We start from the raw sequence: 72089 nt of genomic DNA on the forward strand, positions 1-72089 counted from the left end.
AGTGTTCTAGAGCTGCATCAGAAAGTTAATTGATAATAATTTGTTTTCAGATTTTGTGACATTTAAGTTAGGTTTCGGATTTTTTACATTAGTAATTAGTTTGGAAAGTTCTTAATCATGTTTCTTCCTGTGATACTGTGAAATGTATATTTGGTCTTCTGGCTTCCTGATTCATAGCTCCCCAAATCCTTGGGATTTCTGGAGTGATGAGTGGCTCTTGTATGCTAATGAGATGACTGGAGCCCCTCGATAGTCTCAGGTGGACTTCCCAGGAGGGAAGGTTGAAACTTTCAGCATATCTCCTACTCCCCCAGACCCCAACCACCTCTCTCACTTCCAGGGAGGATAGAAGGGCTGAATGTTGAGTTGATCACCGACAGCCAATGATATAATCAATCATGACCTACCTAATGAAGTTTCCATAAAAATCCAAAAGGACTGAGCTCTGGGTCTTCCAGATAGCAGAACATGTAGAAGCTCCTGCAGGGTGGTGTATCCAGAAAGAGCATGGAAGCCCTGTGCCCCTTTTCCCATTCCTTGCCTTATGTATCTCTTCCATCTGGCTGTTCATCTGTATCCTTTGTACTTCATCCTTATAATAAATGTGTAAATGTAAGAATTTCCCTGAGTTCTGTGAGCCACTTTAGCAAATTAAATAAACCCAAGGAGGGGGTTGGTGGAACCCCAGTTTATAGCTGGTTGGTCAAAAGCACAGGTCACCACCTGTGCTACAATTGGCATCTGAGCTGAGGAATAGACTTGTGGGAATGAGCCTTCAACCTGTGGGATGTGACACAGTCTCCAGCTAGACAGTGTCAGAGCTGAGCTGAATTAGAAGACACCCAGCTGGTGCCCACTGGAAAGTCATCTGCAGAATTGTTTGGTATGTGGAGAAAAACTCCACACATCTGGGGTCATAGAAGCGTGAGTGTTGTGAGAGTGCAGCAGGAGAAACTGAGTTTGTTTTTTCCTATGTCCTTACACTTCTGAAGTTTCTTTCGCACAGTCTCTCCTCTTTTGCTGACGTTAGACCTTTATTACTCTATCCTCTGTCTCTGACCAGCTCTTCTGTACTTTTCCATTATTTGTCCTTACCATGTTTTATTCTATTTTCTCCTATCCTGCTTTCCAATTATCCTCAATGACTCATCTGTCAAAGACACAAATGAGTTCTTAATGTTGATTACTGAATTTTTTGGTTTTCCAATTTGCCTTTGGTTTTTGTAGCATACGCTACAACCTCTCATGTCTGCTGAAATTCTAACGTCTTTTATCTCCTTGAACATAGTAAAAATAATTATATGAAAGTTTGTATATCTTTTAAACATTCTATTTTCTTCTTCTATTTCTATAAATTTGTACTTCCACTCTCTGGAGTCTTTGTGGCTCTGTTGCCACTGTTAGCTGTTTCAGCTGGTATTCGTACATATTGTTGCATCTCCTAAGAAGTAAGCTTACTTTTTCATTGTATGCCAGATTCTGTAACTCAAAATTTATCAAAGAAATAATTTGAAGCTCAGGTGCTAACAAGATTGTAAAGAATTACAAAGCCAATTTCCAGAAGGGAGAATTGAGCTCAGCACTGGAGGTCCCTTTTTCCCTAGAGGAATTTGCATGTTCCCGACGGAGGAGCTGAGAGGTGGGGTGAAGCCACTGACTGCCTCATGGGGCTAGGGGACATGCTTGGAGTTGCAGAAGGCTCTCTGTGTGCATATGCATGTGTGTGTGTGTGTGTATGTGCACCTAGGACACAGCCCTTCAGTGCTGCAAGTCAAAGCAAGTGGAGGATTGGGATAAACTTAGTTTGGATTACATGTACACAGCTCATCATCACTTCCAGGTACAGTAAAATCATTGCTGCCATCCTGGTGTGGACATAGCTTCTGGGAATGCCCAGGAAGCCCATTCTGCTGATGCACCCAGCGTGTGACCTGAAGTGCAGGGTCACAGGTCATCTCCCAGGGTCACAGGTCATCCCCCAGGGTCACAGGTCATCTCCCAGGGTCACAGGTCATCTCCTAGCCCAAACATGCTCCACAGCACGGGAAGTACATGGAGGGGAAAGGAATGAAAGTCTGAAAAAGATACAGTCAGAAGCCAGTTTGTCAAAAGATTTTCCACATCTTACAGCTTACATATGAAAGAAGGTTGACAGAAGTTATCCACAACTTGACAATAACACTAAAACTTACATGACTTACCAATAATGAGTTGTAAAACTGAAAGAAAAATTTTCATATTATCAATAAGAACCAAATTGTGATCGATTGTACTAAAGACTGAATTTTCTCACTATTATCTCTATAGAAATGACATTACAAAACTGTGGTCAGAGGAAAAGGCAATCAAACATTATGCAGATGAAAATATAAGAAAACAGGAATTCCAGAGATTGGTTGGACAATTAAGCAATAAACATATTATTTTCTTGGATTCTATGTTGTTTGTGGTATTTCACAGGTTTTGAAAGTGTGTAATTCATGGTAATTTCCTTTATCTTTCTAAATGATAACAATCGTACACTTAATTTTGTATTTCTTCTTTCTGAAAGAGGACACCCACATTGTGTAAGCTCAGGCCCCTCTCAGCCTAACTCTGTACCAATGTATGCGTTTCGAAGGTTTTGTTCCATAGTTACTTGAGAAGGGATCCTCTGGCTCTCATCATGCCACTTAAACTCCCTGGATTTCATTTTAGTCATCTGTAAAAGGAAGGAGTTAGCCTAAAACTTCTGAGATCTGTTGCAGCTCTACAAGCAGGGCCTCTGCAACGCCGTGAATCGATCGTAGCGGTAAGATTTAGCGAGGCTTTCCTCACTGTGTGACCTTGTAAAATTATGTGTCCTGGTTTGACAGATGAGAAAAAAACTGACCCAGAACAAGAAAAAGCACATACACAACTGCAGAACTCCAAAAGAGAGCAACTGAGACAGAAATCAGAGGGACGAACAAAACAGCAGGTGGCCAGTTTGGCCACATCCCAGGGCAAGGTGCTGGAGCATCTAGGCAAGACTATCAGGGCAGGTGGCCAAGGCCGGCTTTGCAGCTCAACTCAACACCATCTCAAGGATATAAAATGGTTAACGGCAAGGAAATAGAAGACAGAATTTCTTTGGACAAAGTTTTTAGTGCGCTATGGCGATTTCTGTCCCCATATCCAGAGGTTTGGCGTTCATATTTCTGCGTAGAAGTAGGTCTTCTAATAATTAAAATCAAAGTGTTGTGGTAACTAGAAGTGACTAGAGAATATTTTCTTTCTTTCTTTTCTTTGTTTGAGATGGAGTCTCACTCTGCCGCCCAGGCTGGAGTGCAGTAGTGTGATCTCAGCTCACTGCAACCTCCACCTCTGAGTTCAAGCAATTCTCCTGTCTCAGCCTCCCGAGCAGCTGGGACTACAAGGCACGCCACCACACCCAGCTAATTTTTGTATTTTTAGTAGAGACGGGGTTTCAACATTTTGGCCAGGCTGGTCTCGAACTTCTGACCTCAGGTGATCTGCCTGCCTTGGCCTCCCAAAGTGCTGGGATTCCAGGAGTGAGCCACTGCACCCGTCCGAAGTCACACTTAACTTGATGTTTTAAAGATACTCGAGGCGGAGCAAGATGGCTGAATAGGAACAGCTCCAGTCTCCAACTCCCAGCGTGAGCGACACAGAAGACCGGTGATTTCTGCATTTTCAACTGAGGTACTGGGGTCATCTAACTAGGGAGTGCTGGACAATCGGTGCTGGTCAGCTGCTGCAGCCCGACCAGCGAGAGCTGAAGCAGGGTGAGGCATCGCTTCACCTGGGAAGTGCAAGGGGGAAGGGAATCCCTTTTCCTAGCCAGGGGAACTGAGACACACAACACCTGGAAAATCAGGTAACTCCCACCCCAATACCATGCTTTAAGCAAACGGGCACACCAGAAGAATATATCCCTCACCTGGCCAGGAGGGTCCCACGCCCACGGAACCTCCCTCATTGTTAACACAGCAGTCTGCGGCGATCTAACCGCAAGGCAGCAGCGAGGCTGGGGGAGGGGCGCCCGCCATTGCTGAGGCTTAAGTAGGTAAACAAAGCCGCTGGGAAGCTCGAACTGGGTGGAGCTCACAGCAGCTCAAGGAAACCTGCCTGTCTCGATAGACTCCACCTCTGGGGGCAGGGCTCAGCTAAAAAAACAACAGGGGAAGCAGCAAAGGCCTGAGCAGACGCAAACGACTCTGTCTGACAGCATTGAAGAGAGCAGTGGATCTCCCAACACGGAGGTTGAGATCTGAGAAGGGACAGACTGCCTGCTCAAGTGGGTCACTGACCCCTGAGTAGCCTAACTGGGAGACATCCCCCACTAGGGGCAGTCTGACACCCCACACCTCACAGGGTGGAGTACACCCCTGAGAGGAAGCTTCCAAAGTAAGAATCAGACAGGTACACTCGCTGTTCAGCAATATTCTATCTTCTGCAACCTCTGCTGCTGATACCCAGGCAAACAGGGTCTGGAGTGGACCTCAAGCAATCTCCAACAGACCTATAGCTGAGGGTCCTGACTGTCAGAAGGAAAACTATCACACAGGAAGGACACCTATACCAAAACCCCATCAGTACGTCACCATCATCAAAGACCAGAGACAGATAAAACCACAAAGATGGGGAAAAAGCAGGGCAGAAAAGCTGGAAATTCAAAAAATAAAAGCGCATCTCCCCCTGCAAAGGAGCGCAGCCCATCGCCAGCAACGGATTGAAGCTGGTCAGAGAATGACTTTGACGAGATGAGAGAAGAAGGCTTCAGTCCATCAAACTTCTCAGAGCTAAAGGAGGAATTACGTACCCAGCGCAAAGAAACTAAAAATCTTGAAAAAAGAGTGGAAGAATTGACAGCTAGACTAATTAATGCAGAGAAGGTCATAAACGAAATGACAGAGATGAAAACCATGACACGAGAAATACGTGACAAATGCACAAGCTTCAGTAACCGACTCGATCAACTGGAAGAAAGAGTATCAGCGATTGAGGATCAAATGAATGAAATGAAGCGAGAAGAGAAACCAAAAGAAAAAAGAAGAAAAAGAAATGAACAAAGCCTGCAAGAAGTATGGGATTATGTAAAAAGACCAAATCTACGTCTGATTGGGGTGCCTGAAAGTGAGGGGGAAAATGGATCCAAGTTGGAAAACACTCTTCAGGATATCATCCAGGAGAACTTCCCCAACCTAGTAGGGCAGGCCAACATTCAAATTCAGGAAATACAGAGAACACCACAAAGATACTCCTCGAGAAGAGCAACTCCAAGACACATAATTGCCAGATTCACCAAAGTTGAAATGAAGGAAAAAATCTTAAGGGCAGCCAGAGAGAAAGGTCGGGTTACCCACAAAGGGAAGCCCATCAGACTAACAGCAGATCTCTCGACAGAAACTCTACAAGCCAGAAGAGAGTGGGGGCCAATATTCAACGTTCTTAAAGAAAAGAATTTTCAACCCAGAATTTCATATCCAGCCAAACTAAGTTTCATAAGTGAAAGAGAAATAAAATCCTTTACAGATAAGCAAATGCTTAGAGATTTTGTCACCACCAGGCCTGCCTTACAAGAGACCCTGAAGGAAGCCCTAAACATGGAAAGGAACAACCAGTACCAGCCATTGCAAAAACATGCCAAAATGTAAAGACCATCGAGGCTAGGAAGAAACTGCATCAACTAACGAGCAAAATAACCAGTTAATATCATAATGGCAGGATCAAGTTCACACATAACAATATTAACCTTAAATGTAAATGGACTAAATGCTCCAATTAAAAGACACAGACTGGCAAACTGGATAAAGAGTCAAGACCCATCAGTCTGCTGTATTCAGGACACCCATCTCACATGCAGAGACATACATAGGCTCAAAATAAAGGGATAGAGGAAGATCTACCAAGCAAATGGAGAACAAAAAAAGCAGGCGTTGCAATCCTAGTCTCTGATAAAACAGACTTTAAACCATCAAAGATCAAAAGAGACAAAGAAGGTCATTACATAATGGTAAAGGGATCAATTCAACAGGAAGAGCTAACTCTCCTAAATATATATGCACCCAATACAGGAGCACCCAGATTCATAAAGCACCCAGATTGTAAGTCCTTAGAGACTTACAAAGAGACTTAGACTCCCATACAATAATAATGGGAGACTTCAACACTCCACTGTCAACATTAGACAGATCAACGAGACAGAAAGTTAACAAGGATATCCAGGAATTGAACTCATCTCTGCACCAAGTGGACCTAATAGACATCTATAGAACTCTCCACCCCAAATCAACAGAATATACATTCTTCTCAGCACCACATTGCACTTATTCCAAAATTGACCACATAATTGGAAGTAAAGCACTCCTCAGCAAATGTACAAGAACAGAAATTATAACAAACTGTCTCTCAGACCACAGTGCAATCAAACTAGAACTCAGGACTAAGAAACTCAATCAAAACCGCTCAACTACATGGAAACTGAACAACCTGCTCCTGAATGACTACTGGTTACATAATGAAATGAAGGCAGAAATAAAGATGTTCTTTGAAACCAATGAGAACAAAGATACAACATACCAGAATCTCTGGGACACATTTAAAGCAGTGTGTAGAGGGAAATTTATAGCACTAAATGCCCACAAGAGAAAGCAGGAAAGATCTAAAATTGACACTCTAACATCACAATTAAAAGAACTAGAGAGGCAAGAGCAAACACATTCAAAAGCTAGCAGAAGGCAAGGAATAACTAAGATAAGAGCAGAACTGAAGGAGATAGAGACACAAAAAACCCTCCAAAAAATCAATGAATCCAGGAGTTGGTTTTTTGAAAAGATCAACAAAATTGACAGACCGCTAGCAAGACTAATAAAGAAGAAAAGAGAGAGGAATCAAATAGATGCAATAAAAAATGATAAAGGGGATATCACCACCAACCCCACAGAAATACAAACTACCATCAGAGAATACTATAAACACCTCTACGCAAATCAACTAGAAAATCTAGAAGAAATGGATAATTTCCTGGACACTTACACTCTCCCAAGACTAAACCAGGAAGAAGTTGAATCCCTGAATAGACCAATAGCAGGCTCTGAAATTGAGGCAACAATTAATAGCCTACCCACCAAAAAAAGTCCAGGACCAGATGGATTCACAGCTGAATTCTACCAGAGGTACAAGGAGGAGCTGGTACCATCCCTTCTGAAACTATTCCAATCAATAGAAAAAGAGGGAATCCTCCCTAACTCATTTTATGAGGCCAACATCATCCTGGTACCAAAGCCTGGCAGAGACACAACAAAAAAAGAGAATTTTAGACCAATATCCCTGATGAACATCGATGCAAAAATCCTCAATAAAATACTGGAAAACCGGATTCAGCAGCACATCAAAAAGCTTATCCACCATGATGAAGTGGGCTTCATCCCTGGGATGCAAGGCTGGTTCAACATTCGCAAATCAATAAACACAATCCAGCATATAAACAGAACCAAAGTCAAGAACCACATGATTATCTCAATAGATGCAGAAAAGGCTTTTGACAAAATTCAACAGCCCTTCATGCTAAAAACGCTCAATAAATTCGGTATTGATGGAACGTACCTCAAAATAATAAGAGCTATTTATGACAAACCCACAGCCAATATCATACTGAATGGGCAAAAACTGGAAAAATTCCCTTTGAAAACTGGTACAAGACAGGGATGCCCTCTCTCACCACTCCTATTCAACATAGTGTTGGAAGTTCTGGCTAGGGCAATCAGGCAAGAGAAAGAAATCAAGGGTATTCAGTTAGGAAAAGAAGAAGTCAAATTGTCCCTGTTTGCAGATGACATGATTGTATATTTAGAAAACCCCATCGTCTCAGCCCAAAATCTCCTTAAGCTGATAAGCAACTTCAGCAAAGTCTCAGGATACAAAATTAATGTGCAAAAATCACAAGCATTCTTATACACCAGTAACAGACAAGCAGAGAGCCAAATCAGGAATGAACTTCCATTCACAATTGCTTCAAAGAGAATAAAATACCTAGGAATCCAACTTACAAGGGATGTAAAGGACCTCTTCAAGTAGAACTACAATCCACTGCTCAGTGAAATCAAAGAGGACACAAACAAATGGAAGAACATACCATGGTCATGGATAGGAAGAATCAATATCGTGAAAATGGCCATACTGCCCAAGGTTATTTATAGATTCAATGCCATCCCCATCAAGCTACCAATGAGTTTCTTCACAGAATTGGAAAAAACTGCTTTAAAGTTCATATGGAACCAAAAAAGAGCCCGCATTGCCAAGACAATCATAAGTCAAAAGGACAAAGCCGGAGGAGTCACGCTACCTGACTTCAAACTATACTACAAGGCTACAGTAACCAAAACAGCATGGTACTGGTACCAAAACAGAGCTATAGACCAATGGAACAGAACAGAGTCCTCAGAAATAATACCACACATCTACAGCCATCTGATCTTTGACAAACCTGAGAGAAACAAGAAATGGGGAAAGGATTCCCTATTTAATAAAGGGTGCTGGGAAAATTGGCTAGCCATAAGTAGAAAGCTGAAACTGGATCCTTTCCTTACTCCTTATACGAAGATTAATTCAAGATGGATTAGAGACTTAAATGTTAGACCTAATACCATAAAAACCCTAGAAGAAAATCTAGGTAGTACCATTCAGGACATAGGCATGGGCAAGGACTTCATGTCTAAAACACCAAAAGCAACGGCAGCAACAGCCAAAATTGACAAATGGGATCTAATTAAACTAAAGAGCTTCTGCACAGCAAAAGAAACTACCATCAGAGTGAACAGGCAACCTACAGAATGGGAGAAAATTTTTGCAATCTACTCATCTGACAAAGGGCTAATATCCAGAATCTACAAAGAACTCAAACAGATATACAAGAAAAAAACAAACAACCCCATCAAAAAGTGGGCAAAGGATATGAACAGACATTTCTCAAAAGAAGACATTCATACAGCCAACAGGCACATGAAAAAATGCTCATCATCACTGGCCATCAGAGAAATGCAAATCAAAACCACAATGAGATACCATCTCACACCAGTTAGAATGGCAATCATTAAAAAATCAGGAAACAACAGTTGTTGGAGAGAATGTGGAGAAATAGGAACACTTTTACACTGTTGGTGGGATTGTAAACTAGTTCAACCATTATGGAAAACAGTATGGCAATTCCTCAAGGATCTAGAACTAGATGTACCATATGACCCAGCCATCCCACTACTGGGTATATACCCAAAGGATTATAAATTATTCTACTACAAAGACACATGCACACATATGTTTATTGCGGCACTATTCACAATAGCAAAGACTTGGAATCAACCCAAATGTCCATCTGTGACAGACTGGATTAAGAAAATGTGGCACATATACACCATGGAATACTATGCAGCCATAAAAAAGGATGAGTTTGCGTCCTTTGTAGGGACATGGATGCAGCTGGAAACCATCATTCTTAGCAAACTCACAAGAAGAGAAAACCAAACACCGCATGTTCTCACTCATAGGTGCGAACTGAACAATGAGATCACTTGGACTCGGGAAGGGGAACATCATACACTGGGGCCTATCATGGGGAGGGGGGAGGGGGGAGGGATTGCATTGGGGAGTTATACATGATATAAATGATGAATTGATGGGTGCTGACGAGTTGATGGGTGCAGCACACCAACATGGCACAAATATACATATGTAACAAACCTGCACGTTATGCACATGTACCCTAGAACTTAAAGTATAATAAAAAATAAATAAATAAATAAATAAATAAATAAATAAATAAAAATAAAAATAAAAAATAAAAAAAAATAAAGATACTCGAGACAGAAATACTATGTAAATTATGCAGCATTTTTCAAATTTTAATTTGGATTACATTGCTTTTATGAGTCATCATATCAACAAATCTCATACTTAATAGATTTTATAGATCAGTACAATTTACAAATATTTTGAGAGGTAGGTATTAGGTTGCTGTCTTTATTTGCCAAGTAAAAACATTTTTTAAAATCCCATCATTTAAAATCACTAACATTTTATAAGAGGGAGAAAATGTTTGCACTAAATATGTAGGAAAATATATAACAATACACTAGCAGAATAAAAAAATAGGATTAGAAATGTAATAAAGTTAACTTTATAAATGTTTGCCTCATAATTCTTTTTCCCCATAGGCATGTAAAAACTTTGTTATAGACCTGGGTGTGGGAGCTGTGGATTAAAAGCTTATTGAGGCATTGCTTCGGTTATGGGATTTCAGCAACCAAAAAACCATGACGGTCCTATCAGCATTTCAAAGCTATTTAAATTGATATGAACCACAAACTGAGCTATAAATGCAACCTCTTTTATTTTCTGATACAATAAACCAAAACATCAAATTCCAACATCACTCTCTTAAGTATTCTCAGAATTGTCCATGAACCCCAAAGATTTACCAGGTGCGAAGGTGAAGGTGGGGCTTGAGTCCTCAGTGCAAAAGAAAACCCCTCAATGCACCACTGCAATTACTTCTGCTGCCCCATGGTGGCGCTGTTGAAGCTTAGTCCTGCACAGCCCTGGCAATAAAGGAACTAACTGCCTAGGTCACCAAGGATCTTCAGGGGTCTTCAAGCCACTTCCAAAGTATTGCTTGCCACTAAAAGCATTCTATATTAGAGCTTCAAAGTTGCAGCTCTTAAAGATATGCTCTTTCATCTCACATAGAGGGGAAAATTCCAGAACACCAACTAGCCCAGGAGCAGTTCTAACAGCCACCACCTCAGTCTATAGAACTGGCACTCCCCTTTCCTCCACATCAACCACTTTGGCAGGAATGGGGCAGATTTTCCTTTGCACCCTTTGAACAGAGAAATGCTCACCACGTCCCCTCCCTGGATACTCAGATCTCCATGCAGGGGAACCCCTGAGTGGCCCTGTTGAACAGAGAGTCCTCTCAGTGATAGCTAGGTGAGTGTGCACTCAGGCCTTTGCTGCAGAAAGGCTGCCATCTCTCTGTGATATCCTCAGCAGCCCACTTCTCCCTCTCCCCAGTCCCACTCCAGCTAGACATTGCTCCAGAGAGAATGCCCCGCTTAACTGCCCACATGCTAATCTCAAAATCTGCTTTCTGGGGACGCCAAACAGCAATGCTGGGCTGTAATTCAGAAGTTCTGGTTCTGACTATTGGATTCCTTAGGATCACAACAGACAGCATGAATAACTCACATGCTTACAAAGGCCAGCAGCTACTGCGAAGGAACATGGGAATACGCCCTAGAGGTCACTGGCCTCAGCAGCAGCGAGTTGATCTAGCGTCCTGTCTGCACTTTACAAATCGGTGGGAGGAAGTACAGCACTGCTGCAGATGGCAATGTCACCCATCGGGTTGTTGTGGACAGATCTGGTTACATTGTGTGACTCATTCACTAGGATGTGTCCACATGTTGCACCGCTTGAGCACATTGGGGCAAGCAGCTGTTCACTCTGAAGATGTGTGGTTTCACATCTCTGAAAAGCCAGCTGCCCAAGCCACAAAGGCTAACCTGGGAAAAGATCACTGGGGACATTTTCTCAAAAGGTGGCTGCACAGCAGGTGGCACTAGGGATGTCTAGGCTTCTTTCTCACCATGGTGCCATGGTGAGAAAGACCTGGCCACCCTGATGACAAGCAGTAGAGCACCGGACCTGGCCACCCTGATGACAAGCAGTAGAGCACTGGAGTTCAGGGTAGTGGCTCTCAAAGTGGTCTGTGGACCAGCATGAGCATCACCTGGGAAATTTTTTAGAAATGAAATTCCCAGGCCCTGCTGCAGACTTACTGAATCAGAGACCGGGTGTGGGGCCAGGAAGCTGCATGCTAACAAGCCCCACAAGGGGTTCTGATGCATGCTAACATTTTAAAATAGTGTTTGGTGACTTGTTCTGTAAAAGGTCAGAGAGTAAGTATCTCAGGCTTGGTGGACTATGTGGACCCTGTAAGCAGCCATGGATAGCCTACAAACAGATGAGAGTGACTATGTCCCAATCAAACTGTATTTGTAGATGCTGAAACTTGCATTTCGTGTAATTTCATGATATCATGAAATATCGTCTTATTTTAATTTTTTCAACCATTTCAAAATGTAAAAAACAACTTTTAGTTGCCAGGCCATACAACAGGCAGTCATCCAGGTTGACCCCAGCCTGTAGGTGCCACCCCGGGTATTGAGTTCAGACTGGATTGGAATCCTGGAGCTCCCCTAACCAGGTGGGCAACCTTGGGCAAGTCACACAATCTGTGTACCTAAATGTCCTCCAATATGAAATGGGGTAGTACTAGCACCTGTCTCACATGGATGCCGTTAACATTAAATGGCTACAGCACATATCACAACTGTAAGTAGGAGCTTCTTATTTTCCTGTCTGTGAGTAACTTACCTCCTTCTTATGGTCAGCTGTCCTTTTCATGAGAGATACAGCTCTCCAGCACAGAGACCACCTAGAGCGAACCTGAGGCTCCCAGTGGTCTTATCTTGGGCTCCCTGACTGCCCTCCAAGATGGGTTCATAAGGATTGCATGCTGTTCTTGCCCCAGGAGATGAGAACCCCCAGGGCTCTGGCAGGACAGCATCCTAGTTAGAGGAACCAAATGAGCTCTTTCTCAGCCGTTGGTCTGCTGTGCTGCTCGGAGTCATCCGCGATGTTCTAGGCAATGCACCATGGCTCCAATTTAACAGTGGATGAGGTCAGTCCATCCTTTATTTATAGCTTGGCCTGGGAAGTGCCAAAAGCAATGTTTTAAATAATAGTAGGTGTCTGTGTGTGAGAGAGAGACAGAACATGACAAGGGAAAAGTGACAAGAGCGGCAAATTGGCGATTCCCGTACTGGGGAGCCAGCATACTAGCCCTAAATGACCCCGCTGAAAGGTCTGAGGAGGCAGCATGCCTGGAGGAGGAAGTGGAGACCCTGCAGGGAGCCTCGGCTGGCTGCCTGGACAGTGCCTATATGGAACCAGGCCAAGGCCCTGGACATCTGTGATACTCACTTGTGATGTGTTCGGGGCTGGGGATGCACCTTTTCTGCTGTGCCATCCTTCCAGAGACTGGGAAGCACGCTCTGTGCTCCAAAATGTTCCTTGTCTTCTCCCATCGAAATGTAAGCCACGCTCTCCAGGTGACAATAAAATCCCTATTTGGTGCAAGTAGTCCTTTGCTCACTCCTGACAAATAGGGAAGTGCATGGTTTATGAACTAGATAACACTTTTTGGCTGTCCATGATGAAAGACACGGAAATATGCTACAACGGAAACTGAAGTATTTGTCTCTAGAAATTAAGAGTTTTCGATGTAAGAGGCAGAGGGGATTAAAGAGGTTTTTCTTGTTCAACACTTTCCTATTTTCCTAAACAAAAAGAGTCTGATGCAAACTAGAAAATTCAATTGCACACAGTTTATCTAGATATTCTGTCATTTATGTATAACAGGAACTCCAAGAGGTAATCAAGACTCTTCCTATTCACAGACGACTCAACTGAGGCTCAATAAGGTGAAACAAATTTCTCAAGACCCTGTGGGCAGGAGTGGAGGAGTGAAGCTAAGAGTCCGTTTGGCAAATGAATATGAGCCAATGAGAAACAGCTCCAAAACCTTCCCACGAGGGAGCAGATGAGAAAAGGTCACTATAGAGGGAAGGAAAGCCGCAAAACACGGCCAAAAAGTGCCCACATATGGTTTATTTTAATTGTCACTTCTCTGTGGCTTCCTTAAAAAATAATTTTGGCCAGGTGCGGTGGCTCACGCCTGTAATCCCAGCACTTTGGGAGGCCAAGGTGGGCGGATCACAAGGTCAAGAGATCGAGACCATCCTGGCTAACATGGTGAAACCCCATCTCTACTAAAAATACAAAAAATTAGCCAGGCGTGGTGGCGGCACCTGTAGTCCCAGCTACTCGGGAGGCTGAGGCAGGAGAATGGCGGGAACCCGGGAGGCGGAGCTTGCAGTGAGCCGAGATCACACCACTGCACTCCAGCCTGGGTGACACAGCAAGACTCCGTCTCAAAAAAAAAAAAAAAAAAAAGTGTTAGCTCCATTGTTCCCAGTTTGGTTTCTTCATTGGCCTTTACTAGAGATTTGCATATTGGAACACATGTTCATCTAAAAATCCTCCAGGGTAAAATCCTCCAGTTGTCCTTTGGATGAGTTTGAAACATTCTAAGCAAGATGGTATTCCATGAACACCCATTGCTGTGGCCCTCTCATGACTCTTGTGTCCAGATGATACTGGGGAGAGCTCAGCCTGTCCTTGGCCCAAGCAGGAAGGAGTCAGTGACAACAAGGACAGGGCTGGAGCCGAAGAGGAAGAGAAGACAAAAAATAATGTGTCAGAGTGTAGAGCATTTGTCTCTGAAGACGGGGCCAGAACAGTCCCTCCTTGGCATTCACATGACATGGTTAGAGATTTCAACCCAAATAGTTATCTCTATGGAGGACAATGTCACCAAGGATCTTAACAAGTGGTAACTGAAAGCCAAGGAAAGCTTGTCTTACTATGGGGTAATCAATTTGTTCTGGAAAGGTTGTCTTACTATAGGGAAATTAATTTTTTTTTTTTTTTTTTTTTTTTTTTTTTTTTTTTTTTTTTTGAGATGGAGTCCTGCTGTGTCACCCAGGCAGGAGTGCAGTGGCGTGATCTTGGCTCACTGCAAGCTCCACCTCCCGGGTTCACGCCATTCTCCTGCCTCGGCCTCCTGAGTAGCTGGGACTACAGGTGCCGCCACCACCCCCAGCTAATTTTTTGTATTTTTTAATAGAGACGGGGTTTCATCGTGTTAGCCAGAAGAGTCTCAATCTCCTGACCTTGTGATCCACCTGCCTCAGCCTCCCAAAGTGCTGGCATTACAGGTGTGAGCCACTGCACCCAGCCTGGAGCTAACATTTCTTGAAGGCCAGTGCCAGACACAGGCCATGAGTCACAGAAATATGGTAGCCAACCTTGGATGAAGCCAATTTCTCATCCCTACTTCCCTCAGCAGAAGCCAATAGTGAGATAACCCCGTCTGACACGTGACTAGAACTCATTCTCTGAATTCTGAATCTTCTTTCATTGCTCCATGTTCTTTCTTAAACTCTGCAACCTGATAGTATTATCCCTAATTCAGGAGAAATTCTACCTTAAAGCTGTGCCTCCCCTGGCGCATTCTCCTTCCCTTGGCATCAGGAGGTATTCAACCATTTTGATGAGCCTGGAGATCTAAACTTATGAGAAAGGTTTGCCTGGGCTAATGCCTCTGCCCTGTTGGGTAGTGCGTGGGATGCCATGCCACTTGGGCACATAGAAAACACACCACCCCCCATGCGGGTGCTTTCGGGGCTTGGAGAGTGTGCAAAGTGCATACTCTTGCCACAGGTGGCCAGCGTGGTGGGCGGGAGCCCTGGGTCTCCTCCCCAGATATCCACTGCTGAGTCAACCCTGCCAATCCTCGTCATCTGTTTTGCTTCAATGTCTGCCCAAAATGCTGTGAGCAAAATCATTCCCTCAGCATTTTCCTCACAGCTCAGAGAGGGAGAAAGAGAAAGATGAAGGATGTTCACCCTCTGGCCCTGCCCAGAGGCCTCTGTGGGCGTCCCGCAGGCAGAAGAGGATGACAGATGTCACCCCTTCCCTTGTGTGCAGGGGAGGCCGCCTCTGCCTGATTCTGTCCAGTTAACAAAACAGGAGGAGCTGCCAAGACAAATAGCTGAGGTATGAGAGTTACAGCTAGCGCTCACCACGGTGTGAAATGGACCCGTGAAACGAGACATAAAGGATGCTGCTTGGAATAGCTTGAATGTCGAACATTCTTTCCCAGTGGAGGGACAGAAGGAGGCCGGCAGCAGCAGTGTGGGAGATGGAGGCACAGTGTTGTCCCAGGGGCCGAGGCACGGGGCAACCCCAGGCAACCCTGGGAGATGGGAGACAGTGCCCACTCTTCGCCCATTCCATGCCAAGTCTCCGTGCTACGCTCATCACAAAATAACGTGGCTATTAATAGGTCATATCAAAAGAGCCCTTGTAGTTTATAATCATTTTCATCTGGCTTAGGGAACAGCAACCATAAAATGTCTGTCTGGTGGCTGCTGGGCCGGCGGGGCAGGTTTATATTAGCTAGTACTCAGAACGTGGTGGCAATGACAGACGAGGCAGAGGATGGTTTATGGGCTCTAATGCCTGTGCTGACATGGAGGATCGGAGCGAGATTTATTTTATGCCCGGGCCATCACTGAACACTGAAAACCAGTCATTACAAGCCAGATGACAACTGGAATGCAGTAATCACTTGAAGGAATATTTATTTGGTTTTTAAGTTTTTGGATGAATCTGGTGTTCGGAAAGTCAGGGACCGCTAGGAAGTCAGACTATGCCATTATTACATCCAAACCATTATACATTTGCTAGCCAATTATGTAATCCTATATGGAAAATATAACCAGAAAGTAGGATAAGCCCCAAGACCTGAAGGCTCATTATTCCAGGCTCACCATCGTTTGTGGTTACTACACACCCTAAATATTATTAATGGACCAAAAGAACCCAATACTTGTAAAGTCTGGTCAGTATCATTAAATCCACAGCTCCCTGTGACAGTGAATTTGATGGAGTGGCAATATGTATTAGGTCACTTTTCTTCTGACTCATTTCACTGGATTTCATGCGATAAAGTAGCAAAAAGAGGCCATTTTTGTTAAGCCCATTGTCAGCCTAAAGGTTCAATTAAGTTTCTATAAACACATCTTCTTTTGACATCCCTGATGTTAGCATTCCTGCTCTCAAGCAAGTCATGCCTTAGAATTAACTACATTTACTTGTGAATTGTTAATGGTTCTTGCTTCTTCCAGATGAGCAAAGGAGGTTGGGCAGAAATGTTGGATATGCTACTATTAATTTTCTTTTCTTTTCTTTTTTTGTTTTAAGACGGAGTCTTGCTCTGTTGCCCCAGGCTCAAGTGCAGTGGTATGATCTTAGCTTACTGCAACCTCTGCCTCCTGGGTTCAAGCAATTCTCCTGCCTCAGCCTCCCAAGTAGCTGGGACTACAGGTGTGTGCCACCATGCCTAGCTAAGTTTTTGTATTTTTAGAACAGACGGGGTTTCACCATGTTAGCCAGGAGGGTCTTGATCTCCTGACCTTGTGATCCGCCCGCCTCAGCCTCCCAAAGTGCTGGGATTACAGGTATGAGGCACCGCGCCCAGCCATAAGCCACTGTTTCTATAAGATATGGCCTAACGCTTCCTGTGTCATCTTCAATTCATCCCATCCCACTTAACTATCTTGTTTTTCTTTCCTTTCCAGAACTCTACGCAAGCATTTTTTTGGGATAATTTTTCTCACTAGGAAGATCCATCATTTTCCAAGTGCACCAGGAACAAGAAGCCTGGGCTGATTCACAGAGGGTGGCTCAGGCAGCCCCTCCCATGGCACTCTGCCTAACTGGTCAGTCAAGCGTACCCCAGGCTCCAGACAACGTCACAGCCTAATGGCTGCTGGGTGTGTCCACAGTGTGAAATGCATTGAGCTGTTTGCTCCTGTGGGCACATTTCTGAGTCTATGTCACCAAAATAATTCATGTTTTAAATGTACATGAACTATGATCATAGACGTGCTCTCCCTGTCTCTTCTCCATCAAGTCTCAGGTAAGCACAAAGCAAATAAAGGAAAAGCCCTCTAATGTGCACTGAGATTCTGGAGCTTTGGACTGGGTGTGTTACTACTGGAGAGACGGCGGCACACAGGTTTAGGGAGAAGGCAGATACCAGAATCCATCTTCTGCCCTTTAACTTATTGTTGCCAGTTCCTGTCTTGACTTCAGGTGTCATCTCTTCACCCATCCCCTGGCTTCTGTTCAACAACTTCTACTTTTTAGGGTGTTTTTGCTGTTTTAGAGACAGCGTCTCACTCTACCACCCAGGTTGGAGTGCAGTGGTGCGATTATGGCTCACTGCAGCCTCAAACTCCTGGGCTCAAGCAATCATCCCACCTCACCCTCCTGAATAGCTGGGACTATAGGCGTATGCCACCATGCTTGGCTAATTTTTTTATTTTTTGTAAACATGAGGGTCTCCCTATGTTGCCCAGGCTTGTCTTGAACTGCTGGGTTCAAGTGATCCTCCTGCCTCTGCCTCCCAGAGTGCTGTGATTACAGGCATGAGCCACTGCTCCTGATCCTACTTTGCATGTTTTAGATTTTGTCACATTTGTGTTTAGTAAACTTAAATAAAAAAGGTATCAGGAAAAAGAAAAGCAAATCTTGCTGCATTTTTCTTCCAGGGTAGCCCTGTGCAAGGAATTCATTCAGTTTCTTATCTAAGCACCCTTTTTCAAACATGTCAGAAATCAAGACATTTCTAAGACAGCATTGAAAGCTAATAAATTAGGCAAACACAAACCTATTTTTCAAAGGCTTTGAAAGGCTTTAAAAGCTGGGACACAGAGGTCCTGGCCAAGGGCTGCAGCTCTCCGTGGCCTCACGTGCAGCACTCTCAGTGTCTGCGCCAGGAGTTCTTCTGTTCTGGTTCCTGAGGTTCATGCTGCATGTCCTCCATCCTGGCATGGGCCTCCCCAGTGGGCTTCCATCCTCTAACTTCCAGTTGGCCTTGGTGATAGAGAGCGAGGTCAGGGTATTTGTTCCCCAGCTTCCCTCCTGAGGAGTTGCTTCTGACGGGCTTTAGTCCCCTGAGTTAAGGTGACAGTTCTTCTCCAGCCGGCCTTTGCCACAGCACTCTCACCTTTCAGCTTCCTGTAACCACTGGCTACCCTCATCCAGCGTTACCATCCCCTGTCATGTCCCTAAACCCTGTTGTCAACTTTGTCCATCCCCTCAAATTATTGCAACTTGTTTCACCATTTATTTCTTGTGGAGACTCTGACTCAATATGGGGTTTAATAGGGAGGTCCGACCAAGCACAGGCTGGAGCCACACACCATGTATTAGAATGTTCCAAGGTTCAGGGATGTTTGTAGCTGCAGAAAGGAAAGGATCTGGGCTGTAATGCATGCTCCAATGCGGACCGTTAGGATTCTACATATCTGAGGGGCTTTTCCGGAAAGTTCTTATCAAAGTCTTTGGTAGTCTATCTCAGTTCTTTGGTGGTCTGCACTCTACGCTGAACAACGCTGGCCTATGTGAATACTGCTAGACACGCACAACCCACAGTTGAACACCTGGATGGATCTTCCAAAAGGAAGCACACTTATGCCAGTAGCACTGGGATCAAGAAACAGGCATGACCAGCGTCCTCCAGGCTCCCTCCTGGCCCCAGCCACTCCACCTCCAGTGGTAGCTTTCACCCAAACTTTTAATGCCATAGTCCCATTTGTGCTGGTTTTGAATGTTATGTAAATGGAGCCGCGTTAGTCCTTTTGCTTTAGATTATGTTTGGGCGTTTATCTAGGCTGTTGCCTGTGTTCATTCTCATTGCTGCACAGTTTTCCACTGTTCGAACACATCACAGGATTTACTCATTCTACTCTAGAAGAATGCTTAGGTTGTGTCCACATCAGGGGCTATGAAAATGGTGCCTCCATGAACATACACATGTCTTTTGCTGAACGTAGTGTATGCGTTTCTGTGTGCATGTATGTTGGATCACTGAATCTTAGGTAATGTGTATGTTTAGCTTTAGGAGATCATTGCTAAACAGTTTTCTGGAGTGATTGTATTAATTTTCATTCTGGGTAGACTTATCTTTTTGATCATTTCCTAAGTGTATGCATATTGCACCTCTCCTATTGGGATTCTGACTCTTTTGCTCTGGTTTAAGGCCCTGATGAAGATGTTTTCAGGACCCCAGGCAGCCTGGTGAAAATTCTTTGGCAGAATTTGCATCAGTACACCAATAACCAGGTTCTTGGTGCCGTGATTTGTACCAGCTCCTCCCTGCCTGCCCTTCTGACCCGTGTTCCCTCCTGGCCAGCACTGTTCAGGACAGACAGAAAAGAGGAGACTGGGGTTTGGGAAGAGAAAAGGAGACAAAGTACACAAAAAAGCTGTGGTGTCCATTTTCAGTGCGAATTTGAGAGCAATCCAAGGGGCAGGGTTAACCCAGTCCTGAAAACTGTCCTGCTCTTCGGGTGTGCGGCCTTGTGTGTGGGGAGTGGGGGACCCAGGAGGAGTTTCTCCACATCAAGCAGACTCAGGAAAAAAATGCCTCTTACTTTGCATTATCTGCCACAAAGGAAAATAATGACACAGGCATCTCATTGGAATGGATGGAGAGGGAAATCCTGAAATGTCTCCAAATAAGGAATGAGAAGCGGGAAATAATTGTGGAGTCCCCACTACTACCAATGTAAGATGCATTAAATACCACCGATGAATTCCCTAACTCGTGTCTAGCCTCTGTTGTTTCATTTTATAGTATAGATAATTTAATAAAAGCTACTAACATTTATTCACAATTATAACCCCTAAGGCTGCCGTAACAAATCACCTGAAACTGTGTGGCTTAAAATAATGGTAATGTATCCTCTCACTGTTCTAGAGGCCAGAAGTCTTAATCCAGGTATCCAGGTGTTGGCAGGTCTGTTTCTTCCAGAGGCACTGAGGGAGCCTCTGTACTGGGCCTCTCTCTCGGCTCCTGGTGCTGCAGCAATGCTTGGCATTCCTTGGCTTGCAGAGCATCCCCCATGGCTGCCTGTGTTCCATGGTGTTCTCCGTGTGTGTGTGTGTGTCCAAGCTTTCTTCTCTTGTAAGGACACTAGTCATGTTGGATTTACAGGCCGCCCTACTACAGTGTGGCCTCATCTTAACTTGATTAAGTCTACAAAGATCCTGTTTCCAAATAACGCCACATTCACAGTTTCCAAGTAGACATAAATTTGAGGTTGGACAGCAGGGGTGGGGCAGTGAGGAGAGGTATCACTTTTCAACCGTTTATAACCCCTGCATGATTTTTCTCCATGATCTTAAGATGAAGGATAAATTCTCCTCCCACATAGATGTCCAGGAACATAATTTTTGCTGTTGTAAAGGGAACCCAGATGTATGTAATGAACCTTGGGATGGAGCGAGAATGTGAGTTAGGAGAAAAGATGTTCTTGACCCTTCTCTGATATGCGTAGCTCTTGTCATAACTTAGGAGGGAAGATAACTAGTGGGGAACGCTTAGAGGACAGCTTCTACTATCGTTGGCCACGGTCTTCATACAATGAACTAACTAGCTCATAAACCCTGAGGCAGCAGTGTCCACAAAATGGGGAATGTGAGCTGCTTATAACCAGAGAGAAAAGGGTGTCCCAGGTTTTAGGGCTAATGAACACTTGCCAATGGCCTATTTCCAGGCAGCCCGGAGCACCTGACTGCCAGGAGAATAGAGCACCTGTGGAGATGCATGCACAGACACACAACCATGGAAGCTGTGGAAATCTTTCCACTTTGCTCTGCGCTGCAAATTTTATGTCTGTCATGCATTCTGCCTGTGAGTTTCTCTTATCTGCCAGGGTGCCTACAGCAGGACCTCACACCAGCCAATTGCAGGATGGCCTGGAGATGGGAAGGGAGGAAAGGCCATCCTATTCCATGAGCAGCATTCCCAACTGTGCCGCACAAGCCAGGCCATAGCAACAACTGGAAACCTTCTCCTGGAGACCTGGGGAAGGGTCCGGCTAAAACAAAGCCTAACTACCACCATCACCGACCTCTGACCTCTGTGCCACCGTGACCTCACGCACCAGAGTCTCCGACCTCTGATCCCTGTGCCACCGTGACCTCACGCACCAGAATCTCCGACCTCGGACCCCTGTGCCACCGTGACCTCACGCACCAGAGTCTCCGACCTCTGATCCCTGTGCCACCGTGACCTCACGCACCAGAGTCTCCGACCTCTGATCCCTGTGCCACCGTGACCTCACGCACCAGAATCTCCGACCTCGGACCCCTGTGCCACCGTGACCTCACGCACCAGAATCTCCGACCTCTGATCCCTGTGCCACCGTGACCTCACGCACCAGAGTCTCCGACCTCTGACCTCTGTGCCACCGTGACCTCACGCACCAGAATCTCCGACCTCTGATCCCTGTGCCACCGTGACCTCACGCACCAGAGTCTCCGACCTCTGACCTCTGTGCCACCGTGACCTCACGCACCAGGGTCTCCGACCTCTGACCTCTGTGCCACCGTGACCTCACGCACCAGAGTCTCCGACCTCGGACCCCTGTGCCACCGTGACCTCACGCACCAGAATCTCCGACCTCTGATCCCTGTGCCACCGTGACCTCACGCACCAGAGTCTCCGACCTCTGACCTCTGTGCCACCGTGACCTCACGCACCAGAGTCTCCGACCTCTGACCTCTGTGCCACCGTGACCTCACGCACCAGAGTCTCCGACCTCTGACCTCTGTGCCACCGTGACCTCACGCACCAGAATCTCCGACCTCGGACCCCTGTGCCACCGTGACCTCACGCACCAGAATCTCCGACCTCTGATCCCTGTGCCACCGTGACCTCACGCACCAGAGTCTCCGACCTCTGACCTCTGTGCCACCGTGACCTCACGCACCAGAGTCTCCGACCTCTGACCTCTGTGCCACCGTGACCTCACGCACCAGAGTCTCCGACCTCGGACCCCTGTGCCACCGTGACCTCACGCACCAGAATCTCCGACCTCTGATCCCTGTGCCACCGTGACCTCACGCACCAGAATCTCCGACCTCGGACCTCTGTGCCACCGTGACCTCACGCACCAGAGTCTCCGACCTCTGATCCCTGTGCCACCGTGACCTCACGCACCAGAGTCTCCGACCTCGGACCCCTGTGCCACCGTGACCTCACGCACCAGAATCTCCGACCTCTGATCCCTGTGCCACCGTGACCTCACGCACCAGAATCTCCGACCTCGGACCTCTGTGCCACCGTGACCTCACGCACCAGAGTCTCCGACCTCTGATCCCTGTGCCACCGTGACCTCACCAGAGTCTCCGACCTCTGATCCCTGTGCCACCGTGACCTCACGCACCAGAATCTCCGACCTCTGATCCCTGTGCCACCGTGACCTCACGCACCAGAATCACCGACCTCTGACCTCTGTGCCACCGTGACCTCACGCACCAGAGTCTCCGACCTCGGACCCCTGTGCCACCGTGACCTCACGCACCAGAATCTCCGACCTCTGATCCTCTGTGCCACCGTGACCTCACGCACCAGAATCTCCGACCTCTGATCCCTGTGCCACCGTGACCTCACGCACCAGAATCTCCGACCTCTGATCCCTGTGCCACCGTGACCTCACGCACCAGAATCTCCGACCTCTGATCCCTGTGCCACCGTGACCTCACGCACCAGAATCTCCGACCTCTGATCCCTGTGCCACCGTGACCTCACGCACCAGAATCTCCGACCTCTGATCCCTGTGCCACCGTGACCTCACGCACCAGAATCTCCGACCTCGGACCCCTGTGCCACCGTGACCTCACGCACCAGAGTCTCCGACCTCGGACCCCTGTGCCACCGTGACCTCACGCACCAGAGTCTCCGACCTCTGATCCCTGTGCCACCGTGACCTCACGCACCAGAGTCTCCGACCTCTGACCTCTGTGCCACCGTGACCTCACGCACCAGAGTCTCCGACCTCTGATCCCTGTGCCACCGTGACCTCACGCACCAGAGTCTCCGACCTCGGACCCCTGTGCCACCGTGACCTCACGCACCAGAATCTCCGACCTCTGATCCCTGTGCCACCGTGACCTCACGCACCAGAATCTCCGACCTCGGACCTCTGTGCCACCGTGACCTCACGCACCAGAGTCTCCGACCTCTGATCCCTGTGCCACCGTGACCTCACGCACCAGAGTCTCCGACCTCTGATCCCTGTGCCACCGTGACCTCACGCACCAGAATCTCCGACCTCTGATCCCTGTGCCACCGTGACCTCACGCACCAGAATCACCGACCTCTGACCTCTGTGCCACCGTGACCTCACGCACCAGAGTCTCCGACCTCGGACCCCTGTGCCACCGTGACCTCACGCACCAGAATCTCCGACCTCTGACCTCTGTGCCACCGTGACCTCACGCACCAGAATCTCCGACCTCTGATCCCTGTGCCACCGTGACCTCACGCACCAGAATCTCCGACCTCTGATCCCTGTGCCACCGTGACCTCACGCACCAGAATCTCCGACCTCTGATCCCTGTGCCACCGTGACCTCACGCACCAGAATCTCCGACCTCTGATCCCTGTGCCACCGTGACCTCACGCACCAGAATCTCCGACCTCGGACCCCTGTGCCACCGTGACCTCACGCACCAGAGTCTCCGACCTCGGACCCCTGTGCCACCGTGACCTCACGCACCAGAGTCTCCGACCTCTGATCCCTGTGCCACCGTGACCTCACGCACCAGAGTCTCCGACCTCTGACCTCTGTGCCACGTGACCTCACGCACCAGAGTCTCCGACCTCTGATCCCTGTGCCACCGTGACTCTCACGCACCAGAATCTCCGACCTCTGACCCTGTGCAACGCACCTCTCGACCTCAGCCACCGTGACCCACGCACCAGAATCTCCGACCCTCGGACCCCGTGTGCCATCTCCGTGACCCTCATGCACCAGAATCTCGAGCATTCCGACCACCCGTACCTCAGACCTCTCGTGCCACCGTGACCTCACGCCCAGAGTCTCAGACCTTGACCTCCTGTGCCACCGTGACCTAAGCACCAGAATCTCCGACCGGACCCTTGTGCCACCGTGACCTCATGCACCCAGAATCTCAGACCTCTGAATCCCTGTGCCACAGTGACCTCACGCACCCAGAGTTCTCGACCTCTGACCTCGTGCCACCGTGACCCTCAAGCACCAGAGTCTCCGACCTCTTGACCTCTGTGCCACCGTGACCTCACGCACCAGAATCTCCGACCTCTGATCCCTGTGCCACCGTGACCTCACGCACCAGAATCTCCGACCTCGGACCCCTGTGCCACCGTGACCTCACGCACCAGAATCACCGACCTCTGACCTCTGTGCCACCGTGACCTCACGCACCAGAGTCTCCGACCTCGGACCCCTGTGCCACCGTGACCTCACACACCAGAGTCTCCGACCTCTGACCTCTGTGCCACCGTGACCTCACGCACCAGAGTCTCCGACCTCTGACCTCTGTGCCACCGTGACCTCACGCACCAGAGTCTCCGACCTCTGACCTCTGTGCCACCGTGACCTCACGCACCAGAGTCTCCGACCTCTGACCTCTGTGCCACCGTGACCTCACGCACCAGAGTCTCCGACCTCTGACCTCTGTGCCACCGTGATCTCACGCACCAGAGTCTCCGACCTCTGACCTCTGTGCCCCCGTGACCTCACGCACCAGAATCTGCAGGAGCAGGAGACGTTGGTGCAGCTTTCGGTTAACAGCGATGCAAATGGGACTTCAGATTCGGATGACTGTTGAATCCAATAAAGAGAAAACTGGGGAGTCTCCATTTATCACATACATTTTTATACAGGAAAAAGTCAACTCAGATGACTTAGTCCAAAGGAAACCTATTATAGTGTGTGCTTGGAAATGCCCAAATTCACTCTATAATTTTTAAATTCACTCTATATTTTATTATTTGGTTCATGACTAAAGGAGCTTCAGAGTTTTGAAGGCAATTAACTTCACAGCATATCAGCTACAGCTAGTGATAAAAATCAATTCTCAGCTCAATTCAGGGCAGGGTGTATTTTCAGAAAATAGCTCTTTTAAAAGTATAACTGAAAAGCGTGGTCAGGTTAGGCCTATTTAGTGTTGAATTAGGACGTGGTTGCCTCCTTAGAAACCCTAAAAAGGGGGACCTCTGAGGCACAGGTTGCATCTGTAAGAATTGCACATGTTTCAGAACCGAGTTATTTTCTGTTTCAAAAATTACTTTTGCCAAGGGAAGGTGCTGCCTTTAGCCACGCTGAGACTGACACGCCCTGCTGACTCTTTTGTTCTGACTTTCCAGCACACGCATCTCTTCGCCCGGATTTGCTCAGCTGATAACGAGCACGTGCTGAGTGCGGGCTAAAGTTCAGGAAAGGATCACAGAAACATCAGAGAAGTAAACACGAGAAAGAAATGAGGGCATTCAACTTGTGCTGAAAATATCACCCATCTGTCATATTAATTTTGAGTGCAGTTGTCGCTCACCCACAGGGTAGCTTCTCACATCAGAACCTAAGAGGGAAACAGGACGTCACCTTGAGCCGTCCTCGGAATGCCCCACGTGGACATGCCCTTCATCATTTCCTTCACTGGTAGAAGTGTTGGCTGCTTCTTTGGCTGAACCAAATGAAGTTGTTGCTTGGGTTTAGAGGCCATGTCTCTTTAAGCCCTGGGCTCACACTCAGCACACGGGGTGTTTATGCCACGAGTGCATGGATGTTTATGCCACTTGTGGCTGATGAGGGGCACGGCACCTGCAGAGCCCCCAGGCTTGCTTCACTCCAGGACACACGGGGAAGCATGAGAGTGTGTAACCGACCACAGCATTTAATATATTTGTTTTCTTTTTGCTGAATGCATAAGGTTGAATTCATAAAAGTGAAATGTGATTTTGATACAACTCCACTCAATTTCAAACAGACAGGCCCATCTCAAGGGTGATGCATAAAACATGTATGCTGATTTTCCGTATTTTTGTAGTTAGTATGTAATTAATAGCTAAGTAGTTAAAGCAGTGATGTGTGCTGGGCCTGTGCATTTCATGGAAAATGAATGAACAGACTCATTTATGGTAATTGGTTTAATAAGCTTTGGAGTGGCAGGAACATATCTAAAATTAAGACTAATGAACTTAAATCATTTGTTTTTTGATGGCTGAACCTATAGGCTACAAATGATAAACTTTGAAAGATCTGTTTTATATCTTTATATAAGTTTTATAAAAGATTATATTACGGCAAGTTGGAGACGAGCAAGAACCAAGTAAGTGCTATCAGGCTGAAATGAGGGAACTAATGGAGCATTGTAGACAGGGAGGGGAATGGATTTCTTGCTGTTCCTGGATACTGAGCTATAAAGTAAACTCTAACACAATTTCTAATGGACTGTTTTCATCACCAAACAAATAATAAATTGTGATCCATGGAGCAAGTCCAGCAAAAGTTTCTAGCAAATAGCGATTAAAAGAATAGAAGGCTTATTGATTACTATGGGGTTATTTATTTTAAAATATTGCCATCTTAAAGCAACATATTACTAAATTATGGATGATTTTAAACAAATTCCTCATTTAAAAAGATGGAAAGCTCTGGGAAGCCTCATGATATTTATGGAATTCTCTGTCCCCCAAAGGCACGGGGGAACTAAACTCTCAAGTAGACATTTTCTTAACCAGTCTTAGCAATTCTTGTTTTCTCTTCCCCAACAAACTCTCCCCTACCCCTTTCTCTGGTGGAGGAGAACAATACAAATGTCCTCAGAATCGACAGGCTGTGCCTTAGAAGTCAGTCAGAATAGCTTGTGAGATCCAGCTGACTTATATTGGGTAGAAAAACCCAAAACTGAAATGAAACAAAATTCTTCCTTGAATCTACAATATTGGAGCTTTATTCTGGAAAGAGATAAAATGACCAAAACTTTCCTGATGTGCCTCCTTCACCTGGGCTTCCCATCCTGAGGAGGTAGCTGGAGTGAGCTGGGCCTGGCAGCTCTCAGGACAGCCACCCCAGGAAGAGTGTGACCTCCTGCATCTTCGCCCGGCTCAGCCAAGGGAGGAGCCAGCCCACATCTGAGGCCGTATCATTTATCCAAAAAAGAAGAAATGCAATGCATTTCCCCAAGAATGGGCTGTTTGGGAGCAAATCCAATTTGTCATAGAAACAGCCTGCATGGATCAGTGCAGGATGGTTAGCTTGTCAGAAATGCAACCAGCTACTCGTGATCCATCCTGAAGTCAATTATAACCCCTAGAATCTAGCAGACTAGATCACCACAGCTCCATTTTGCACAGACACACATATACATATACACACACGTCCACATGCATGCACACACGTACATGTACACACATGCACACACACATGCACGTGCACACACACATGCATGGATGCACAGATTCCCAAGCACATTCCCTGCTCTGCTTCCTGCCCAGGTACAGGTGTGGCTCTGTCTACACAGTCCCCAGTGCTCCCACGTCCCACAGCACAAATGCATGCCCAGGCACTGGGTGTGTGGAGACTCCTGGTGCAGGGAAAGTGTGAACACGTGCTCACACCTGAAGCACTAATTTCCAGCTGTGGGCAAAGGTGAGTACAGCAAGGCCACCACCAGCCTCCCCGCAGCCCCCACTGGGATCACCCCCATTCTGCTCAGGGACTTTGCTGGGATGCCCACCAGCTCTGCAGGGCAGGCTGTGCGTGCAAGGCCCACGCGAACAGATGCCCACAAAACCTGGGTCCACCAAGACCACAAGTCTTGCTTTCCCTCTGAACCAGCCAGAAGTTGAAGTCGAGTCACCAGAGGGGAGCGAGCGTCCGAGCATCCGCGTCCACTGTGACAACAGTGCCACATCCGCTGCAGGCCGAGGTTCTGGGAACAGAAAAGAAAGCTTGGAAAACAGAAACCCCCGCGACATTCCTGAAACCCAAACACCAGGGTGACTCCCCGGAGGGACACTTGTGTATCCGTTTGTTTGCATCTCTTGGTTTCCTACTTTTACCCCAAACCAGAAAAAGGGACAGGCGATACTAAAAGCAATGGTACATTTTTGTCATATTTCTCATCCATTCAGAACTAGGAAACAGCAGAAATCTTGTGGGAAAGTCACTTCTCAGGAGATTTCTAACCCGATTTCTTAACTACAGTGGTCTGGAGTTTTTGCCTAAATTTTAGATAAGGTCTTAATTCCTGGTTGCTTGGCTGCTCACATTTCAAATTCTTCTCAGGTTCACATCAATCATTCCAAGAGACAAGCGAAACATTTCACATAACACAATGTGCTGGTTTTTAGCATATCTTTGGTCTGAATGTGTAAGACTTCTGTGTCTTTGAGGAAAAGCATATCTCCCAAAAAAAGGCCCCTCTCGCTTCCTCTCTCTCCCTCTCTCACTCCCCCTCTCTCCTTTCTCTCCCTCTTCCTCTCTCTCTCCCCCCTCTCTCTCCCCGCTCTCTCTCCCTCTCCATCTCTCACTCCCTCTGTCTCTCCCTCTCTCACTCCCTCTCTATCTCCCTCTCTTGCGCTCTCTCTCTCTCTCTTTCTCTCTCTCCCTCTTTCTCTGGCTCCCTCTCTCTCTCTCTGGCTCCCTCTCCCTCTCTCGCTCCCTCTCTCTCCTTCTCTCTGGCTCCCTCTCTCCCTCTCTTGCTCCCTCTCCCTCTCTTCCTCTCTCGCTCCCTCTCTCTCTCTCTCTCTGGTTCTCTCTCTTGCTCCCTCTCTCTCTCCCTCTCTTGCTGCTGCCCCACCCCCCCCATTCCCTCTCTCTCTCCCCCCTCTCTCTGGTTCCCTCTCTCTCTCCCTCTCTCACTCCCTCTGTCTCTCCCTCTCTTTCTCTGTGTCTCATTGTCCTTTTGTCTCTGTCTTCCCTGTCTTTCTCATTCCGTTCCTCTGTGTCTCTGCTTCTCCCTTATACTCTTGCCTTCCCTCCTTCCCTTCCCTGTCTCTCCTTCTCCTCTCTCTGTCTCTCTCTCTCCCCTTTCTCTGTCTACCCTCCCTCCTCCCCAAATCTGAAGCTCGCTCTCACCACCCCTGCAGCCCAGACTCCAGCACTGAACTGCGAAACCAAGTGTGCTGTAAACACAATGTATGAGGAAACCACAGAAATGAAGACAATTAGGGTAAATAAGATCCAGTGATCAAATATAGCTAATTTGTATCCATAATATTTGGGAGTTACACAGTCTGCTTCAGTTTGAAAGATATCTTCCAGACCACACTGTTTTTTCTCCGTGGGGACTGCCTTTTGCTTTTAATTATTGAACCTGAAGAATTCTTGCCATAATTTGGGGTTAGCTTGTAATTCTTGAAGAAGAAAAAAAAAAATCCTAGTCCACAAATCCTCCTGTATTCCATCACTTCCAATAATAGGCTTCTGTGGCCAAATTGACCATCAATCAGTTGTGTTTTTCAGAAGGAGTGGGTGAAGCAGGGAGAGGAATTGGAGAAACTCACAGCAAGCATGGCCTCAAATAGCGGTGGGGTGGATGGAAACTCCTTGGCAAAGAGCCTTGGCTAAACAAAATGTATAAGAAAAGTCTCAGAAATAGAATATGTTACAAAGAAAAAGTGAACTCTAAACAACAAGACTTCACCTTCCTGCTTGAAGAGGTGTTGAGCGCTTTTAGGAATTGCTAACACTGTCCACAATTTAAGAAGTGCATTCTGCGGCGCCGTCTTGTTGATACTAATGGGTCCTTGTGACAGAAGGTGGAGCATGCCCTTGGTCCCACCCAGGGGTGCTGGGATGCTTGCAGGACCCTTACAACAAGTGGGCTTTCATTCTCCAAGCAGGGCTTGCAGCGACAAGGACAGCAGCCTGAGCCTCCTCACTTGACACAAGATCGTTTTGCACACTCAGGCACACCATCTATGAGCCAGTGGCATGCCGTATGAACCATGCCTTTATTTTCTACACTCTGCTGCTTCCACATCCGGGGCCTAGGCTGACCCTGGAGAGACTGCTCCTCCCCACTCTGCCCCGCCCCACCCCCAGGTAGCTAATTCCTTGAGATGATAAACAACTCACCTGCAAGCTCCCACCTTTCATATATACCCCAACCACCTCCCTCATGGGGTTCTCATGCTCTGGGCCACCATCCACCTTCCCTAATACACCCAGGTCCATGTACCAGACAACTAGGGACAGTCCTATGAGCCAGAGCCTGCTGAAATTATTCGACATGGCCAATCCTCAGCCTGCTCACCCTTCCTTACCTGTTCCTTCCTGCTGAAACCCCAGTAAAGGCTCTGGCCCCAGTTCCTCCCAACCGTGCCCCCATGACACGGCGCGCCCCTCCTCTTCGGAACTGTGTGTAATAAGCTGCCTCTTCAGTGGTAGTCTTCTCCTGATCTGTTGGCCTTACATACCCGAATAAGAATAAAACTCACATTTTAAAACACAGGTCTTTCTAGCCAGAGACATCAAAGACCAGGAATTCATTTCTTAGGAAAAATAGGCTTATTTTCTTGCAAACCAGTCATGTTTTAAAAAGTAACAGGGAACAATAGCTTTCCAAATTTTCAAAAATAAAACACTGTTTATCAAGTTGGCAATTTTATATACACGCCCACACAGAGAGCTGCAAGAGCATGTCGTTGGAACACAGACTCTCTCATCAATGCTGTGGGAATGTGAACAGGAACAACTTTTCTGGACATGTATTTGATATGAGTATTTGAAGCTTTAAAAATCTGCATACCCTTTCACCTGGAAATTCTCCTTTGAGGAATATATCCTAGGGAGAAAAACAAAAAGACGCAGTAAAATGGTTTTCCTGAAAGCATCATTTGTAATTTAAAAGAGTGGGGAGAAGCATCAGCCACTGAATATCCAGGCACAGAGGACTCGGTGAGTAAGTGATGGTACCTGCGGAACAGGAGGCTCCATCCTGCCACTACCATGACGACTGCTGAATGTAGAAAGATGTTCACAGCATAATTCTAACTTAAAAAAAGATTTTACAGGCCGGGCGCGATGGCTTATGCCTGTAATCCCAGCACTTTGGGAGGCCGAGGCGGGCGGATCACCTGAGGTCAGGAGTTCAAGACCAGCCTGCCCAATATGGAGAAACCCCATCTCTACTAAAAACACAAAATCAGCCGGGCGTGGTGGCAAGTGCCCGTAATCTCAGCTACTCAGGAGGCTGAGACAGGAGAATCGCTTGAACATGGGAGGGGGAGGTTGCGGTGAGCTGAGATCGTGCCATTGCACTCCAGCCCTGGCAACAAGAACAAAACTCCATCTTAAAGAAAAAAAAGACACGATTATCACTCTATGTTCTCACAAGTAGAAAAACAGATATTTACCAATATCTGCTCTGAATATCTTAAAATCACAAATGTCCACCTCCAGTATCAGTGTGCGTGGAGAGCAGTGTCAGCACCCAGGACCACTGAAAGATTATGGGGCACCCTGGACAAATGTATAAAAGGGCTGGACAGGTACATGCTGGGGTGTAAATAACAGTGATTCTTGGATGATGAAATCATGAGTGTTATGTAGTCATAATTGTGGGAAATTCAAAAAAAGAAATCAGGCCGAGCACAGTGGCTCATGCCTGTAATCTCAGCACTTTGGGAGGCCAAGGCAGGCAGATCACTTGAGGTCAGGAGTTCCAGACCAGCCTGGCCAACATGGTGAAACATTGTCCCTACTAAAAATACAAAAATTAGCTGGGTGTGGTGGCGGGTGCCTGTAATCCCAGCTACTCAGGAGGCTGAGGTGCGAGAATGGCTTGAACCCAGGTGGCGGTGAGCTGAGATCACACCACTGTACTCCAGCCTGGGTGACAGAGTGAGACTCCGTCTCAAAACAGCAACAAAAAGAAATCATGAGATGTCATGAGTGTTTTTAAATTCTCTTTTGTTTGCTTATGTTTAAACCTAATGTTCCTATAATGAACATATTTCCTTTGTATTAAGAAACACTTTTAAAACATTTCTCAAAAAGCCATTCCTAAGAAACGGAAGGAAAAGTCAACTCAAAAGCGGTATTGACCCCCTCCCCCGAGAGAATTCCATTTTTGGGGCTGTCAGGGTTCCTTCAGGTCAGTAGGATATAATTCAGACCACCGGGGCTGACAGTCTGCTTTGCTGAGCGACTATGTTTTCTAGACCACAGAACAGGGCACAGAGTTTGGTAACTGTGCTTGCTCTTTGGAAGTAAGATCGCCCCAGGGCAGGGCAGTCCTGTAGTTGCCGAACTAGTCTAACCTTTGAAAACCACAGAGACCCCCAGGTGGAGGCTTAAAGGAAAATTAAGCTGAAGCAAAAACAAACAAGCAAACATGGTTTCTAACCACTGGAAAGATGGCCCTTCATTAAACTGTCACCCGATTCCCTTCAGCTCAGCAACATTACGGGGGATCTTGTCTGTGCCAGGCAGAGGCTGGGTGCTGAGGACAGAGAGGTGGACGGGCATGGACTCTGCCTGCGCTCCGCAGGGCCATTGAGCATCTCTCACCTGGTGGGAAGAATGCAGGCCCTTGGAAGGAGGAATGCGGGGAGGACTAGACAACACAGACATGGAGTTCAATTTTACTGACTGATTGTGAAAGATAACCACCCTCAGCCTCATTGGCACCCATATCTGCAAAATGGGCATAATAATAAATATGTCATGGCGATGTTGTAAGAATTGCATGTATGAAGTGGCGAGGTCCGTGCCTGTCTCCCCATTTCCATGAACTGTTCCACACCCCACTGAACAAATGGTCAGCTCCTGCCAGGGCAGTCCAACCCAGCATTTCCACCATTTAACTTAGAATTACTATTCTAATCAGCCATGGTTCCAAGAGTGCCTAGTGGATATTGGGCATTAGTATCTGGAAAGAATTCTTGACAGTCTTCATTTGATCATCTGAATTTCCTAACAGCTACTCCTGGAATGCTTTCATAACGTAGAATGGCTTGAGCTAGCTGAAAAAATGCTTGTGACATGTTTGCCATACATCTTAACTAATCAGATGGATCTTCACAGCTTTAAAAAAAAAAAAAAAAAAAAAAAAAAAGCAGAGATTTGGCCGAGCATTGTGGCTTACACCTATAATCCCAGCACTTTGGGAGGCTGAGGTGGGTGGATCACGAGGTCAGGAGATTGAGACTGTCCTGGCTAATATGGTGAAACCCTGTCTCTACTAAAAATACAAAAAATTAGCCTGCGTGGTGTCGGGTGCCTGTAGTCCTAGCTACTCGGGAGGCTGAGGCAGGAGAATCACTTGAACCCAGAAGGTGGAAGTTGTAGTGAGCCGAGACCGCGCCACTGCACTCCAGCCTGGCGACAGAGCAAGACTCTGTCAAAAAAAAAAAAAAAAAAAAAAAGCGGAGATTTGGATAATTAGCAGAATAACTCTGTGTCAATCAACTCTGTATCCATCCTTTTCCTGCCCTAATATCAGAGCAAGCTTGTTATTTTCTATCACATTTTTCTTGGGCATGTCTAAGGAATTTTTAATTGTCACTCTACAGTAGACACTGGCCATTCATGTGGTTACTGCCCAGGAGTGGGAAACAACAGACACTGACTGACTTGTCACAGGGTTCAAGATCCCTTTCCGGCTTTGAGAGTCAGCATGTGCGGCTTCCTGCCTGTGTCTGCCAAGGCTTAGCTCAGATGCAAGGCCCACTGTGTTAGTCCAGGTCCTCAGAGAAGCAGGTACCAAGACCTATGAAATATGCAAGCACTGTAAGGGGAAACACCTCTAAGAATGGGAGAGCCAGGTAAGCCTGGGAGAGCCGCCAGGCTATGATGCAATCAGACCGAGTGAAGGAGACGGGGGGCGAGGGTTGGGGAATGTCTCCGGACCACTCCGTAGTCTAAGAACGTTTCTGAGGGGCCATCAGATCGCTCTCAAGCCAACTAGTGTCTGTCAGAGGAATTCCCCATTTCCCAGAACGGATACTGCCTCAGTATCCTGGCTGTCTGTAGGAAGCACAGCCTCCGAGGACAGGTGGAAGCCAGTGATGGGTTTCAGAGCCCGCAGCTGGGCCCCTGGGCTCCTTCCGCTTCTGTAGTTGGAGGCCTGTGCTCAGTCTGCTCTACAGGAAGCTCTTCGCTCTCCACTTTGCAACCGTGCCCCTCTGTCCCTAGTGATACCGTGGGAAGTGCATGGTGCCTTACCATGGCACTCGGTGCCTTGGTACATATCTTTGTTTTCTTCTTAATTAAATTCAGCAAATGCCAAGGAGGCCCTAGGCCCTGCACTGGCCCACAGTGCCTGGAGGCAGCAGCTGTCCTGGGCACGTCTGGGCCTGCACAGTGAGACTTTCCAGGCCAATGAGGAGGGACACAGCCTGAGGGGAGGAGAGGGTGGAAGAGGCAGATGGAGAAGGGAAAAGCCACAGTCACTGGGATGCAGGACAGGATGAAACCAGAGAGGGCTCATGGATGCCAAAGCAAAGAAAGAGGGTGCTGAGGAAAAGGGGCAACTGGCAGTGGATGCAGAGAAGAAGAGGACTTCGCGTCACAGGCAGGCAGCCTCCTGAATTTCCAGGCCACCTGTGAGGCTCAGAGACTTTGAGTGCCTTTGCTCACATGCACATGGGGGCTGGACCAGGACCCTTCAGGGTCTCATTTTGTGGGTTTGCCATCCGAGTCCCCTTCCTGAGCCTTCATTTCTTCATCACTGTGACCTTCACAGTAACAATGTGATCGCCCGGGCTCTCCCCGTGTCTCCCTTCCTCAGCTTTCTCACCAGGTCAGAGGAGCTACCATGGCCCCATCTGGCTAAACCGTCCCTGACCCGCTAGGGGAGATTAGAGGTCGTCACGCAGGATGGGTCTCTTCGTGCCCAGCGAGGCCCTCCGTGAACCTCCACCCCTCACCTGCGGAGGTGCCGGAGGACGTCTGGAAGGCGCACAGTATGAGCTGAGCAGGATTTCTCAGGAGACTTCACTTGTGCCCGGGTCAACAAGAGAAGAACACGCGCAGGACCCCCTGAGCTTCCCGACACCCCACAGGGCCATGTGCCAGCCCGGGGCACAGCAGGACCTTAGGCGTGGGCTTTGTTCTAGGAGGGGACGTGGGCCTCCCTCTTCACAGGGACCCCACAGCAAAGCAGCCCTGTCCATGGGAGCATCCACAGCCGGCTCGGTGCCAGGCAGTCTGGGTTTGCTCTGTCGGCTCTTTACAGGACGAGACACCTGTTGAACATCAGCCACCCTGAGCGTGGAGAATTATTTATTTATTTATTTATTTATTTATTTATTTATTTATTTATTTTTGGAGATGGAGTCTCGCTCTGTTGCCCAGGCTGGAGTGCAATGGCGTGATCTCTTCTCACTGCAACCTCTGCCTCCCGAGTTCAAGTGATTCTCCTGCCTCATCCTCCCGAGCAGCTGAGACTACAGGCATGTGACACCACGCCCGGCTGATTTTTGTATTTTTAGTAGAGACGTGGTTTCACTACGTTGGCCAGACTGGTCTCGAAGTCCTGACCTCGTGATCCGTGAGCCTCGGCCTCCCAAAGTGCTAGGATTACAGGCGTGAGTCTCCGTGCCCAGCTGACCCTGGAGAATTTATGCACTTGTAGGTATCTGTGGTCCCTCCTGCAATGGAAGGAATCCCCAGTCCTGAGGGAACAAGGTTTGGGGCAGCTTCTTCTACTGAAAAAAAAACAGGGAATCCCCTGGTACCAGAGAGTTTATCTACCAGGCAATGCAGAGTCAGAGCCCCCAGAGGCACTTTTGGACAAGTCTGTTCACTGCACCACAGGTCTGTAGCCGAAGTCACTATTTTGTACAAGCTTTGGGTAGCATTAAAAATCAGTGCAGGGCAAATGGAATGGCCAACGTTCAAACAACAGAAAGAGAGCTTCAGTGAGTGAGACTAGGAGGCAAGGCTTCGTAAGAGAGAGAATCTCATCAGGGCCTGCAGGGGTAGGTCAGGCTTGGACATGTCACATGGTGGCAAGAGCGTTCACACTAAGATGTCAACCTAAACCAAGGTCACAGAGAACAAAGAGGAGCTGGGAACATTCCTCATATCAGAACATGGGTGGCTGCCAACACTTGAAACACCCCATCGTTGGACAGGAGTTCACCAAAACCGAAGAACTGTGTTCTGTTAAGATTTCAGAACAGAATTCAGAAATATCATTTCCACCAGGTAGATTCTAATACTGGTGATTTCTGCCCATGAGCACTTGTTAGTGTTTGCTCTGCTGTCTTCAAACAGTTGGTCTTCTGTTCCATTAGAATCCAGCTACATTTTTTAAAATTATTATTCTAGGCCTCAAATTTTGCTACTTCATTGGCATAGAAACCCTCACAATGAAATTTTATTGTTCCCAAATATACTGTTCTTGCCGGCTCAATTCAGAAGTTGCAATTTTAAATGTTTTTATTATTATTATTATTATTATTATTATTATTATTTTGACATTTGGGGGCAAGCTACCTAGTTTAGAGATACCACAGGATAAAGAACTTCTGGAACAAAACGTCAGTTTCTAAGTCCTCAAAAGGAATGTCTAACAAAAGTACTTTTTGCACAAGGCGAGGAGCTGGCGCTGAGCTGCAGACCTGGCACCCAGCTTCCTCTCCCTGCTGTGCGGCTCGATGGCTGCCTTTGTCATTGGATCTGTGACGCAAGTAATTCTAAATGACCCCAAAGTGTTTTTCTCTCCTTTAGATTGTTTGTCTTGAGGTAGACTGGGTGTTAAAGATAAGCCAGGCTTGGAAGCATGGTTAGAACCAAGTGTGACTAATCGCTGCCAGTCGTGCAAGGAATACTTCTTCTCCCATATGCCGGGGCACATCCCTCCCCTCATTCTCTGCTCGGTCAAGTCCTGCTCTCCAGTCCCCACCCCCCGCCAAGGAAAGGCCTCCAGTGGACAGGAAACTGGGCTGGGGCCATAACAGCTCCCCAGCGCATGGTGTGGTGTGTACAACCGGGGCTGATCCATATGCGTGTCCTCTCTGCCAGCTGCTGGCTCCCCTGGTTGACTCAGCTCCTTCTTTGCGGTGTGTGCTCCTCTATGTGGGGGGGAAACACAAGGTTCTCCTCTAAGCTCTGCCGGGAACACACACTGGATTTATTGTATGTCAATGGCTTCCAGGCATCCAGTTTCTTATCCGTAAGAAAAGAAGGCTGGCACCTATGAGGCGTGCCCTCCCTCCCCAAGTCCATGTGCATGGCAGACATCATCTGTTGATCATGTCCCTGGGCTCCGACGTGAACTTAGACTCCTTTTCAACCCTGGGCTCCAGGCAGCCACCACCAACCCACTGCTATTGGCTTTTTTAATGAAAGTGGTTTGCCATTCTGGGGCTAAGCTTCCTTTCAGATCTAACAGTCTATGACTGTATGAAATGAATGCAACAGCAATATGGCATTAAGAACAATGGGCTAGACCAGCCAATCCTGCTATTTATATATTCCTTTTTTTTTTTTTTTTTTTTTGTAGTAACTTCAAGTGAAGGCTGATTTTTTTTTTTTTTAAGACAGAACATACTTTTATTTGAAGTAAAATGTCTCCAAATTCATTTATGAACCTTGATGCCCTTTTGTAGGACAACAGAATTTCTTTGGTCTTATATTTTGAACTGGATTCCAAATGAGAGCCAACTTTTTAAAAAAACATTTTGTAGCTCAGGTGACTGATATCTGGTTATGTTCTCCAAGTCCATGTCCTTCTTCCCTTTTGTAAATTTTACAAAATTTAAGCAATCAGATTAGGATGAACAACTGATGATGAATCTTTCTTTGGTGAAATGAATTCAGTAGATCTAGTAGCCCAGGCATGTGTAAGACAGGGGAACAGAGTCCTGGGTGTCGGGAACTATCAAGCCCCACATGGGAGCTTTAGGCTGAGAGTCTTGGAGCCTTAGAAAGATAACAGTCTTATTGTGCTTTGGCCACGTCGTGGTCTTTGTCAGTTGGCATATGTCTCTATAGGACTGTTAAGTTCCTCGAGGAGAGAGACCCTGCTTGAGATCAACCAAAGAACTGTGGATAAATTGGTTTTCGAGTGAATCTTCTGTGTTCAGGCCTTCAAGAAGCATACTTGAAAACATATTGGGGGTCTTAGAAGGCAGCCTATAGTCTGTCTGGAAAAACATACTCATCACTGTCAGGCAGCGGAAAGATCCCAAGAATCCTTTCTTTCTTGGAACACTATTCCTGGAAAAGTGAGCCTGAATATTGCTTCCAGGCCTGACTGCAGTTTCTATTAGGCTGATCCAATTTGCAGCCTCTCCAGCAGGCACTCAATGTCCCAGGGCAAGGAGGGGGCGCTTCTTTGAAGAATCAGTATCAGATGCTGAGGCCATCCCAATCATTGGCCTTTGGGCAAAATGCATAAACTTGAAATGGCAAAACTCCCAACAAAGTTCATTAGAACATCTGGGCACCTTATCAGGGATTTATCAAGCTTTCCAGTGTTGATCCTAGCCTTGTTTTAATGAAAATCGCCTGTTGATGAACAATTTATGCCAAGAATTTTTCCTTGTCTTCTCCTCTTTCTCCTTCTGCTTCTCCTTCTTCTCTCTGCACGTCCCTGGCTTTTATCACTGCAAAAGTTAATTCTGAAATAGTGAACAAGCCTCATATGTCCAGGCCTGCTATATACACTGCTATTATCAAACATTTGTGCTTAGGTTAACCACTCTATGTCAACATAAAATAAGTGTAGTGGACATCCATCATCACAGCTTGAACTGGGGAATTGCATGAGGTTGAATTACCCTCTACTTTTGCAACTGGGTCATTGGCCAAGATAACACAACCTTTCAGTCTTCATTTGTGTAAGTTAAGAAAGATCGTCATATGTTTTACTGATTTTAAAACTGGTAATTTTATACTAGTCACATATTTCAACTAATTGTTATTCCTCTATAATTGTGCCTTAAGATGACTTAACCCTAGAAGTTGCAATTATAAAATTAAAATAAATAACTATATTCTGACAGAGTGCTACCCATCATGTAAATCAACAAGCTTTGTTCATAGCCTTGGGGAAAAATAATGCTCTTTGAATAATCAAAATGCTATTACCATAACATTACCATACACTTTTATTTCTCTGCTCTCCCATGACTCAGTTGGTATGTTTGGTTGTTTTTTTTTTCTTTTTGATTCCTTGATTTACATGAATAAATTAACTTACAATGGCAGCTAATGAGACAAAGAAAGGGGATACTGTTGCAGGCTAAGTGAGGGGCAACCTTGGGAATGGAAATTCTCAGAAAACTCTCCAGGCCTTAAGACAGAAACTCTAGAGCCCCAGTGGTCCGGAAGACATAAAAGATGCCCAGGCCTGGAAAGAGGAGTCAAAACCCAAGGACCTGAAAAGCTGGTGGGTGGTAAATACATTTTACAGGAGGCCATTGGTCTGGACCAAGCTAGGCCCCAGCAAGACCACACCAAGCCAGAATGGAGTCCCTTGTGCTCAGTGCCACATAATCAGGCTCAACTTTGAAACAGGTCGGTTTTCCCAAAAAAACCAGCATATTACAGTCAACCTGAATCCTCGTAATAAGGAAGTCCCCTCTGTCTTAACCCTACAAGGAAAGTAACTTGGAAGCACCCAATCTGCTTTTTTGTCCCATCTCTGCTTTCTTCAGCCCTTTTCTGCCTATAGAGCTATAACCACCTCGGGCTGGGCACAGTGGCTCACGCCTATAATCCCAACACTTTGGGATGCCGAGGTGGGCAGATCACCTGTAGTCCGGAGTTCGAGACCAACCTGGCCAACATGGTGAAATCCTGTCTCTACTGAAAATACGAAAATTAGCCGGGCGTAGTGGTGGATGCCCGTAATCCCAGCTACTCAGGAGGCTGAGGCATGAGAATCGCCAGAACCTCAGAGGCGGAGGTTGCAGTGAGCCAAGATTGCACCATTGCACTCCAGCCTGGGCAACAAGAGCAAAACTCCATCACAAAACAAACAAACAAACAACAACAGAAAAAACTAACTGCTCCTGCTCATCCTGTTGGAGCACCCATTCTACTTTACAGAATGTGATGTTGCCCCATTCTAGAATCACAAACAAAAGCCAATTCGATCTTGGAACTACATTTGTGGTAATTTTGTCTTTTGATAATGGGGTTGAGGAGAGGGAGGGATGAGTAGCTGGAACACAGAGTATCTTTAGGGTGGTGAGACTGCTCTGTGTGCTACTACGGTGGCAGATAATGTCATTAGGCATTTACTCAAACCATAGAATGTATTAAATATAACTCCAAGACTGAGCCAGAAAGCACACCGTGTGCTCTGAGCGATCATGATTCGTCAGTGAAGGTTCATCTGTTGTAAGTCATGTCTCACGGGGTGGGGATGCCGACGGTCGGAAAGGCTGAGAGGCAGACGGGGGGTGCACGGGAAATCTCTGTGCTCTCCCCTCAAGTTGTGAACCTAAAACTGCTTTAAACAATAGACCCTATTTAAAAAATTGTGTACAATGGGATCCATATTTCCACAGCTGTAGATTTTGCGTTCACTGTCCACATGCAACAGAACAGCACTGGATCTTTCATTTGGAGACCACTTGCCTTAGAAATGAAGCTTTTGAGTCAGATGAGAACATCTAAACCGGGGACTTTCTGCTGGTCTCCTGGTTACATCATTAGGATATTATCTTAATGACACACAGCGGCCAAACACATTCAGTTACTCACCTTGAAATCTGCGCTTTCTCCTCACTAAATCCCAGGCCCTAAGGGCAGAGTCTGAACACAGGCACTTCCTAGTCAGTCCTAAAGAACCATATGGTGGTGTGGCATGGTGGTTGGGATGAGGCATTTAAAAGACTTTCTCTTTGCAGTCACAGGAGAGTGGAAGACATTTCCAGTTAGTTAAATGAAGCACAGAGGCTAAGCCAGAGGCAGCATTTTTCCTACCTCCTTAGGTTTTCTAAGAGGGAATGAAATTTCCACTCCACGCCTCTGGGGAAAAACTGGGGAGGAGTCTTGCAGCTTCTCTCCATCCCTCACCCTCTCCTCCCCAGAGAATGGCAACCTCTGTTTAACGGGTTCATTTGGGAGAAGGAAGTAAGGGCAAGCGCACCTCTGCCTCTCCTGGGCTCCCCACCTTCAGGCCTGGTCAGGGGTCCTGCCTTACTCTCTCCAGCAGGGTGAGGGATGGCGCTAGAACTGTGTCTGAGGCTCATAGGGAGTTTGATGTTTTCAGGGTTTTTTTTTTTTTTTAATTTAAAAAGCCCTTGTGGCTGCTGGTCCTGCATTTTTCATCAGAGCTAGCAGTTTTTCATCTCTATCTGATTCTTGTAATTGCATCCAATATCTCGTGAGCCGTGGGGGACAGGATCCTAAAAATCACAGCAGGGTAAGGGGGAGGGTTGAAATCTACATACAGAAAATGGTATGTCCACAGGTCTAGCAAAAGAAGGAGGGCGGAGCTTATGCCCAAGGACCAAAGAACACCCAGTCCTCCTCTCTGCTGTCCCTCTGGCCCAAGGAAGAGACAAAGGATGGAGGAAGCTCCCGGCCTTCTCTGCTCAGGGCCTTACTTGTTCCTGTTGTGTCTTGCATGTACATCTCTGTCTCCAAGCCACGTCTCCAGAACCTGCCAAGCTGGTTGATGCACTGTCTTCATTTTATTCTCTCCTTTATTTTTAAATTCACTTTTAAATTTCATACATAACATACAAATATAGTCTCACTATAAAAATGTTAAATCCTACAAAGTAGATATCCCATGTAAACTTTCCCCAACCCCCGCTCCATCCTCTATCTTAACACTTTTCTCTGAGAACCACCTGCTGCAAACATTTCCTGAAGACCCACTTCAGGGGCCTCTGCTGTGATGAGGTCCACCTCTCCAGAACACACTACCTGCCACCCCCTCTCCCAAGGACCAGATTCAGCTTATTTAACACCCAGTGTAGCTACAGGTTATCAGAAACATATTGACCAAATGCAATGCGTGAATCTTTTTTGGATCCATGATTCAAACAAACAAACAGATAGGATCATTAATAGACACTGAGGAGACATTTGGAAATGTGAGCCATGACTGGATATGGGATGATGATCAGGAATCATTGTTAATATTGCCGACATGTGACAAGGGATTTGGGTCTTTATAAGTCCTTGCCTTTTAGATATATAATCTGAAACCTGTATGACTGAACTTCTGTGAGGCCTGGAATCTGCTTCAGAACGGGACTAAGCAGGGGGCAGAAGCTGGGGGTAAAATTGAAACAAGATTGGCCATGCGTGGATAATTGTTGAAGCTGACTGTGGGAATCTGGAGGTTTTCTTTTGCGTGTGCTTAGAATTTTCCATAATAAATTTTGTTTTGTTTTGTTTTGTTTTGTTTTGTTTTAAAAAAAAGAAAAGCACAAGACCCTGTCCTGGCCGAGTTTCACTGACAGTCCTGGGGAATGAATCTGTTCTTGCCGCCCTCAGGACCTCTGGAGCTGGGGACAGCTGATAGACGGGGAGGGCCGCTGGCAGGTGTGGGCACTCACCCAGCTGAGAAGGGGCTGTGGGAGTGGGAGTGGCCCTGACCCCATTAATGAAACTGGACTACTCTCCGCAGAGCGCCAAGCTCATTCTTGGACTCAGATGGAAAACATGAACAGCATCCTTTGCAATGACCCCGCTTTGAGGTTCCCGTCATTTCATTGTAGGACGAGGTTCCCACACCCCGTCTTAATTTGAAACATTCAGGCACATCTCTTCCCCATTATGAAGCAGCGGAGAGATGAAGGTCTTAGAAGCAGCCTTCCTCTGTGATTGCATGGTGGAGTTTCTGCCCCGGAACGTGGGCGTCCTGACACATGGGATGCTAGAAGCAGATGTGGCTGAGCAGAGCTTAGGACTCTGCCCAGGAGTCAGAGATGATTGGGATATTTACTTTGAAAAGTAGCCTCTGTAGATGGGAAATGATTAATTCACTATGAGGAATTGTATATTCTGCAGAGTGAGACCCTCAGGAAAGAAAGGGCCTCTTTGAGAAAGCCAGATTGAGAAGGTTTCCCTCGGTGTCCCAGCACATCAAAGCCCCTTCCTTCCCACAGTCACTTAATTGTCTGCCTTCACAAGAAGGGAGGCAGCAAGGAGGCCAGGGATGGGGAGAGGGAGAAAGGGAGAAAAGCTATTTTACCTGCTCTGGAAAAGTTGCGGATCATCGAAGGACATTAGCAAGAAAGTGAAAAGACAACCTAGGGAATGGGAAATATATATTTAGAAATATCTGATAAAGGTTTAACATCCAGAATATGTAAAGAATGCCCACAACTCAACAACAGAAAGACATACAACCCAATTTTAAAATGTGCAAAGACTTTGAATAGACAGTTCTCCAAAGAAGATATACAAATGGCCAATAAGGACACGAAAAATCAGCATCATTAGTTCCTAGGGAAATGCAGATCAAACCCCAAGGAGATGTCACTTCACACCCACTAAAATGACTATAATAAAAGTTCAATAAAAAGTGGAAAACAAGTATTGCTGAGGATATAGGGAAATTAGAGCCCTCATACTTGCTGGTGGAAATGTAAAATGGTGCAGCTGCTGTGGAGAACAGTTTGATGGTCCCTCAAAAAACTAAACAATGACCATATAACCCAGCAATTCTGCTCTTAGGAATATACCCAAACGAATTGAAAGCAGGGCCTTGAACAAATACTTACCCATGTCCACACAGCACTATCCACAATGACTGACAGACGGAAGCAACCCAAGTGGCCATCAACAGGTCCATGGAGAAAGAAAACGTGGCCCATGAGTCCAATGGACTCTGATTCGACCATACAAAGGAAGGACATGCTGATGCTACAACACGGATGCACCTTGAGAACATCATGCTAGGTGAAATAAGCCAGACACAAAAGGACACATAGTGTATAGTTCCACCTCCATGAAACACCTAGAATAGGCAAATTCACAGAGACAAAAAGTAGATTCAATGAGGGAGGGGAGCAGGTTAGAGAAAGGGAGGAGCGGGATAGGGAAAGGGAGGAACGGGAAGTCGTTGTTTAATCACCAATAGGCAGGGTTTCTGCTTGAGATGATGCAAACATTTTGGAACTGGATACGGGGACAGCTGCACAGATTTGTGAATGTAATTAATGCTGCTGATTGTACACTTAAAAAGTCGTTAAAAGGGCCGGGTGTGATGGCTCGCGCCTGTAATCCCAGCACTTTGGGAGGCCAAGACAGGTGGATCACCTGAGGTCAGGAGTTCAAGATCAGCCTGGCCAACATGGCAAAACCCCATCTCTACTAAAAAATACCAAAATTAGCTGGGTGTGGTGGCAGGCACCTGTAATCCCAGCTACTCGGGATTGAGGCAGGAGAGTCGCTTGAACCCAGGAGGTGGAGGTTGCAGCAAGCTGAGATTGCACCACTGCACTCTAGCCTGGGAGATAGAGCAAGACTCTGTCTCAAAAAAACATATATATATTTTACCACCATTTTTAAAAATGAATAACGTCATATGCCAAAAACCACTGAATTGTGCACTTTATATGGCTAAGTTGTAAAGTATACGAATTGTATCTCAATAAAGGTGAAAAATAAAAACAATTCACACACACACACACACAACCCTCAAAAAAGTTGTGAGTCCTCACCCAGGTCCACGCTGATGTCCACCAAAGATGTGATTTTCAGAGTGGACGGAGCCGCCCGCACCCAGTGTTAAGTGAAGTGGTGGCACCTGCCACAGGGCTCTTTCTGATCACCACGAAAGTGGCGTGAGCACCTTCCACCATTTGTGTCAGCCACAATTGGCCTGTGCTGTCCTGCGGATGCCAATGGAACTGGGTTTTAGCTGTAGCATGTGCCTTCACGTCTTCACAGATCTTCATAGATCGTGTGTTCGGTGTGTGAGGGAAACGGTTCTTCCAGCATCTCCTCAGCCCCTCTGCAGAGGACATTGACCAGTGTTTACAGAACCCAGTTTGAGACCCTCTTGGTGAATTTGGACAACTGAGCCATTCACTCTTCCTTATAAAACATGAGCAACTAGGGGGACAGCAGACACTTTCCAAGACTTTGGTCCCCCTCACATAGTGCAAGCTGAGTGGGGAGAAGCTAGGAGCCCCCTGCAAAGGAGGCTGCCATCTCAACCTGGTCCCGCAGGGCCTCCCTGGCCTCCCCAGCCTCTCCCCACAGCCTCCTCCTGCCCATGCTGCAGCCTCACCACCTAGCACTCTTCCCTCAGCGGGCACAGTGCCCCCCCGCCAAATGCTCCAGGCTGTCCAGGAGTCCTTCAGCCTGAAAAACCCTCCATCCTTATCCACTGACTTGACTATTTCTGGGTCTCAATCCACTGCTACCTCAACTTTGAACCCTTTCCAGACCCTGACAATCTGAGTTAGTTGATCTTCCTCTGTGCTCCCACCTTTGACATAGAACTTATATTGTCCTTGTCTATGTCTGTTTGATCTCTGAAGTCCTTGAGGACAGGGGCTGTGTGTGCATCTCTGCATCCCCATTGCTTAGCACAGTGATTGACACACAATCAGCTCTCACATGTTTGTTGAATGAATGAATGAATGAATGAATGAAGGAGTGAATGGCAGGACCACCACATTAGACAACCCAGGGGACAACACTCACATTGAGGGGGCAGGAGACAGTTGCAAATGTAAGTACTGCCTGGAGTTGTACAGCTGGGAGATCTTGAATGATTGCCTCTTTATACCCCCAAGTAGAATCCCATCCTCTGAAGATGGTACACAGGGTGTTGTACCCCCAGCTTTCACACTAAGATGGCCACTTGTCCAAGATCCTCCAAAATCATTCTTCACTGGCCAGTCCTGGTGATGCCTGTTCCTACATCCTACTTTGGAGATTCGATTTTGACCTCCAAGGATCGCCAGAGAGGGTCCTTTCCTCACTCTGTGCTTGTGTGCTGCAAGGGGCAGAGGCAGGGCCAAGGGAGGGAACTAACTTTTGATTCCATTTCCTCCGTTATCACGCCAGCTTCTTCAAAGTGCCTCACTTGGGATTTCAGTCAAAACCCACACAAATAAACTATATTTTCTAATTTTCCATTTTCTGAATATTACAGTTTTATGTGGACAGCAATCCCGGTGATTGTGCTCCTAAATTTCCCGGAACGGTCTAGAGGTCATTCTAATAACACATGAAATGTATTTCAAAGAGTCCCCAGATCAGAGCAGCTTAACAATAGTGGATTGTCAGCACGAATTCCTGCTATGTGTTTATATTCAAACTCGAAATTTTCCACTAAGATTTCCAAATGCATCTCAGAGTCTTTGGCTAACACCAATTTGTGCCCCTTCATGCTAATATGGAAACTACAATCAACTGAACATTGATTGTGTGTGTGTGTGTGTGTTTTTAGTAAATGAGTATGTGTTGGAGTTTTTTTATACTACACAATAAAAGCAACATAAAATGAATTTGCTGCAGTGCTTCTTCACTCTGTAAAACTCCATGTCCCACCTGCTCGTTCTATTCTTTACGTGGCATTCTGCCCAGACCGTAACTAGGTTATCAGCCGGGCGATGGCAGGAGCCTCGGGCCTTCGCGCTTCAGTCGAGCCTGGGTGTCCCGCGGGGGTCCGCGCGGCGCTGATGGAGACCTGGATCAGTTTGCACCCCCAGGGGGGCTTGGCCACTCTGGACATTGCTTTTATAGACTCCGGTCGTTTCTGACTCTGTGTTTTTTATTACATTCCTTTGCAACTCTAGCAGCTGTTTTTGTCAAGAGTCTTAATAAAGTTTGAACTGCTAAACGAACTTTATGGAAATTGGTCACAGAAGAAGTCTACGCGGCACCTTTCAGAAAACCAGGGGTTATGTCGCCCCTGGGCTACCTCCGTGGTAACAGTAGTGACCAATAAACCTAACAGCGCGGGGGAAGGGTGATGGTTTGGCAACCAGCTTCTCACTTGATTTCTGAGAGACTACCATCCACACACACACTTAGTTTCTTTAGCTCTATTTATCGCAGTTTATTGGAAACATTTGGCTGCATGGCTCAGTGATGAAGTTGCTTTAAGGGCCTTTACAGAGAGTCAACTCGTGTTTGGTGTTTTGTTTTGCTTTGGTTTTATTTCATGTTGCTTTCCAATTTTATAAACCTAAGACTCGGAATAATTGCACTTAGAAACTTTCTATGAAAGAAAAATAAAGTGTCTGAGATACTCTCAGTTTATCTCTCATTGCTTAATTATACTAAAATATTGGTCGATTCTGTTAAGCATATTAATTTGGCCATGAAGTTAACTTGATTTGATGGCATCTCTAGGAGCCAGAGAAAAACTCAAAACCCATTTTATACTTGCCTTGGGTATAATGGTTTACCATCCACTTCACACACCGATGTTATGGAAGAATAATTCACCAACAGACCAAAACTAACCATTCATCAGTTTGGGGTGTGACTTCATCCATTTCCATGATTAAAACAGACCCTAAAAGCAATAAAGCAAACTGTTTCAGTAGCCTTAGCCCGGTAGCTGGTATACCCACCCTCCTGGATATTCCTGGATTATAATGTGTCCTTTATGAAACATCTCTTTGAGAAATTGGTGTTGCCACCAAACAGAGTTAGTTATTAGCAACACTGCAGCTAGTTGAAATAAAATATTTATAGGTAGATGACTCAGTGACTCACCTCAGACTTATGAAGTGTAAAATGCAGAGGTCAGGCTAGATGGTCTTTAAAGATCCTCACACTTCTAATACTGGGGCTTCCTAGAACACAGTGAAAGTTCTAGGATGAGACAAGATAGCCACAGTGGGGGAGTCGCACTGGGCAGAAGGCACTGGTAACAGGGTGCTTTCACTGCGGAATCAACAGACGCTTCCGCTGTTCCAGGTGGGCTGCGGTGAGAAGCAGGTGACGCCCAGGTGCAGCTGGGTCAAGCTCCAAATCAAACCAAACTTCACAGAGCCTGTGGCTCCAGGGTCAGCACTCACATCCAGCTTCCTCTCCAGACTGTTGAGAACGGCATCTGAGTTTAATTTGCTTTTGTCTGTCAGAATCTATTCCAACAAAAAGGAGAGGGAAAATACACTCATGGTGAAGGACCCCACATCCTCTGCGATGACGTCACAGCGAAACACTCCCTCGAGATGATTGACAGTTCCGTTCTCAGTTACCAGCAGCGAGAGTCGGTGGCCACTTCTTTATATTGTTCTTGCTATTTTAAAAAAATGGCCCGATTCCAATCACTTACTTATGTTCTGATACCCTGACGCCTGTGCTTCAAACAGCAACCGAATCTGCCTCTCATTACAACGACCTTCTTGACTTCCTCCTGTCCACACCGCAGAAGCACCCTTTCCTTTAGCGACCAGCGGAGGGCGCTGTTGTATTTGGTGTGTTTCCACCTTCCCCCACTCTCAGGACATCTTTCCCCGCTAAGGGAAAAGGGCTCTTTCCCATAGTAATGTGAACATGATGTATGATAATGGAAACAATAACTACATCAACATATTTTCCCCAGAAGTTTTTTTTTTTTTTTTTTTTTCAGAGCGTGAATGTAGGGCTCTTAGCTATAAGATACTAAGATAAATGAATGGACTTTGGAGAAGTGTGGAAGGTATTGAAAAATACTTTCAAGATGGACATGGGCTTTGCAGACCTTGTAATTTAATGATTTTGACTACTGGATATTAGGAGTTTCATTACATGTCATCGTTCAATAGTTTAAAGATAATATAACAGCAATAAAATGTAGCAAACAACAAGAATAACATCTGGCCACAATCAACCCAGTGTCATAAAATAGACTCTCTGACTGCCTTTCACGGGGCGTGAACCTGGCAAGAATGAATGATAGAAAGACATACTTTCGACCAAGTTGTGACAGCTAAATATTATTTCCAACCACTACACTCGAGATCTGTGCTAGGCACTGCTCTATTCCCTCCCTGAAGCCTGAACTCAAAAGATTCAATTTTGTTCTTGCCTCTTCCTTTCCCACAGTAAACTTCTGCTTCTACGTGACAATACCTTTTTTGTAGTTTCTTGCTAATTGGATTTTGCTCTGTACCACACAGGTAACCTAATAAATCAATTTAAGAAGCCCAGCAAGCTTATAGCATGATCAAAAGAATCTAGAACGACGAGTAAGGAAACCTGGCTTTAGTTCAAGCACTTTCATGAATCCCTAGGAGGGCTGCCAGATAAAACATAAGACATACAGTTAAATTTGAACTTCAGATAAACAACAAATAACTTTTTAGTGTAAGTATGTCCCAGATGATATTTGGGATATATCTATGCTAAAACCTGTCTGTTGTTTATCTGAAATTTAAATTTAATTGGGCTTCCAGTGATTTTATTCACTGAATCTGTGAACCCTAACCCCTAGACATCAAGGACACCCAATTGGGAATGACCTCACTATGCTCTACAGAATTTCAAGTTTAAAATCTTATTGGTCTATATTGCATGAAAATATTTTTAAAAGACTATGAATTTACATACAGTTAAAAATGTGACTGCTTTATAGCTTTTGAAGAAGATAGAGAAAGGTTTCCTTTCTCTCTTAACCTAAAGAGCTTTCTGCTGCCAAAAGCCAGATGGAGATAATTTGGCTGATTTATCATTCTGATTGATGGAAAACTCAGCTTCGGGAATGAGGTTTTTGTAAAGCAAGGCTGACAGATAACAACAGGATTCAGCCCAAGTCACACCAAACGAGTCAAACACTTAGCTGCTCTTCTGCTGAACCCAGGTAGAAACCAAGGGGTTGGAACAATGGCCCGCCCAATGTCATCACTGGTGTGGCATCTGTCACTCATTATCTTTGCTTCCATCTTGGTCACCTGAGCAGAATATCCAGCTCTAGCTACTTCCTGGATTTTTTCCGCAGGAACAACCAAGCAGGTATTTTGGAATACTCAGCAAACAGTGGTTCCTACACAAGAAAGAGAGAATAAGCCAGGGTCCCCAGCACCCAAGTAAGTTATGCATGTAGTGATGCCCCGTTGGCTTTCAGACAATCGGTAAGGCTGGAATCCATGACGCTCTCTCAGCTGCCAGTGTCACTGCTTCCTTAGGAACTGCACTGAACTGTGCAGATGTGGAGAAAAAGGAACCTTTGCATACTGTTGGTGGGAATGTAAACTAATACAGGTATTATGGAAACCAGTATGGAGGGTCCTCAGAAAACTAACAACAGAACTACCACACAATCCAGCAATCCCACTTCGGGGTATATGCTCAAAGTATTTGAAGTCAGTACATTAAAGGAATGTCTTTACCCTCACGTTCATTGCAGCACTATTCACAATGGCCAAGATATGGAGTCAACCTAAGTGTCCAGCAATGGATGAACAAATAAAGAAAATATGGTCTATATATTCACAGTGGAATACCATTCAGCCTTTAAAAAGGAGGAAATGCTTTCATTTTTGACAACATGGATTGACCTGGAGGACATTATGGTAAGTAAATTAAGCCAGGCACAGAGAGGCAGATACCATGTGATCTCACTTATATGTGGAATCCAAAACACCCAAACACATAGAAGTAGAGAGCGGAATAGTGGTTACCAAGGGCAGGACTGTGATGGACTGGGGAGGTGCTGGTCAAAGGGGGCAAAATTTCAGTAGGAGAAATACATTTTTGTGATCTACTGCAGAGCATGATGACTATAGTTAATAATATTGTATTGTATATTTCAGAATGGCCAAGAGTAAATTTAAAGGGTTCTCACCACAAAAAATAAGTATATGAGGTGATGGATCTGTCAACTGGCTTGATTGAATCATTCTATAGGATAAACCTACATTACAGCATCATGGTGGACCCCATAAGTATATAAAATTAAAATTTGTCAAAAAACATAAATGTTAAAACTTAATAAATGAAAAAAACCACTGACAAGTAAAAGAAAAATAACATTTTTTCAAGGTGCAAAACACTTGTTTTTGAGATGAGGGCTCACTCTGACACCTAGGCTGGAGGGCCGTGGTGTAACAATAGCTCACTGCAGTTTCAACCTCCCAGGTTCAAGCAATCCTCTCCCCTCAGCCTCCCAAGTAGCTGGGACTAAAGGTGTGTGCCACCACACCTGACTAATTTTTTAAATTTTTTGTAGAGACGCAGTTTCGCCATGTTGCCCAGGCTAGGCTGGTTTTGAACTCTTGGGCTTAAGCGATCCACCCACCTTGTCCTCCCAAAGTGCTGGGATTACAGGCATGAGCCACCATGGCCGGCCAGATGCAAAACAATTTGTAATTTTAAAAAAATTGTAGATTTTTCTTGAAAAATGAAAGAAACTCAACGTAACACCAGAGAGTAGCCCAAGGACTGAGCAGAGGAAAGCCTACTGCCACTGCCATTAGCACCAACACACATGAAACAGACAATGAAGAGATCAGAACCCACTGTATAATTATTACTGTTGAACCCCCCCCAAAATGTCACCAGTCAATGAACTGCTAATGAGGCAAAATTAAGTTTATTTGAGCTCATTGCAGGAAGCGATAACATCACCTTAATGGAATCTTAGCAGAGTCTTAGAAGAACAATGTCATCGGTGGAGCCTTCTGACTTTGGGCTCTGGGCTTGAGTTGTTTAAGGCGGGTATTCCAAGGTAAGGAATGATAGGGACTGGGCATTTGGGATTGGTGGATGCAGCAAAATGACTGTCTTGAAGTGAGTGAGGGTAAGTTAACTGTTTTTTAAATAAGCAAGCTGTTTGCCTCGGTGAGCAGACAATTTTCTCCAATAAATTCACTGAAGAAATTTCCTGAAGCAAACAGTGAAATTATTTTTTGATTTACAACCTTATCCCCTGGGCAAAGTGTCCCGGGAACCAACAAATCATGTTGACCTGGGTGGTCTCAATTCTATCTTCGTACAGCAACTCTTGGTTTCAGTTGAACCCTAATAGAGAGTTCCTACTTAAATGAGCACCCGCTATGTGCTGGGCACTTCCCACATGTTTTATGAAGATACATGAAGGTAACTACTGGTGTCCCCATTTTTTGACAAAGAAACAAGTCTAAAAGCTATTACGTCATTTGCAAAACCCTTCTGGATCAATCATTTCCTGAGAGAAAAAGATGGCACAGAGGTAAGTTGTATCTGACAGAAATAGAAACTGAGGCAGGTTTAATTTAAAGGTTTGGGCCAACGTCTACAGCCCTCTGGAATGACTCTAGGATGACTTTGAAGGATGTGAACTTTGTTTGCCTGATGTCCTGTCTATAGATCATAAGTAATTGCAGTTTTTGCCATTAGAAGTTTGGCCATTACTTTTAAATGGCAAAAACCTCAATTACTTTTGCACCAACCTAAGAGAATATTTTCCTCCACCTTCTTGATGCCCCGTTAGACCAAGAAAATCACAGTTCCTGCCCAAGAGAAGTTCACAGTCTGATTTATTCACTCAACAACTAACTTAGCATCAACTCTCTCTACTCGCAAACTGAATACTATGGACACCTTAAGACCCCACACCTCAAGCCTGGCTTTGCACTCAGAAGGTCACCTTTCCCCAGGGTGGACTTCATGTGAGGCATGAGAAACTATCACGTTACTTTCCTAAGGAATTAAATGGTCTGAGCACTGTAGCAACTTTTCTTTCCCAGTATAATCCATCAAAAACATGGCCTAAATCATGATAACACTAAGCCCCACATTTTCAGAGTAGGACATGAAATTATATCTCAGTGACTTCCTTTGACCCAAAAGAAAAATGCAAAGCTGGCCTCACTTGGTTTATCTCAATATTAATCGTGAAGGAAGCGTGTGTTTGAAACACCAAGCAGACAAATGCCATCTTTCAACTTTTTCCACGCAATGTTAGGTGTCTCTTGAGCTACGGTATTTGTTTAAATCATCGACTTCAATGACCCTACTCTCTCTATTTATTATGCTTTGGATGAAATAATATTGTAGGAGTTCCTATTTTTTAAATTCCATGCTACTATAAAATATACGCTGGATCCATCACTATTTCACCAATCCCTTTGTGACTTTGAAATCACAAATGGGTTAGCTTCAAACCTTCCCTTTCTGAGAAAAATAAGATAAACCCTATTTCATTTACTTTGGAAAGTGCTAGTTTCTTTATTTTAAATACACAGCTCAGATTTATGTTTTCTTTTTAATAGAATTTTCTGTTTTTCTAATGCCTAGCCTGGACAATCATCTTTGGAAAACAGAACTGCTTTTGGACAAATGCTGATATCACAGATTAAAAGGGGATATAACTCTTTACACATGAAAGAGAAGATTTCCCTTAGCTCTTACCTCAACAATAACAGCAGCAATAGATTCTATCCAAGAAGTTTTAATCATATATGTCAGCATGATATTTTTATAATAACAAGAACTTAATTGTTAACTGATCACAAATTAACTATCTATTATTGTGTTGGGCCAAATATTGTATAAAATGAATGACCATTCTTTCTTTTTTAAAAATTCTTTCTTAAAAAGATTATATCAATTTTATTCATTGTAATGGGAGTATATTTACATAGCTAACATACCAATGTAAACACAGGCATGATTATAAATCTATAAATTAATAGCAACACTGAAGCTATTTGAAATAACATAGTTACGTTTTGGCCATTAAGATTGACAAATAGGCCAGGAGCCATAGCTCACACCTGTAATCCCAGCACTTTCGGAGGCTGAGTCAGAGGGATCTCTTGAGGTCAGGAGTTCGAGACCAACCTGGTCAACATGATAAAACCCCATTTCTACTAAAAATACAAAAAATTAGCCAGGCATGGTGGCACGTGCCTGTAGTCCCAGCTACTTGGGAGGCTGAGGCAGGAGAATCATTTGAATCCAGGAGGCAGAGGTTGCAGTGAGCCAAGGTTGTGCCGCCGCACTCCAGGCTGGGACTGTCTCAAAAAAAAAAAAAAAAAAAGAAAAGAAAAGAAAAACATTGGCAAATACATAAATGGAATAGTCGATATACCTGTTATTTCTACCCTGTCCAACCTAAGGGATCTCTTTACAAGTAAATGGTATCAGGGATTTTGAAACTATGCTTAGTGTTACAAACAGCAAGTTATCAAAAAAGTGACCACTTAGAACAGTGTTTCTCAATCTTTTACTCATTGTCACCCCTCTGCCAAGGAACCCTTTCTAGACATTTTCCCTAATCAATCCCCCATATGATTCTAACACCACAGACACAGTGTTTATGTACTGCATATGTGTATATCTATATATATACACTTACATATAAAAAGGATTTTTAAACCACCCCCCTTAAGAACCCATTTTTATTCATCTAGGAGCAATATTATCCCTATTGATCTTGAGAATTTAAAAATACAGAGAAAGAGCAGCCCCCAAATTCCCACTTGGAAAGAGGGTTGTTCTACTTTTCTTGAATCACAGCCAAAAACAATGGGCCTAGATCAAAATAAATACAAAATAATTTTCTGGGATTGGGTGGGGAAAGATAAATCTTCATTTCTAAGCTGACTTTTTTTTCCCCTGAAAATATTAGTTGTTATCTAACAGCAGTGAGCCTATTACCAACTGAAAGGAAATGTTGACCTTTGGTACTCAGCCTGTATATGACCATAAACACCACTTCACCCATTACCATCATCACTCACTCATTCACTTCCTGACATTTGCCCAACCAGCCCTGCCTCAGGAGTTAGAGATGCAAGGAAGGATAACACTCAACTTGAATTTCTTCATTCCACTAACGAGACCAGCAATTTTGGAAGTAGTAAAAAAGTAAACAAATCTGTGTATTCCAAAACACCTAGAATATCTAAAGAAAGAAAGCGTATTGCTATTTCTGGAAGAGAAATAAAGCATAACATTGAGAGGCCGTGATTATGAATCACAGCCCTGTTACCATGTGAATACAGACAATTTCCATTCTTTTGAATAAGCAAACCAACAGCCTGGCTTTGGCCATCCACAAGTGTGTCAACAAATCTGCTGTAAAACCAACCTGCCAAAGTTTGAGTTACAACTTTAAAGGGCTCATAAAGGAATGGTGAGATGGTGTCTTGTGGCGGCCAGCTTCTACTTCGAATTTAATTAAGTATTTCAACCACTGTAAGTTAAAATGTCGATTCCCAAATGGGGCTCCCACACGAGAGTTGTAGTTTTTCAAAACAGTTGCCTCCTCCATTTGTTTTTGTCTCCAGCCAGTCTTAAACCTCAGGCACCACCTACTTTAAAAGTTCCCTTTCACAGCCATGATGTAGTGGGAGGACATGCAGCTTTGGCAAGACCATGGTTCACTGAAAAGCAACTTTGCACTAGCACACCATTTATTTCTGAAATGCTGGCAAAATTGAAAAAGCCTTTAACTCCACAAGGGGTAACATTTTTCTTCAGGAAAATTGTCAACACAGGTAAAACAGCTGTGGGCAAATTAAGAGAAATTAGCTATCGAGTCGAATTCCTGTAGTTTGGGGATGATTTTCTTTGACATAAACGTAGTCTAAAGTAATAAAAAGGAGTGTTTCCCAAATGAGATCCAGGGATGCTGATGAGAGCGAGTCTGTGATCTATCGTCCATCTGAGAGTGAAGGGGGAAATCACCTCATCCCTAACTATTTGGCTGCTGCTACTCTTGCTAACAAGGGCTGAGAGCCCCAGTAAGTGAGTGGTGGGAGGAAGGTCAGCACAGATGGGGATGTGGGGGCAAATCACATGCATATGACCACCACAAAGGGGGCTGACGTCGAACAGTATCCCAGAGGCTGTCCTGGCCAAGCTTCTCGGACAGTCTCCATCTTCTCTGTGATTTAACAGCTGCAAAGAGTATGAATGTTGTGAGAGACGATTTTGATGGTGTAAGTCTTATAAGAAAGAATACTGGCAAAAGCCCCTTTTCACCAACTAAGAAAGAAATTACAGCCTTTCCAAAATTCCTACCCGTGAGTCCAGATTTTAAACTTGGCTGCTGTCTGTGAAATAATAATAATAATGAGGACTTCCTTTGTCTGAGAGATGAGTTTCAGAGGAGAGGTAGAAAGAAGACAAAGCCAGCAAAACAGATTGTCAAGGTGAAAGTCAGAGTGTAGTGGTTACAGATCAAGAGAGAGAATAAAATTTAGTCAAAAGAAAGAGCACCTAGGGTTGAATTGTTCATGTAGATCAACATTTTCAAAAGCATCTTCCCTGGACCATAAGATAACTATGTTCAGAAATGCATGTTCATCTCTCACATGGTGTTTGACAATGTCTGTTTCTATATTCAATTCTCTAAGGAGTCCTGCAATGTGGGATATGTACTATTCATTACAACAGACCATTCATGGTGGATGTCAGTTGTGTTATAAAGCTAGCTTGTAACAGTTTGTGAGAGCTGATTTTAAAATTTTTAGGAATTGGCAAACAGGTGTTTAAAAATGCAATTGTTAAAAAATCAATTATAAAATTACAGTTAAATACATGAAAAACAAAGGAAAATAAGCTCATTTGGTGAGGTTGTCTTTTAATTCCAGCTATTTTATTTTTCAGTTCAGCAGAGTAGGGTAACTAAAGCTATCTTTCCATCTGTTTCAAGAGTGTCCACAATTGCGTTTTAGAACATTTTAATATTAATAATAGTGTCTCTAATACCTTTGTCATTTAACTCCAAAATCTGTGTCATCTTAATAGTGAGTGTCTGTTGATTGCTTTTTGCCATCGGAGTCGAGATTTGTCTAATTCTTCCCATGCCGAGTAATTGTGGGTTGTGTCCCAGAGAGTTTGACTATTATGTTATGAATGGGGTCTTGTTTAAATCCTATGGGAAATGTTGATTTTTTTTTCTTAGCAGACAATAAAATCCAGGTAGGTTCAGGCTTAAGTTCCAACCCGCCATCTTTGGTCTGTGGTTTCAAGGTAAATTCAATTTTCAGCGCCTTTGCAGTGTTATTTACGTCCGTCCACAAATGTGCTACTCAGTGACTATCTGGACCCTAGACGGTGGGCTGTCTGTTACTTCAGTTCTCAAAGTCCTTTGTGTGCTGATGAGAATCAGATTCGTCCGTGTGCAGCTCACGGGGAGCCCAGGATTTCATAACCACCTGGGTGGGTTTTGCTTTCCCAGACTCCTTCCCCTCTGAGCTCTCATGAGTCCTTGCTAGTTCCCTGGCCCTCCCCTTTTCGATTCTCCACCTGGAAAGCTGGAACTTGAGTTAGCCACTGTGCTGAGTCCTTCTGCAGCTGCACCCACATCCTGGACCAAGCGGTGAAGAGAACTGGGGGAAAATCCTGGTAGACTCACTGCCAGCTCTTGGAGTCCAAGCAGTGCTTGGCGTTCTGGCCTCTTTCTCCAGCAAACCTTCCACAGCTTGCTCTTCTGAGTCCTCCAGTAGCTGCTCCATGCCTTCGTCCTGGCCCTGCAGCTGCGTACCACTGGAGAGATGGGGAGGAGAGGAGGAGAGCTTGCTCTGTGTCATCAGGAAGCTCCCTGCAGCTTCTGTCAGCCTGCCTTCTTTCTGCCCTCCAAGAGAAGGCACCATTTATTCTTTCTCTTCAGGAGAGGTAGCCCTGGTTTCTTCAATGATCCCTTGTAATTAATTGTTTCCAGACTCCTCTTCATCTCACTCTCTTGCCTCTAGATTTTCCCAAATGCATTATTTTTCTTAAAGTGTGGTGCCCAAAATAAGAAACTCTTACCTCCTCTGATCTGTATACTGTAAATCTACTAACTCAGTTGAAAGTACGTTTGCATTTTCAGTGATTGCATTTCATTATTGGCTCAGGCTAAACTTTTGGAAGCCCCAGGTGTTTTGCATATGAATAATGTTAGGTCTTTATCACATTACTGCAATTAGTCATTTTCACCTGGATGGAGGAATTTAGAATTGTTAATATTTCTTTTTCCCTTATTGGCTCTAGTTTGTCATTCTTGCCTATTGAAGTAATGTAGAATTCTGATACTTCTATCTATTTTATTGGTTATCCATTTTAGCTTCATGTAGTGATAATAGAGGCAGGTTTTTTTAAGTTCTGGGGAGCCTGGCAGAGCAGAAAGACTTTCAGAAGTTCAGGTCCATCTCTGCCTTCTGACTTCAGCTGGTAATATCCTCCCCCGACACATCCCATTTGCTTTGCCTGAACATATCTAATCCTCAACTATAGACAGAGTTCAAGGTATTTCCCTTGGCACTCCTCTGCCCCACATCAAACAAGGGCTAATTCTAGACACCTGTTTGGATGTGTTCTGTGTTAAGTAGAGCAGAGCAGATGGATACCTTACAGTGGCTAAGAGCTCTAGCCCCCCACTCCAGAGGAATTTGAATTTGAGAAATGGTTACAGAACAGCTTTCCCACACCAGAGATAGGAAAGAGAGGTGACTTTGGTACTGAGAGAAAATAAGGAAAGAGACGGAATAAGATGAAGAAATAATGAAGGGAGACAAAGAGAAGGGGAAGGGAGGGAAGAGGAGGCAAAAATGGAGCCGAAATGAGGAAGCTTTTGGTGCCACAGGACCCATCTCGTTCATGCTAGCCTGTGCCCTGGTAGACCCATGTCTTACACGCACCCTGACAGAAGCTGGATGGCAGCATACAGCCACACTGTATGACAGGCGTTGTCTTCTCGTGTTGCGATATCTTCACAAAGAGCTCCAGGAATCCCATTGCCAGAGGTCATGAACTAGGCAAAATGGCACCCTTTCCAGAAAAAAACGTGGAGTCTGCAGGATAGAATTATGGATCAACAAACCAAGGCCCAGTAAAAGAGAAAAGTGAATCTGGAGAGAATTGAGGAAGACATTTTAATGGAAATTTTCAAACATATGGCAAAACAGAGTAATCTAATAAACCTCCCTGTGCCCAACACGTAGCTTCAATAACAATTAGCTCACACCCAAGCTGGTCTCACCTAGACCCTCACCTGCATCCCCCACTGGCTCACCCCACTGGACTGTTTTGAAGCAAACCCCCGACCTCATTCCATTTCCTTCATATAAACTCCAAGGGAAAGTAAAACTTGAAGAAAAGCAAAAGTAAAGCCACTGAAGAAAAATTTGAAGGGTCCAGTGGGGAAAGGAGAAAATAACTTCATCTCTAGGAATTATTTTCAGATTTTGGTAACATTTTACTTTGTAAATAAGACATAAGATTCCATTACCACTCCTTTTTATTAATACTACAGCAGAAATCAGACAGTTCATAGGGAAACAAGACTGATACTCGGGTGAAATCTACCCACCCCATAGGGTTAAACATGAAAGAAACATATTTGAGCTGCGTTGCTCCATGGTGACAATGCTTTTTAAAATATATGGGCTGTGACCATATTTTTAAAGTTTGTATTTATTTTGCTTCGTTCCATGAGATGTAAACTGGGATATTCAGTTATAAAAGAGCATTTTATGGCTTCTGGGTAATTCCCCAAGAGAGGAAAATAAAGTTTCTTTCCCTCCAAAAAAGTGATAAATGTTTAATGAAACATCTAGACCTTTCCCCCTTAAAGTTTAGGCATGACTTTAGAATATTTTTATAAGCATCTGATATCTTCCACCTGAATTTAGCGGGTGAATCAGAGCCCAGGTATGGGTCTGGAAAAAGGAAAAGAAATACATGAGGCTCCCAGAGCAGGATTTGCTCTTCAGTGCTAGGAATTGCCAATCAAATGAGAGCTCTGTGGCTGGGAGGTTCATGGATTGCCTCCAAAGAACAAACCCCACTCAGAAACTACGGACGAAGGTTCAGAATGTCATACTTAGCTCCAACTGCTGGCTACTTAAATAAAAAGTATGACTATTTTCTCTTTCACACATACACAGGCACATCCACACACACAGTCCATAAAGGGTTTTCCAGCATCAGGTGGCTTTTAACTTAACTAGTTTCAGGGAGGTATAAAACAAACTGGAAACAAATATATGAGATGTTACTTAGAATAAACAAAGATTTCCAAGCAAAAGAGGAAAAATATTGACAAGGCACAGTTAAGATTTCACCAAAGCTTAAACCTTTCTCAGTGAGCTCTAGACCCACGAGCCCCTGATGCAGACAGTCCTGTCCTGCTGCCTTTGCTGGTGGTGGTTTCCCCTCCATGGAGTGTGGCTGGTGAGAGTCATGGCCGTGGACACCCGCGTCGCAATGGGCACACCATCCTCAAGGGGCGGACTTGCCCCCTCTTCGCCCCTTTTATTTCCTGTTATGGTGTTATTTGCTGCCTTATTTTTATACCTCTGGTTTTCATTTAATAAAAGTCAGAAGTAGAAGACTGTAAATCTCTTTATGTTCTATGTGGCTGGGCCAGCCAACCCTCGGCCCCTACCTGAGACCTCTCCTGCCAAAGCCCACGGTTCCAGCCCCGGGGGAGGGCAGGCCAGGCGGGCAGGCACGGAACAGAGACTTTTTGCCTGGGGTCTGTTAACCTGAGTATACTTTCTCCTTCTCGGGTTTGTTTTCTCAGCTGGTGGCACACGCTCTGCTCCAGCACCACTAGGCCTAGTGGAAAACGGCTTCTTCCAAGATCTAACGGTCCATTTTAAAGAAGTGGTTTGGAGCTCAGAAGAAGGGAGCTCAGTTATAGCTCTGTGCCCAGCTTTCTCTGTTTTTCTTAGTCCATGGAAATAGGAGATGTGTAAATAGTTCATATTTCACATTCCACCTGTACCAAAATCAGACAAAGCAGACAAGGCTGGTTCTTTAGACCCTCCTGCACTTCAACCATTAGTGTCTTCCCACACTCTCCTTACGTCCCCATCACCCGATTTTCTACCCGCTCCCCCCACATGCACTTGTTCATATCCCAAGGGAAAATACGTCTTTTCCTGAAACAGTCCATCCTTACAATATCCTATGATGCATTGACTTTTCTGCTCCAAGCCTCAGCTCGACATAGCAGTGGGCATCCTAGTAACCACTGGCAATCAGAGGAGGGTTTATTCCTCTTTTTTTCTCTAACCAAACATTAGCAAAAGTTGGCCTCGAAGAACCTAGCTGACAGCTCTCAACTGGGAACTGAGGAGGAGAGACCCCAGGATGTTTGCGGCAACCTGAGAAGGAACGCACCTGTCCTCTGTGGGTGCCCTCCGACCCACCTCTTCCCATTTTTTTTAAACCTCAGCTGGAAAATAGCCCTAGAGCTTCCATGGGCAAAGAGTCCCCTGCCTGTCACAGAGCAGACACTCAACCAGGTCCCTTGTTTGAAGATTCGTGTGAAAGGAATGAATGAGTGATTGGCAATGGCATGGACCAGCTCTGTAAAGTCCTTATGAGAGAAGGGACAGATAAGCATGTTCCACCTGCCTTCAAGGTCTCCAGCTGTTACTGGCACCTACACAGAGGCCAGAGCTAGATGGCCTTCAGGGGTATTTCGAGATGAGGTAAAACCTGCCCCGTTAAGCAGCAGCCCTGGCCTCAGGCCAGGCCCGGAGGAAATGTGCTGGGAGCCAGGAATGCCAGATTCCTATTCCAGGGGCCTCTTTCCCTGCTAGAAACAGGAGGGAGGAGGAGGAAGCTTCTCTGTGCCTCACAGTCTCAAGGTTCAGTGAAACATCTTGAGGAAAGAAAGAAAGAAGAAGGAAGGAGGGAGAGTGAGCAGGGAACAGCGGAGACGATGTTGAAGAGAAGGACGGGAGAATGTCCCCCGGGGCTGTGAGGTGGGCCCCCCTTGTTGCCATAACTCCAGCTGCTAATTTCCAGTTGTCAAGATTCATCTCCCAGAAAAGTAAAAGCCGAAGAGAATGTGTAATCTTCTTGAGAGAGACCCCACAGTATCTCCAGATGTTCTGGGTTATTCTGTGGTGAGGGGGAAAGGCCTAGGCTGAGAGAAGCAAGCATGTTCATTCCCTGAAAGGAGGAAGGTCACCGAGTGGGAACAGTTTCCAGCCTTTGGAAGTATCGCATTTCAGCAGAAGGAGCCAGAAATAAGATATCATTTGTTAACTTTGCTAATCCATTAAGTAGACATTGGACAGCTGAGCTATTATTTGGAACTCTCTGCTATGTATCCTCTAACAAGGAAACAGTGTCCTGCTGGGTTTAGGTGTGGTGTGCGCTAAGGCGACATAAAACTTTCAGCAGCTTTCGATGAGCTGATTTTTATTTTCGGGAACAGCGCATACTGAATCAGTAGGAGAGATTGAAACCGCGGCCTTCCCTCCCCTCATCAGGAAATGCATTATTAGTAAATTACTGGATGCTTTAAATGGTTTATGGTGACATTTTAAATCAAATCTATCCCCAGAAATAGGGTTGATATTGAGCATGTGTATGGTGGGGTTTTCTCCCTAAATGCAGTACCTCAGAAGCACTGCAAAGGAGCGATGACATCCAGCTTCTCACTCTCCTGATAAGAACACGGAGGTCTAGGGAGGGTCGGTGACTGCATGAGAGCACAAGCCAACGTGACAGCAGGGCCAGGACTGGCACTATGAATGGTGTTTAAGGGCACCAGCCGTCGCCTGGGCAGAACACGCATGGACACAGGAACCACGTGATGGTCCTGCCACTCCAGTGCCTGCCTGTTGTCTGCACCTTACCTTGGCTTTGGGCTTAGGACAGCAGCTCTGTCCGTCTTCCAGCATGGCTTCTGTTTCTAGTGTGAGCAACACTGATGGACCAGGGGCAGGGGCGGCCCAGAGCCCAGTGCCAGGTCCTGTGGGAATAGAAAGGTGTGTGAGCTGTGGATGCTGGAAGCCTGACCCCGCCACGACATCGTTCTGCATGACTTGCAGGTGATTCACACAGACCAGCCAGCACTGGCTGCTGCACTGTCCTTCCTCATTCCCATGACACAGCACAGGCCGTGACAGGTAAAGACAGAGGGCAAATTGAAAATGCAGGTGAAAAGGCTCTCTTTCATTAGTCCTGTTCACCTGACAATGACCCGTTGAGTAGGAAGTGTAGGGCTGACAGGAGGACAGTCCCAGGTGGAGTGACCCTAAGGCTAAGTCACAAGTGAGAGGCCCAGGCTGGGCCTGGAGCATGGTGTCGCCAGCTTCGAACCCTGCGCAGACAGCCGTGTCTCCCACGCCTCCTCAAAGAGGGCCTCTGATGCACAAGCGCTGTTTTGCTTGGCCAGCACAAGTTCCCTCTTCTTCTGCTAACAGCCCCTTAGGTTTCCTGTGGGCCTGACTCTACCCCAGACTCAGGCTTTTGGAGGGCTGGCTGGACACCAAGCTCCTGGCGGGGTGCAGGAGCTTTCCACCTGCCTTGCCTTGGTGACTGGCTCAGCCGGGAGCATGACCCTGGCGGGGTGCAGGAGCTTTCCACCTGCCTTGCCTTGGTGACTGGCTCAGCCGGGAGCATGATCCTAGCTGGGTGCAGAGATGCTATCATGAAGAGAAGCTTCTTCCTCTTTCTGCTGGAACTGCCAGCCATAAAGATCAAGTAAGTCCTGAGCTTTCAGGTTCCCCTCTGAGAGCAAAGCCACCAGGTGGGAAAGCTGAGATACAGAGGGCAGAGGGAAAGGGAGAGACCAAATCCGAATGACACCGTCCTCGAAGGCCTGGGATTCGATTGTGCCCCAGGTTGAAACCAACACTGTTCAGTAGGTTCCCATTCTGCCTAAGTCAACAGTTACATTTCTGTCACTGCATCAAACTAATACCAGGTTCATAATTCCAGTGTCCACACAGAGCTATGGGAAAAAACAGGAAAACTCTGAGGCAATTGCCAGTGAAGAATGTAAGCCTAATCGCATTCCACCAAGCATTCTTCCAAAGCCCCCCTGCAGTCTTGCACTTGGGAGCGCCTCATTTAAGAGTGGAGACACACAACAGTGGCTGCTTCCATTTTGCTCCCTGCTTTGAACTGAGCATGAATTGTGCTATGGTGGGGTGCACAGAAGGTAGGGCCAAAGAGCAGAGAGAGACCACCCAGCTGAACCCGGGACAAAAGACAGCTCTCAAGACAGTTTGCAGGATGAGGGAGAACAAGAAGAGGAACATTTGGGGAGCAGGGAAGAAGAAAAGTCCAGTTTTAGAAATATGAAATTTTGGACTGTCTGCAGGACATCTGAGTAGTCATGTCCACTTGGGATGTAAAATGCAATTCTTAAGGTAATGGTGGACATATAGGTCAGAGATACCAAATTTGTAGTCAACAACATTTGGGCAGTGGGGTTGGAGGAAGGTAGAAGGGGAACTAGGGTTAGCTAAAACCGTGGACACGGATGGATGAGGCTGCCCAGAGACAGGATGAGAGAGGAAGATGACACAGCCAGCTCTTGTGGGACAGCAGCCTTTAAAGGGCAGGACTGGGAGAGGGAACCAGGAAGGAAAACAAAAAGAAATGGTCAAGAGTGAGAAGAAAAAAACCAATGGGAAATGTCTCTGAGGCTAAGCAAGAGATTGTTTCCAAAAACAAAAGCCATTGAAAAAACCAAATGCCGTGGAGATCAAAGAGAAGAAAAGCTGGGAAAGATCCCTGGGATTTAGTGGCCTTCTGCAGAGCAGCCTCACTGGTGTGACAGTGGCATGGACCACTCCAGACACACTGAGCTGTCCCTCTCCTGCAGTGTCCTGCACCTCTCCAAGACTTCTGTGCGTTTTTCTCTCTCCTCCTCCTCCTTCCCTGAGCCCCATACTTGTCTCTGTCTCTCCTCGTTGTGCGTGCCTCTATGACCACACTTACTACATTCCAGGGAAATGATTCCCTTTGCATTTGTCTCTCTTACCAGACCATGAGCCAGGGACTCTGTGACTCATCTTTTTCTTTTAAGTATTGAACTTGGGTATCACTTACATCTGACAAAACGCATACATCTTAAGTAAACAACTCAATTGACACGCATCCACCTGGGTGACCCCACCTAGATGAAGACATGCAAGTTTCTAGGACCCAAGACCCCTGCCCCATGACCCTTCCCAGTTGACACTATTCTGACCTCCATCGCCAGGAATTAGTTTTGTCCAGTTTTGAACTTCATAGAAACAGAACCATGGAGTCTGTACTCTTTGGAGCTGTCTGCTTCCACTTGACCTTTTGTCATTGTATTGCAGGTAACAGCAATCTGCTCCCTTCCACTGCTCTGTGTTGAATGAATCTACCATAATTTACGCGTCCACGGTTCTGTACGCAGACATGTGAGTTGTTTCCAGATTGTGCTGTGAAAAACAATGCTGCTGTGGACACTCTGGTCCATCTCTTTAGTGGACATAGAACTCATGCTGGGAGAGACATGTCCTGGAGCCTGACTGGCATCTGATCATTTCAGTACTCTCTCCTCATCCTATACATAGGGCCAATAGAGTAGACACCTAATGAGGAAAAATCACCCCGAAGTCATAAACAATTTTTTAGCAAATCTCTTACAGGAAGTTACAGTTAAAGCCATTTCATAGGGTCTTCGTGGTATCATCAACAAATATTTTTGGTTCAGTTTCCAAAAGCTCATGAGTAGGCCAAAAGATCAATTAGCAGACAACGTCAGTTCCTCTACTTAAAGAAGTCATAATACAAGCTCATATGTATATATATATATTTTCAGTAGATAAGGCAAACAGCTTTTGTAATGAGTAAGACAGCATATGAAGAATTTGTCTTCAGAGAGGACTCAGAAATAGGATCTGCAGTTTCACCAAGGGGAGAGATGAGACATGTACTCTAGGTTGGAAGGAGGTCTGGGTCAATATAACTATTATTTTGCACAAAAAGTATGCTTGGGCAGGAATGGGGCTTCAGCAGGTGCCTCAATAAGTGCCCCAGGAATGAACTTCACCAATCAAGATACCAAATTTGGGGGCTTACTGGTAAGATTCCGTTTTCACTGGTTAGAAGAAGTAAGCACTCTGGGAAAGCCAAGGAAGCAGGATAAACCAGCCTTCGTAGTATGAAGAATGACATCAGGAAATGCCAGAGTTTCAGACTGTCACTATGTGCCCCTATCCTCACCCCTCCTTTGAGGGGCAGAATTTGACCACAGGCTTCGCCTGAGTTTGCATAAAAGAAGTGAAATCTTACCTGAAAGAAAGGATAAAAGGAACTGCAAGACACTGTGACTTCTGGTTTGGATGCCAGCCTTTTTCTTCCTTCCACCTCCCTCCTTCTCCCAGGCCTCTGCCCAACCCATCACCCCAAGGCAGGATGCAAATCCAAACTTGAAGCCAATAGGACTTACTGGTGTTTTTGTGAGTGGCCTCCATCGCCTTGGAACACTTTCCAAGAGGGAGGGAAATGACCATCTGCCTGCCCTGCTTAAAGTATCCATGCAAAATGAGGAGAGAAATAATTTAATCACAGGTGCTGGTGAGGGTGAATTGAAGTCCCTCAATCCTCGTGGCTGGCAGGTCAGATAAGAAACAGAGGACATGTGTGGGGGTGGAAATGAACACAAGCGAATATCCTTTGCTTTCTCAGGCAGGGGCTGCCCCAGAGGGAGCAAACTCATGTGCCTCCCTGAACATCCAACTCATCTCATTCAAGTGTCAGCTTAAACACAATGACACACTCATTTGTTCCATGGTCTCACATTAATAATATATGAAACTTTCAGTAGAAAGCCTGAAAAAAAACTTTATGGGAAACAATGACAGAGTTTTCACCTGTGGTTCAAGGATCTGTGAACTGGTGACACGGGGGCAGACAAGGCGTGAGTAGTGTGCTCACTGGTGTTGGGGACACTGGCCCCTGTGATGCCTGCACCTGGATGGTTCAGAAATCCCAGCGGGTATCTCCAAGGAAGCACAGAACCACCCCAGGGGGCACCATTTACACTGAGTACCAGTGAGGAACAGAATGGGAATGAACATCATCACATCACTGTGATAAATTTCCTTACTGAACATTGGCCAAGTGTCCTGAGATACCCAGAACGCTATTGAATTTTAAGTTGGTTATTTAATTGTCTTGGTAAATGAAGTGTACTTCATTTACTTGGTACTCGGAAGTGTCAGGGTTAGAACTCCTATGTTTTGGGGTTTTGAATATATATGTACAATGTAAGCACATGAGATGGAGGGCAAGAAAGGGAAGTGACTGCAGAAGTTTGGGAACCAACCACATCCCCAAGAAACACTCACCCATTGAAGAATCACCACTAGCCCAACCCTCTGGGAACACAGCACCTTCTCTATACACTGGGAGTTCTAATGGTCAATACACTCTGGTTTAGCGCTTCACTAGATATTCTTAGAAAATGTAGATTTAACTAAATTAAAAATTCCCCCAAAGGCAAGCACACCACAGGGCATAAAGTAAATGATGAATAAATAATTTTTTATTTGACCCAACAATCCCCTCCTTTCCTTTTATCATCTTCATTCACATACATTGAAGGTCTGATTCCTGAAGAATTAATCTTCTGTTAAGGAAAATACAGTTTCTAACAGCACCAAAAACATTTATTTCCAGCCCCCACTTTCTCTTCCTTGCTCAGTCTGTCTGATCTCCATAAAGCTGCTGACTCATTGGCATTGGTACTTCCAACCCATCGATCCAGGCCTTCCGTGGCCCACACTCATGTGATGCCCTCGAAGCTTAGCTTACATTCAACGGTAAAATCACTTCTTTGCACACATCCTCAGCTTCCTTGCTTCTTCTGGCTGGGTCACGCTTCCTTAACAAAAACACAATCTCAATCATGTCTAACTCTCAAGAAATTCGATTCTACTTCCCTGAGAACATCACAGCACCCAGAAGAGAATGCCTACACTCACACACCTCACCCACCCATCCCCCAGTATCCGCATCCGCGTATTCTGCCTTCCTTCCGTTACTGCAGATAAATTGTACAATCTCCTGCTAAAGCAAAACCCTCTCTTTGCACTGTCCAGCCCATATTCTCAGGTCTACTCAAGGGCATTGCTCCCTGTCTCCTGCATCACTATGTTTTCCCATTCAACCAGATCATCAGCATACAATCATGCTGCGCTTCCTCTCACTATGAAGTTTCATGGCTGGTTCTCAGTTCTCATCTTCCTTGACTCATCAGCAGCTTTGGACACGGCCAATCACTCCCTTCTCCTTGATTCTCTTTCTCCATTTGGCTTTCAGGACACCACACTCCCCTTTCCCTCCCACTTCACTGGCCTTTTCCTTCCCATCTTCATTGCTGGTTCCCCTCTACTACCTGACCTCAGGTGTTGGAGTTTCCCAGAGTCATGTCTTGGTCTTCACCGTCTCTCTATTGACACTCCTTCCCCTGGGGATCTCATCCAGTCTCATGGCTGTAAACAGGATCTATATGCCACTGACCCTCCCGGGTCCACACCTCTCTCCCAAACTTCAGTGATCCACTCCACAGACCCCACAGATGTCTGATAAGCACGTCAACTTCAATGAGTCCAAATTCAAACTCTCAATCTTCCCTCCCCAACCAGCAGTCTTTCCCATTTCAGTTGATGCTGACCCATCTCTAGAGTCGTTTATACCTCTCTCTTTCTCTTCTATGCCTCATCCTATCCTATAGGGAATTCTGGCTCTACCTTCAAGATATCCCCGGGACCAAACTCTTCTCACCACCTGCCCTGCTGCTACCAGGTCCAACCCACTGTCATCTCTTGCCTAGATTCCTGCAATTACCTTCTAATAGATTCCCCCACTCCTACCCCACCTCCAGATCTAATCTCAAGGCAAGAGCCAACGTTACCTTCAGAAAATGTTCTGCAGGTTATTCAGTCTTCTGCTCAGCACTCTCAGATGGCTTTCTGTGGCCCTCTGAGCAAAAGTAGGAGTCACCCATCCCAACCCATCCAGTTCCCATCATTCTCTCTTTGACCTCACCTGACTTTTCTCCTTAGTATTGCAGCCTGTCCCTACTATGACCCTCCATTGCCCGCCCTCTGGTCTATTTTTCTCCCATCACTGCCCTCACCACCTTCTCATAGATCGTATAATCAATTTATTATCTGCCTTCCTTCATTGGAATATGAACTCCATGGGGCAGGGTCTTTGTTTTGTTCCCTGTTTTTCTCCAAACACCTAGAGTAATTTCTGCATGCCATAGGTGTCAACTTTCTTGGACCCACTAAACCAACTTTTTCTGAAGTTGTGTTTGTGTGCTTGTGGAAATGCAGATCGGGTCTCCCAGAATCCAGGAAGCAGATGGCCTGGGAGTGAGGGTGGGGCACCTGCACATTTAACAAGCTCTCAGGTCATGTATATCCATGCAGAGTATCCCTGAGAACCACATGCAAAGTCTCTTACACTGTAGGGTAGTGGTTTTCAAATGTCTTTTTAGATTTTGTACCCTTTCTTTAAATGTCAGCCTACAGGTTCCCAATCGATCAGATACATAAATCCATATGTAAGCAGACAGAGGTGGAAGGCGGGTCCTTGGAAACCCTGTTTCCTTGTAGTGGCCTCTGAGGGGAAAGGGCCGTTCCCCAAGGCTTCCTAGAACAGAGACATCTGGTGTAAAGTGTAGCTCAACGCCTATTGCTTTTAGGAAATTTTTATTAACGTTAACTTTTTACTGACTTGCTTCTCCTGATTTAATTAGACTGCACTAAAATTTAGAATGACCTTAAAGATGCTAAAATATAAAACTCCCCTCTGGAAATGGAACTTTCCTCTCTCTGCTGCTCCCACTGTCACCCCCACCCAACCTGACCACAGCTCCCGTCCCTCCCCACTCTTTCCAGGCTGCTGCATTCTGACAGTCTCAGTAGCTTCCTTTACCTCTTGCCACAGGAATCTTCTGCTGCCCTGGCCCATGCTGACTTCAGCCCCAGATCACCCTGATTCTCTCTTTTCTCCATTCCTCTTCCTCGATTTCCCAAATACTACCAAAGTAAATGGTGTACCCATGTGGATTGGCTCCATTGCAAATTAATGTTTTTGAGTCTACTGGAACCACAGTCTTGCATGATGGCTTACTTGGTCACTGGAGGTCAGTCCCCCTTCCCTTCCCTTCTCCAGTGAAGGGAGACCCAACTTTGCCTACTCTCCTCAAAGTGACAACGCCCTTATACCTCTTAATAAATACCATTCCCTTCTGAATTGACAGAGAAAACAGATGCTATCTGGCACACACTCCCTCAATTCCCCTCTACTTTTGTACTAACCTTACTAATGTTTTTATGGTTGTGGTTTCAAAAAGATGTCTTCACTTCCTTTCAAGATAATTCCTCCCATGCCCCTCATTCCATCCCCCGAGTTCTCCACTGGAATGTGCCCTCTGTTGTATCTTCTGCCTCTTTCTACTATTCCTACCTTTCAGCCAGAGGAAAAGAAATACAAAAAGAAAATACATAAACACTCTCAACTCTGTGCCCCCTCAAGCTACTTGTCTCATCTCTCTCTTTCTATTCTTCTCCAAAGTCTAGAAAATATTCTAAATGGCCTTCACTACAGTTACACCTCCTATTTCCTCCTCAACCAGTTTAACATAACTTTTGCCCCTGTCTTTTCAAGAAAATGCTTTCTCAAAAATGATAACTCTTTTTTATTTTTAGCTCCCACATATGGGTGACATCACCAAGTGTTTCTTTTTCTGTGCCTGACTTATTTCACTTAGCATAATGTCCTCCAGGCTCATCCACGTGGCTGCAAATGACAGGGTTTCCTTCTTTTTATGACTGAATAATATTCCATTGGGTGTTTAAAAGTTGATATCATAGAAGTAGAGAGTGGAAAAGTGGTTACCAGAGGCTGAGAAGGGAAGTGGGTAGGAGAGTTAGAGAGATGTTGGTTACTGGGAACAAAATTACTGTTAGATAAGAGGAATAAGTTATAGGATAGTAGCATAGTATAGCATAGTAGGGTGAGTATAGTTATTGCATATTTCAAAATAGCTAGAATGGAGAATTTTGAATATCCCCAGTATAAAGATACAATAAATGTTTGAGGTGACAGGTATCCCAGTTACCCTGATTTGATCATTACACATTGTGTCCATGTATCAAAATATCACATGTACTACATCAATATATATAATTATTCTGTGTCAATCACAATTTTTTAAAGTTAAAAAAAATAAGAAACCTTACTTCCACACTGCATCCTTAATACCTAACCCAGTGATTCTCATATAGTAGATTTTATGAGTATTTGTTGAAAAAGCAGTTCCTAATGCTTTCCTAATTTCCAGATACACCTACCTTTTGTCACTAAGCCTTGTCACTCTGCCACCCTACAGTCGAACCTCCGCACATTATAGTGAGAGGTCTTTTTAAAACATGCATCAGATGGGATGAATAGACTTTACAGTGACCTCCATGACCCCCACCTCCTAGTATTCATGTTCTAGGCCACCCCCCTTGAGAGTGAATGGAATCTGTGACTTGCTTCTAACCAATAGAATATGGCAAAGGTGTTGGAAGGTCACTCTCATTACAATGTTATGTTATAAAAGACTCTGTCTTGCCAGTAGCCTCTCTCTTGTTCTCCTTGTTGACTTTGAAGATGCAAGTCATCGGAAATTAGAAAGTGAATTCTGCCAACAACCTAAGGGAGCTTGGAAGTGGATTCTTCCTCAGCTGAGCCTCCAGATGAGAACAAAGCCCAGCTGACACCTTGATCACAGTCATGCGAGAGGACCCATCTAAGCTGTGCTACCCTCCCATAAAACTCTTAGAAGAAAACTTAGGAGGAAAACATCATGACATTGGACTTGGCAAGGATTTCCTGAATATGACACCCAAAGTACAGGGGAAAAAAATAAAAAGACAAATTGGACTACATCAAAATTAAACAGCTCTGTGCATCAAAGGACACAAT

General features: G+C 45.5%; 1 long non-coding RNA gene across 1 annotated transcript; it reads right to left on the reverse strand.

The window, feature by feature from the left end:
- Window positions 1–10037: 10037 nt before the first annotated feature.
- LOC104661239 lies at window positions 10038–45317 on the reverse strand. The gene is made up of 4 exons (XR_747819.2): window positions 45167–45317; window positions 43693–43750; window positions 12418–12753; window positions 10038–11543 (listed from the first exon to the last, which is right to left on the reverse strand). It is a non-coding gene; the product is annotated as an uncharacterized LOC104661239 (long non-coding RNA).
- Window positions 45318–72089: the final 26772 nt, after the last annotated feature.

This window comes from Rhinopithecus roxellana, chromosome 4 (genome assembly GCF_007565055.1).
Source record: "Rhinopithecus roxellana isolate Shanxi Qingling chromosome 4, ASM756505v1, whole genome shotgun sequence".
NCBI classification, from domain to species: domain Eukaryota; kingdom Metazoa; phylum Chordata; class Mammalia; order Primates; family Cercopithecidae; genus Rhinopithecus; species Rhinopithecus roxellana.